At 40.2% G+C, this 60,948-nt stretch overlaps 1 long non-coding RNA gene across 2 annotated transcripts; it reads left to right on the top strand.

The window, feature by feature from the left end:
* Positions 1 to 1,588: 1,588 nt before the first annotated feature.
* LOC134172461 (uncharacterized) lies at positions 1,589 to 44,650 on the top strand. Of its 2 annotated transcripts, XR_009967936.1 has the most exons (4): positions 1,589 to 1,671; positions 27,546 to 27,624; positions 36,721 to 36,883; positions 39,631 to 39,740. It is a non-coding gene; the product is annotated as an uncharacterized LOC134172461 (long non-coding RNA). The 2 variants fall into 2 exon arrangements; XR_009967935.1 differs by lacking the exons at positions 36,721 to 36,883; positions 39,631 to 39,740 and adding an exon at positions 44,438 to 44,650.
* Positions 44,651 to 60,948: the final 16,298 nt, after the last annotated feature.

The raw sequence follows: 60,948 nt of genomic DNA, 5'->3' as shown, positions 1-60,948 counted from the left end.
CCAGTATCATCAAAAATTATGTAATGTTATGAAAATATGAATGCTGTATTATTTAGGCAGATTTAAATCCTTTTCCAAGTAGTATCTCTGTCTCTCATGGCTCCCCACAGCAGCTATGTGACTGTCTCTCACAGCTCCTGCCCTGACACTGCGGGTCCTGCTGGTGTTATTGACCATACCTTCACTTGTTGCCTTCACACTGCTCTTCCCCTATCAGTCCTAACCCAGAATCTTCCCATTCTAACCCAAAATCTTCCAGTCCATTTCATGCTCTACTTTTACCTCATTTTAATTCATGTCTCCCGTACCCATCGCTCCTGACTTGATTCCTACATATATTTCCCAGCAAGATCCAAAGGACCAAAAAAGCTCCCTAAAAGCCCCCCTTCAGACACTGGAAGCTGCTCTGAGGTCTCTCTTTCTCAGCCTATTTTCATACAGGAGGTGATTCAGGCTTTGAAACACAAATGTGCATCACTGTGATGGTTGTTACCACAACCAGCATCCTTGGTCTTTTCTTCTCTCCATGTATTTCAGTCACACACAGGTCAGAGTTTTCATGCTTGAAGAGGCAGAAAAAGCAATACCAGGTAAGAGTTTTTAAAACTGCTTTTGAATTCCTAGCTGACAAATATGTATCCTGGTTAGTGCCATAGGAACAGTGCTCCTCCTGCCTGTCAGGAAATGTCCAACTCCTCTACTGGAAAACCCACTTGTGGTTTTCCAACTGTCTTGTCCAAAATCATATGAATAAGGACATGGAACTGTTGGAACAAGTCCAGAGGAGGCCACGAGGATGATCAGGGGACTGGAGCACCTCCTGTATGAAGACAGGCTGAGAAAGGTGGGGCTGTTCAGCCTGGAGAAGAGAAGGCTGCGTGGAGACCTCATAGCAGCCTTCCAGTATCTGAAGGGGGCCTATAGGGATGCTGGGGAGGGACTCTTCATTAGGGACTGTAGTGACAGGACAAGGGGTAACGGGTTCAAACTTAAACAGGGGAAGTTTGGATTGGATATAAGGAAGAAGTTCTTTACTGTGAGGGTGGTGAGGCGCTGGAATGTGTTGCCCAGGGAAGCTGTGAATGCTCCATCCCTGGTGGCGTTCAAGGCCAGGTTGGTCAGAGCCTTGGGTGACATGGTTTAGTGTAAAGTGTCCCTGCCCATGGCAGGGGGGTTGGAACTGGATGATCTTAAGGTCCTTTCCAACCCTAACTATTCCATGATTCTATATGCCAGTAAGTTTTAACTCCATTCTGTCACATTTATCTTTTAAATGTGTTTACTTGAGGTTATAGTATCTGAGATGATGCTCAAGGCTCATTCTTTTCTAGTTTTTTATTAAATGCGACTTGTCAGTCCACAGGTCAGGATAGTGTCCATGGCTAAGCAGAAGCACAGTTGCGACATGACTGTAGACAGATATACCCACCAGTCAGTTTAACCAGAGACTAATGGTGTTGATCTGAGCTTCAATGAGGCGTTTGAGCCCATAGGCAGGTTTGTAGGGAAGCCCCAGGTTAAACTGATCAGGGCAATTAAAGCCTATTAGTGCACTCAGCCACCTGAGAGCAGGAGATAAATGGTGTTGGGAAGGTTGCTGTTCCTTAGTATTAGCGTGGTTTGGAACAGGCTTGGTGTGGTTCTGCAGCAAGGTCCTGGTATAACCAGTGGGTAAGTGATCTGCTTAGGTAGCTGATTAACTATAATGTTTTGTCCTGCTAGTATTTTATACACCTATCAATCTTACTTATTTTGACTTTTATATGTCAAGCTACTTGATGGAAGAAGCTTCTGCTTTTCTTTAAAGTCCTTTGTTTTGATGTATGTGTATGATGGCTGCTTCTATTATCCAGTTGTCTTTAAGAGCATCTTTTCTGCTACTTTTAACTTAGAGTTATTTCCTTTCATATCATTGTTCTATGGGATTGTAATGATTAAATCTAGTTATGTTTGTGCATAATACATTTAAATTGGAAGAAATATAATTTGAGAGACTGTGTACACAGGGATGTTCATTTTTATTATTATTTTCTCTTGACTTTCAATCTTCCATTTCTGATATACTTAATTGTTCTTTTATATGGCAGTCTTGGAGAAAATTTTCTCTATTGGGCTTAGCCAAAAGGAGTTACAAATCTTACACTTTTTAGGAAGATGCACTGTCATCTTATTTTAGAGATTCAGAAATGATTTTATAGCAGAAAACAGGGCAAATCTGGCTCAAAGCCCTTCAGCTTCTAAATCTCAATGGTTTTTCACTGTCTTATATTTTGCTAGTTTGTATGGATCCAATTGACAAATTTACATTTGGATGTTGCTAATTAGATTTCTGAACACATTTGGATTTATCTCAGTTGTAAATTGCTATTTAATGTGGGATGAGAATGTAGGCCTGTGGATTAGAAGTTTTAAGACATAGAAACCCACATTCAGCACTGAGTTTTGCCTGCAAATTCAGGGTTCTGTTATGTGGGAGGCATAAAAGAAGCTGTTTACATGAAAATGCAAAGCTGCATGAGACACCAAGACTTGAATTATGCAAGATGTTGCAGGTTAGGCTTGAGATATATTACTAGAATCTGAAATGAGACTCATTCATGGGAAGTGCAACATAGAATGCCCCAAAGTGAGAAAGCTCCTGGAGTTAAAATAACTGTTGGTAGGAATGCAGATGTGCAAGAGAGATTAAAATACTCCTTTCTGAATGAAATGTAGTTCTAGTTTTCACCAGTAGTAAAATCATCAATTATATTTTAAAAACAACATAAGTAACCCAGTAAGTTTGATCTGATTTTAATCCTGCCTCTTTTCACAAGGTATTTTGACAGATGCAACCCTAAGTATGTTTGATACAGTAAGACTTGGGCTCCTTTTTGACTTGATTCTAGAAAACACTGTTATTATTTTTAACCAGAGTATGCGTGATTTTTAACACAAATTTGGAATTGGGTTTTTTTGTACCTAAGCAGTGCACAGGTCTCAGCTGATGGGCAGCAACACTTCAGTTCAAGGAGTTCCAAAGACTGTAATTGCCAGTAATGTTTCTTTCTAGCATCTGTGTTTGTTGGCTAAGTGCATGCTAAACTAGATATCCTTAGTAAATAGATACACAGCATTGGTTTGAAGGGAGATGTTTATAAAATATCATGTAAATGGAAGAGGATGCCATTCTATTTAAACTCACCGCTATTACCCCCAAATTTTTTGTTACGCTCTCTATAAATTAAAACATCACTACCAATAAATACCTTTGCAAAACAAAGCATTTTCTTAGTTTGCTTAGGTATGAAGTATGTATCAGATTCTGTTTCTACCAATTTCCCTTAGGGTGGCCTACACCTAGATTTCACACAATAGAATTGTAGAATAATTAGGGGTGGAAAAGACCTTACTATCATCCAGTTCCAGCCCCCTGCCATGGGTAGGGATGCCTCATCCTAGACCATGTCACACCAACCTGGCCTTGAACATAATAATGAGTCTTACCCCAACTATCCTGTAAGAAAATCTATTTCAAGAGTGATAATAGTGTTCAAGTGGTTTTCAAAACTGAAGAAACCAGTCCCTTCCTTGCAGGGCATACAGTTCTTTTCTCCCTAGAATAGTATTAGGACAGGGATATCCCAATGTGTTAGTAGAGGGTCAAAGTCAACTGTGTCAAATGAGATAGACTTATAAGTTACAGCAATTTCATAATCCACACGTGTTTCCATTGAAATCAGTTGTATAATGAAATGTTGGTACTTTCTGTTACTGTGGCCAATCCAATCACAAAATAAGAGGCTATTTCAGATGGATAATTTATTCAGAACATTATTCTCCTTCTGTTCACAAAATGCTTGGAAAATTATCACATAATTTTATTGCCTGAGTTTGTAAATTTATTTGTAAAATATTTTCCCTGTGTGAATATTTTATGAACGATTTGTTGGGGATATTCATGATTCAAATTACAGTATTAATTCAGTGCTTAAGTAGTACAGTGCCTAAGGAGTACAGTTCCTGCATTGTAATTGTGATTTGTGCTACTTAACCAGCCATTTCCCATTTAGAATATAAAGTGTGAATAATCACATTCAAATATATAGTTTGGGACTGTTTAAGCTTTCATATTTAGATTTATTTTTGCAAGTTAAAGTAAGGTTTGGTTTTTTTGAAAGTCCAATGAATATTAGTGGACTTTTTTCCTCCAGTGCTTACTCAGCTCTAGGAACTGCATTTTGCTGACCTAGAACTTCCCTGCAGTTTCAGTTGAGTGCAGCCTTCTCCCTTCACTTCATCTAGGCTATTTTCTAAAGTTCCTGTGGGCTGGGAAGGGTTTGTCACTGTGCACTGTAGATATCCTCATTCCAGTGAAAGCTGTTAATCCAGTGCAGCCCTTTGGGATACATTGGTGAAAGATACCCCAGATGTAAGGTGGTTTTTTTTTCCCTATGTTGTTTCCAAAGTATATGGAGACTCTTCTTTAACCCAGCAATGTATTGCTTAAAATTAGGCATCTAAGTATGTATTTATATGGTTGAATATGAGTATTGTTTTTACAGCTCTAGATTGTCTTCTGGTTCTTTTAAAGTCGGTGACAGTTACGTACATGTGTAACACAAACTAAAATAAATGCATATCAAGCTGTGATATCTATACATTTAGATCTAGCATGACTCTGTCTTTTTCCCCTAGCTGTCGATTCAACATTTCCTTCATTTCAAGGTGCTGTGAAGCTTAACTAATTGTTTCTGAACCATATTGAGATAATCAAGACAAAAGTAGCTACACAAGTGCAAAGCAGTTTCTATAAATACTGAGCAGGGGCAGAAGCAGTGTTATCTACAAGTGTTCACAGATTTCTAAGCTTCTTTTGAACCTGTAGGTTGTTAGTGTCTGAAAACACATTTGTTCTTGGTGGTTATAGGTGGGGCATACAGAATATCAGTGAAGGTTTTTCACTGAAGATGTGGCTTCCTGGGGGATAAAATGCCTCATTGCTGGGCAGCATTGCTGATTTAATGTTTCTGTGAAGTTCAGAAACCCACTTCTTTCATGTGGGGAATCTGATATTAGCAATGTGTTGAAGTTCTCATGGCAGTGTCATGGCAAGAGTGATGAGAATCAATAGGGAAGGCAAAGGAAGGAATGTGGGATTACTCGGTCAACCATGACTCAATTTTCTGTGGGGGTGACTGAGCACTGGCACAGGTTGCCCAAACAGGTTGTGGAGTAACTGTCTTTGGAGATCTTAAACTGACTGGATGTAGTTCTGGGCAACCAGCTGGTCCAAGGGTCTTGGACCAGATAATCCTGAGAGGTCTCTTCCAATGTCAAACCATTCTGCAGGTGTAGGGGAGGGAGCAGTGTGCTGAGATAAAGAATCTGGTGGTTATACTTTAAATTGAAGATGTAGTGAAAAGTGTATAATTGGGAGGGAGAAAGAGTTTCGGAGTTGAAGAACACCTGAAATAGCTTAGGACACAGAATAATGCCCAGGAACTGAAAATGTACTCTATCTCTGAATAACACGATTTGGAGTTATTGATTACTTCACACTGGAAATCTTGGCAGCAAGAGCATCAGAGTATTATCAGCACTGCTGTAGAGTAACAGATGAAATAATGGTTTGTTTTTTTTTGTTTTTTTTTTAATCCTTAATCAAAATCTCTTCTTTCTCTGGCAGTCTCAATTGACACATTATCTGTCTCTCCTTGTCATTTGGAAGGATCATGTCATGTTGATGAAAGGGCTGTTTATGAATCTCACATATTTACAGGGGAGCAGGGCATGATGCCAAGAGTATTTTTCTCTCCACACGAATGCTTGATTTGACTTCTTCCAATTGGTTTATTATTGATTTGATGACTGCGGGAGCAATTTCTCTCTCTAATGTGTTCTGCAAGTAGAGAAGTTTGAGTGCTTTGCTCCTGGACATGTAGGAATATGCCAGCTTTTTACTGGCAAGATGCATCTCTTCCTTTTCCAGAGACAAGCCTAGTTTTAGTGCGAGGATTCTACGAAGTCTGAAAAGGATCAGTTCTGTGAGGAAGAGCAGCTATCTCAAACTCAATTTGGGTACAGCTGAAGTGGCACTATCCAACATACCCAGTATCTCCAATCACTTTACACACAGCTTCTCCTCAAATGTTTGCTGAAATCCCTTACTAAGTCTCACGCCCTTTATAAGAGTATTATAAGGAAGTTAAAGCAATAGACTAAGAAGAACTGACATCCAATAACTGATTATTATGGTAGTAGAGATTAATCCGTAAAGTTCACTGCATCTCTAACTCGCCTGTTCAGCACTGAATATCTCTTTACCACAGTTCATACAACAGTGGTCCCAGGCTGGAGTTCTCCAGTATGGCCTTAAATCTGTTTTGGCATTCCATGGTTCTAGACACTTTACTTCTTTTAGGGATTAATTCTACAATATACTAGCTTTCACTATTTCGTTGTAGTTGTTGTTGCTGCACACTTGTGATTTTTCTTCTTGTAAGTGCATTTTTATGCAGATCAGACTTCTCTGCCAGTGTTTTACTGCCAGTAACTGTTTTAGATGACAGATTATACAGTTGCTTAGCATGATCTTTGGAGAATTCATGGAAATTTTGCATATTTGTAGAAGAAATGTACAGAACACCAACAGTTGACAATGAAACGAATCCAAAAAGTTATTTTTAAGTTATAGACTTTACAGATTGCACCCATTCACTTGCTATATCTTAATGGTAACCCTAGGCTTATAGAAGCAGATATCCAGCGAAGGATAAAACCACCCTCATTTCATCCTCTGGAAGTTGTATAGTTCAGTGCTCTGGAGGGAAAAGCAAAGGCCGTGTATAGGTGTGCAAAGATGCTGCATGCAATGTTAACTGTCCCAATAAAGCTGCTGTATCAATGAATAGGTGAGCCAGCAAAGCATTTTCTCTCTGGAAAAGCAGGCATGACTCCTGTTAAGATACCATGGCTGTAACACAAGGAGCGATACTAATTGAATTTCTTATTGGTAACTTATTGCAGCGTATGTAATCATGGCATGTAGGAAAAATAATGGCCATCCTACTTGTACAGAAAGTTAAGCCACGGGATGAAGTGAAGCAGGGCTGGTGATGGCAGCTCTGAGGCTGATCCTGCTGGAAAAATCAGGTTAATGAAGAGCTGCCGTGTGCTCATTCTGGGTTTGTTGTCAGTGTGGCTGATGGAATTGGCCAGAGTTTTGCTGGAAAACCATGCATTGTGTCGGGTGCGAGTATCTGAATGTTAGTATCATCTACTGGAAGCTGTCCTAAACTCATTAACCCAGGCCTAGGACTTGCATGGACAATTGGATTTACTGAAAATCGTGCTTGTTATAGTTGACCGGAAAGTGGTAAATGATTTCAGACCTGAAACCACTTTTCAGCTGGAGACATTTGCATTTGAAATATAATGTTGCAAATAACGCTGCACTACATGAGCCAATATGCGATACTATTTCAGTAATTGAAAAATTGGGAAATCTGCCTAGCAAGCTATTCCTGTTTAATACAGATGAGGCTTTATTTTTCAGCTCCGGAGATTAAAGCGTGATGTATCTCCTTCCTTGGATGCCTAATCGAAACTGTATGGATAGTAAAAATATTCCTTGCTTTCTTAGAAGAAAATGATTACTAGTCTTAGGTCTTGAAAAGTGGGGCTAAAATTGTCCAGGTGCTTGTATTCTCTGAGCTGACTTGCATTGTGTTCAGACTGATTCTGGTATAAAGCTTTAATGAAAAGTGTGGAACAAGTGGTTTTATTTAAAGAAACCATTTAACTTTCTGAAGTTCTCCTGACTGTTGACTTTCAAAATGGACAGTGTTTTAAAGAATATAATGGAAGCCTGAAGTAAATTCTCTAGAACAAGAATGAGATGCCTAACCCTGAGCTTTAAACTCTGTCTTGTCAAAGAGAAGGTGTATAAAAGGTTGAACAAGTAGTTCTTGGTTGCCAATTTACATGTTGAAGTAGAAAATACGGAGTCAAAGCAGGGGTGAGGGGGGTGGTGCAGCAAAGAAAGTGAAGAAAAGTGAAGCTTCAGGGATATGGGAAGTGTTGTTGGACTAGAAGTGCAGTTAATTATGTGTGGATGATTTACCTGTGTTGCAGATTAACCATACTGTGGATTCAGAGGCACAACTTGCAGGTTCCATGAGAAGCCAGTTCAGGTCTATGGAGCTTTCTAGCTCTGTTGCAGTGTGGTGCAAACAGAGCTGTGTGGTGGCAGGCACTTTTGGGCTGAACTAGGAAGCCCAGAGAGAGCTTAGGTAGCAACGGTCTGAGCTCACTCAGTGTAAATCCTCTCGGGATTATGCCACACTCCTTAGTGTGTCCTGTCATACCGAGAATACTCAGCTTGTTCTAAGTATCTGCTACTATGAAAATAGGATTGGATACTCATTCAGTTAATCTTTTAGCTGTAAATTGCTATCTTGAAGGAAAAACATCTCCCAAGCTTGGAGAACTTGGTCATCCTTTTTTTACATAATTGCTAAGTACTGCTCAGTCACTTTATGGCAAAGGCTGGGATTAAATCTGTTTCTCCATAGTGCACTTTTACTGCACAAATCATGACTACTGTCTTCTTCAGACTCCTATTTCCAACACGATCTGCCTGTCGTTTTCTGTAATGCGCGTCCCACGTATAGTCATCTCTCCACTGTATTACCTTGCTATACCCTGAGCAACAAGGCCCTGAGTATAAAGCACCTGTGAGCAGAAGTTAGTTTCATATCCTTTATAATGTCACTTTATATTGAGTGTAGGTGGCAAGGTTTTGGTAGTGGGGCAGAGGGAGGTGGCCTCTGTGGGAAGATATAAAGGGCAGCCCTGTGCTGGACACAATGAGTTGCAGTCAGTTCCGTAACAGACCAACCCCAGGACACAGTCAAGTGGGTGGTATCTCTAAAAGCATATTTAAGAAAGAGTATAAAATGCTGAATGGAGTGAGAAGAAGGGAACAAAGAGTGAGGAACACGAGAATGACACCAAGGTCTGTGGAGGAAGAGGAGTTCCATGGCAGAGAAAGATACTCGCTGCAGTCCATGAAGAATCTGTACCAGAGAAGATGGAGCTCATGCCTTCTTAGGGATGAAGGCTTCAGAGCCTAAAATTGACACTTTCAGGCTTATTTCAGTCACTTAGGAGCTCTACAGCCTGTATTACCAGTAAACTGGAAAGATTCTATTGTTTGCTATGACTTGAGGTTTTTGACAGCAGGTTCAAGGCTGCAGGGTCTAATCATCATATCACAAAAACAAAGCTGGAAAGTAAGTTTCAACATTCCTTTTAAAGTTGTGCTTTAACCTCAAATACTTTCAAAACTAAAGTTTGTCAGTAACAAGCTGCTGTTGCTGCTGTCCATGACATTAGGCTTTTTGAGAAGCAAAGCATTTACCAAATAAAAGGCATTGGAAGGTGAGGATTGTTTTTTCACCTTATCTGGGGTTCACACAAAGAGAAGTATTTTCTGTCTATCCTAAATATTTAATTATCTCTGCTGTGCAAGTGATCTTGTGCTGAATGTAGGATGGAGAACCCTGAGGAAGAAAAATCAAGAAGAGTCAGAAATTGACCCGACCTGAACTCTCCAAGTGAGAAACAAATCAATGTGTTAGATGCCAGAGATAAGTCAGAACTTTGATGGAATCAGAAGTGAATATGTTTGTCTTCAGTGCTGTTGAGGCCAGGAAAAATGGCTCGGCAGCCAGTACTTTCATATGAAAAGAAGTCTAGATGTTTTCTTAGTCTCTGCAAAAGCAGGAGCGTGTTTGCTCTACCTCATTTACTTTGTGCTTAGAATTGAGATTTAGAGGGATAATGTCTGAAACTCACACTCGTCCTTATATTTGAATTCATTATGTTTCTTTTCAGTAGTAAGTGCCTTGAACACATGGGCAGAGCTGTGATTTGTATGTGCAGGGAAAAGACACAAAAGGCCAAAGCTCAATTAGAGTTGAATTAGGCCAGTGTTGTGTTAGATAACAAGGTATTTTTAAGTACAGTAATAACAAGAGAAGGTCTAAAGAAAACATTGGACAGATCTATGCTTTAGCTTTTGGTCAGTCCTGAAGTGGTCAGGAGGTTGGACTAGGTGATCACTGTAGGTTCTTTCCAATTAATATAGTCCATTCCACTCTATTCCAGTCTATTCTAACATCTCTGACATACTGTACAGACCCCTGTAATCCCAGGGCATGAAGGGCATCATGATTCTTCATTCAGTGTCTTTAGCTCACAGTACTATATTTTGTGTTCCTGAGTATATTACCTAATCAAGTCTAGTAGCCTCCATGTGTGTCAGCGCAACAATCTTCATCTCATTCTAGTATACTAAGGGTTTACATGTAACTTCATCATTAATTTACACCTAACACCAGCACTAAATAATCCCATTTTCTCCCATTTACTGCCCTACTACTCGGTCCCATATGTTGTTCTAGTTGTATCCATCTGCATCCACAGATGGATACAGCTTCTGTCTTTACATGATCGCATCCCTAACTCTTTCTAGCCGTCATTCCTCATGTCTTTTGTGCAGACAATCTAAACTGCAGATGGTCCCATATACCACCAGTAACACTTGGACTGACTGGTTCCTTTATCCTCTGTCTGCACCAAACACTAAGCTGTCTATTCCAGGAAATGTTTTTCCTTCCCTAACCTGGATTCTTCTTTTATGCATTCTGTAATGTGCTGCCTTTATATTATACAAGTAAGATATAAGTACCTGAGCACATACAAGACTAGCATTGAGCTGAGGGCAGGATTGTTCCATGTTGAGCAATTATGCCTCTATATAGAGCAGTAGTTCAAATAAATTTAATTTTTATCAGTTTTGCAACATTTCATAATAGACTAGGTGTACGTTTTGCAGTACTAGAAATAAGCTCACAGGAAGGGCACAGCCAGAAAAAGGGGAGTGAAATAAAACTGCTAACTATAGACCCAATTTACCTTTGACTCGTTTGAAGTTTGACCTTGGATGTATTTGGTCTTTCTGGGTCCAAGTGAGGGTGGTATAAACAAAAGAGCAATCGTGATGGAGTCTGACATACTGACCACAGTGTGGTGCTGGATGGGCCGGTTTCCAGAGGCCATTTAGATTCCCCCAAGTTTACGAAGTTTGGAGTGTCATCAAGGATGAGCCCCTGCAGATGGCAGCAGTGCTCTAAACTTCAGAGCCACAGCGCTTTGTTCCATGTTGAGACAGAGCCTGCTACTGAGGACACTGATTTCCACAGACTATCGCTTGTTTTGCTACTAGTCAGCATGTTACAGATGCCTTTTATTCTCCTTCAGCTTAAAGAAAAAGCTTCAATACTTGTCAAGTAACAGAAGGATGTTTTTGATTCTTGTCAAACACCTCCAAGTTCCCAAGTAGGACTCATGTTCTACTTCTCTGTTTAAATATTGCAACCACAGGATTTCCTTTCCCCCTCCAACCCCACCCCAAAAAGCCATTTTGCATCCTTTGGGCTTGCAGCAAGTATTTTACCTAGCTGGCAGCATGCTCATACCTCTATAACAGCCAGCTCAGCTGTAGCAACATTTTAAGTGACTATTAAAAGTCCTTCAGGTGGCACATCCCTAGTTCTAAACACAGTGTCACAATCAGAATAAACAGATGCGTCCAAATACCTGAAAAGAGATCCCTGCTAATCTACTTGGGTAGGAAATATTTCCCTTCCTTTTACTAGCTCTGTTGACCTAAGCTGATTTCTTGAGGCTGTCATCTTGCATAGGCTGCTTATTCCTTGCTCTAATGCCTTTATCTCCTTTTTCTCATTTTCTCACTAATGCTAATCCATCTTGTTATTTGTATTACCCATCTTTATATCTTCATAATCTCTTTGCAGTCACTAACATTCAGTTACTAAAATAGAAACAATTCAGAAGAATAATGATCAAACAGAACCTTATGCAGGTAAACCTGCCTTTATAATGTCTTTATATTGTGATAGTCCTTCTGCACTCAAGGAAGAGTTTAGTACCTGTTATCTGTGTGCTGCGCTTAAATATTCTGGCTGTTCCTCCTCTGTCTTAAGGAAGAAGCTGCTTGTTTTCGCCAGCATTGCTTTATTTCTGTGCTTATAATTTATTCAGGACAGTGACAGTGCATTATGTACAAAGCCTGCATACCATGCTTGATTGAATGACTGTCGGCAAATGGCTGTCGATTTTGACACAGTTTCCTGGCTGGGTTCCTCAAAAAGGCACACTATAAAATAGTTTAGTGGCAGCCTAAGAAAGCATAGTCTGTGAAGCTTGAACATGGTTTTGATTCCAAGGTGTTGATGTCTCAAGCCATTTTGAAGCACATGGATAGGAGAGCTTTGTTGGGTTGTTCCAGAGGATTTACTTGTCCAAGACAGTAAACCTTTGCCTTCTGCTAAAATCTGCTCACTATATAGCAAAATACCTTCAAACTTAGTCTGGGCATGGGATTTTTGTTGGTGTTCTATTTCCTGTCCTGTAATTTTGTATAGCGTTACTGGGTGCTAAAGATTATTGTGTTTTAACAGTAGGGAAAATGATCCCTGTAAAGCCTTTGGGATGCTTCAAGAAGAAAGTTATGTAAATAGTTACCGGTTTGGCTGTTTCATATACTGTGAACTGATGAAAGACAGCAAGGGAATGGCAGTTACCTCTCAATATAATATAAGACTTGCCTTAGGTAGGACCATTCTGTTTACTGAGCACTTCATTTAATCCCAGTGGAAAACCAACGGTGGAATTTGCTGTTTTCATAACAACCTAAAGAGGATGTCGTGTCTCTGACTGGCTGGCTACCCCCATGGCAAAATAGCAGAGAGGTAATGTGAGAAACAACTCTGCAGAAAATAACTTCAGCTACCACCACTGGAATGTGTGGTTTCATTCCCACTATAGGTCTGTTTCCCCCACAGCAAACCCTGTCTCATGTAGTGGTAGACTGCTACCATGATTCTTTTGGGTATTCCCATTTTCTGTGTTTTACTGCATAAACAGCATAAAAGGAATAGAATAAAGGGAAAGGGAGAAGCTGTTGAAAGAAATCTGCCATTATGTGACTATACTGTTGAGTAAATAGGATATTGATGATAAAAAAAAACCAAAGCTAAAATACTGGAATTCTGGGATTCAGACACATAATTGTTTCCAGTTTTTCTGTTCATGTCGATGAGAGGGAATATAACACTGCACTTTATCATAGCCACTTCGTTGGAAAGACAGCAGTCAGAATGGCCAAGAAGAAATAAAAGCAAGAGTAATAGTAGCTGTGCTTAGAAGTCTACACAGGCCTAGCAGCATGACCCAATAGAAAATATCACCAAGAGTTCTGAGCAACAGCTAATGTGTGGGCAAACCTGAATACTCTCCCACTAATCAGTCTATTAATACAAAATTAGATGAACCACAGAATTTGAGACCTCTGCAAAACAAAGAACATGCTGTGGGCAAGGAGATCTTTACTGTGAGGGTGCTGAGGCACTGGAACAGGTTGCCCAATAAAGTGGCAAATGCTCCATCACTGGCAGTGTTCAAGACCAGGTTGGATGGGGCTTGGGACAACCTGGTCTAGTGTGAGCCATCCCTGCCCATGGCACGGGAGTTGGAACTGGATGATCTTAAGGTCCTTTCCAACCCTAACTATTCTATGAATCCTAACTAATCTATGATCCTATAATTCTATTAAATCAACCAAAAGCTGCCAGAGCTGAAAACTGCTCACAGTTTATGGTAAAGGTGAAAAAAAAAACATTTTCAACTGACAAGGATGGAAATAGTAAGCAAGGAGTCAAGTTAGATGGGGTAGCTCTGCGCTATGGAGTTGGGTGGACCAATACAAAGAGCAATAGGAAATTCACAGTGCATCAACGCAACAGCAGCAGTCATTGAAGGGAAAACACAATTAGCTTCCAGTGTCTCTGAACAGTTTCACTTAATTCTGAGGAAATGAAAAACCTCAGAAGTGTACCCAGTAGCGATGCAAGATATGAAGATATTAATTTGAAGCTACCTGCCAGTGTGGGCAGGAATGATTAAACACAGAAAGATCTGAAATGGCCTTTGAGATGTCCTAACAGTGAAACTTTGCAGCCAGGTGTTTGTATATAGATGTGTGGGCTTGTATACACATACTTGTGTGCATACAACTGCGCATAAATACACATAGAGAGATTTTATCCTCACTGAGTATTTCGCAGAATAGCTCGGAGCAGCTGCAAAAGGCATCACACTAAAAGCTGAGATGAAAACACAAAGAAGCGGAATAAAAGTAATATCAGGGTGTAGGTTTTTACCTGGACTTTTCAGAAATGTGGAAAGAGTCTCCTAGGTTGCAGTGGTGATGCTCAGACACCAGGTATTCAGACAGCAACAGTATTTTGAAAATTATTTGCGGGCAAAGAAGCAACATTTTTAGTAACTTGGTAGTTTGGGGCTTCGTTTAAATGACCGAATACTTAGAATTATTATCATAGAATGGTTCGGGTTGGAAAGGACCTTAAGATCATCCAGTTCCAACCCCCTGCCATGGGCAGGGACACCTCACACTAAACCATCTCACCCAAGGCTCTGTCCAACCTGGCCTTGAACACCACCAGGGATGGAGCATGGAGCATTCACAGCTTCCCTGGGCAACCCATTCCAGTGCCTCAGCACCCTCACAGGAAAGAACTTCTTCCTTATATCCAATCTAAACTTCCCCTGTTTAAGTTTTAACCCATTACCCCTTGTCCTGTCACTACAGTCCCTAATCAAGAGTCCCTCCCCAGCATCCCTATAGCCCCCCTTCAGATACTGGATGGCTACTATGAGGTCTCCATCAGCTTCTCTTCTCCAGGCTGAACAGCCCCAACTTTCTCAGCCTGTCTTCATACAGGAGGTGCTTCAGCCCCTGAGCATCCTCGTGGCCTCCTCTGGACTTGCTCCAGCAGCTTCATGTTGGGGAGCAGCTTCTGTTGAGGACACCAGAACTGCACACAGTACTTCAAGTGGGTTATTCTTGGGGATCTGTATGGAAAACCATTTTCTCACTTGGTGAAGTAGTCCATGAACTGATTTCACAGCCAGTCTTAAAGGTGACAGTTTCTCTGTCTTAATAATGAGAAAGAAAATCCATTGAGAAACTTTGTTTTCAGTGTACATTTCCAAGCCAAGAGACACAGGTGACTCTTACAGGGGCCACATGGAATGCTACAAAAGCTGTAATGTAAAATTGTTAAACAGAATAGTGTCCACGGGAACAGTTAAACTTTGTGAAAGGGCATATGGCTTCTCCCTGAATACAGAATTATGGAGGAATTACAGGACTGTTGGCCTGAGGTGCACTTTTATCTTCTCAGACTCTATGTTTCCAGAGTTTTGATGAAGTCACTACTGAGACAGAAGAAGCTGGATCCAAAGAAAAACCTGTATCCAAATGCTGTCCAATGTGGTAATGCTCGCATTTAGAAATCTGGCATAGACCCAAACTTGTGTTTGGAAGCTGTTATCTGTCAAGTCAAAGACAGCAAGGTTTGTCTGAACCATGTAGCTGAAATGCTGCTCTGGTGCAACACTGAGCACCTATGTTGCCTACGTCTTCCTTGAACTGCATTAGCATTGCTGGGATGCTTGAATACTTAATGGAAAACACATACTGTGCCACGCTTTCTGGAGGAAAAAAAATGCTGGTATATAAGAAAAAGTGGACAGACTGAGGAACAATTCAAATAAAAAGAATGACTGTGAGCAGAAATAAAATTGGGGGAAAAAAAATAAGGTATTCAGCATGCCAAGGTGACTGTTAATGCCAGGTTAAACTGAAAGTTATTTAAAAGAAATCTGGTGGAAGGAAAACTGCTGCAGGGCTTGGAATGCCAAATGAGCTGCTACTAGGGATCCTGAGGAAGAAGCTGCTTGCTAACTGGGGGATGGATGCACTTCTGTCTTGTGCCATGTTTACAGCTGCAGGCATGTACAGGAGGTTTCCAAATAGTGAAAGACTGTGTATTGCATCAGCACCACTGAGAGGGAAGTGGACAGCAAGGTCGTATAAGCAACCAAATGTAACGTGTATTTTTTTTTTTTCTTCCTAGAATGGCATCCCTAGCAGAATCCACTATATTGGGCTATGCCTGATCATTCACAGGCTGTCTACTTCCTTCCTTCTCCACTGATCAATCATAGAATAGTTTGGCTTGGAAAAGACCTTAAAAGCTCATCCAGTTCCAGTCGCCTGCCACAAGCAGGGACACCTTCCACTAGAGCAGGCTGCTCCAAGCCCCATCCAACCGGGCCTTGAACATTGACAAAGTTAAGCAGGGAAAGAGGGCAGGTCTTACTCAAACACTTCTGGAGACTGAGAGTATATATTGTAGCTTCCTCAACTGAGTTAATATTGATTTTCTAGTGGATGAGATTTTAGTGAAGAGTTTCATATAAAGCTTTTCTTCCACAGGGCAAAACCCGAGATTTAGGTCTGGTGGAAGCATGGGTATTTTTGTGTAGAACTGAGAAATGTTGGCAGCTTGTCACTTATCTGAAGTGAGTTTGACTGTCCTGGAGGCAGATAATGATTTAATTAAAAAGTTACATTGTGTTAGGTGCTATGTTGAACCCTCAAACAAAGCTCTTTCCCTGCTGACCTATCATGTTCTTACTGACATACTCTTACAGTTTTGCTGCAGGAGGTGATGTGTTTTTATTATGATCCCCATAAGAAAGGCTCTCAGACTCCATAAAATATCTCTTAAAACACCACTTTTTTGCCTTAAAACTATAAAGAAAGAGAGGAGAATATAGATACTCTTATATCCTTTCAGCTGGTGGAAACACTTGATTTACATGGCATCGACATGTCTCCGGTCAAGGAACTGCACACTGTGCAGATCCCATCCATGAAATGGTTATCCAGCATTTTGGTCTTTTGAGCTCTTACAGGTTTTTCTTAAAACAACTTTATTCATCATTTCTGCTGTCAAACAGAAAGCTCACGTGAGAACTTGTTGCTTCACTTGTAGATAAAGGCAAGGACACGGAGGTAGTGCAGCCGCTGTTACCAAGCAGGAGCTGCCTATAGGCCCCCTATTACCATTTGTTGACTGAGTTTCTTGTGTGGCTCAGGGATATGCACAGTATGAACTGTTCTGTAGGCCAAGCTGTAAGTGCAACAGCACAACACACATCTGTGCCTTCTTGGGATAACTGAGATGCTGTAAAATGGTCTGTTTCTGATCAATAGGCTTAGGATACTGCAGAGAACAGCAAATTCCAGCCTTCCCTCCACCTCTACTACATCTCATTATTTTCTTCCATTATCAGGGATTTAGCTATCATTGGGAATGTTCACATTTCTTTCTCCTTTGTTAAATAAGGCTTTAGAACAATTGCAGTAGGCAGGCTCTTAAAGAATTAATTCCAGGTTTTACAATATATGTGGTACAAGTCGGGACAAAATGTTCAGAGTTTTAGTCAGTCCAGGAAAGCTTCCAGTACAGCTGAATTCTAAAGACTTTGCAGATTTAGCTGAATACTGAACCTTAGTAATTAATCTTGGTCAAGGTTGTGATGTGGCACTCGGGAAAACTGGCCCCTAATAGTGTTTCACGCAGGTGCTATAGATATCTATTTTTTTCTTAACCTTTCTAGGGTTTGCTTCAGTTTGTTTATATCATATTAGGCTGTGTTAAACTGTAAAGATTCCTTTCAGTTTCTGCTAGGCTCAGTTTTATCTAATGGATTTAAGAAGTGCTAAGTGAAATATGTATACAGATCACTTAAAGTTCAGTTCAGATTTGGGGGCACACTAGTAACTGTGTTAGAAACCAAGCAGCCCAGAAAAAGCAATTAGTTCATTCTTGCTCGTGCCCAAACACTGCCAGAGGTTAATCGCAATGTCTAGACCTAAGAGGAGTTTTGCTGCTCTCAGTGTGCAATACTGATTACAGTAGCTCCTCTTCTTCCCACCAAAAATTAACCTGTGTACAATGAAATTGTCTGTAAGTAATAAAATAATGTGAAATGTCCAGAAATCCCAGTCTCTTTCCTCCTTATTTATTTCCTGCTCTTTTACCTGTTGTTTTTCTTTAAATCTGACTTCTTTAGCCTTGAAAAGATAAGTAAATCTTTTATTCTTAGACAGTATCCACCGATTCCTGTTTCTTAACCTCCAAGCTTTGCATCTTTGATATTTGTTTTTATCTGCCTGACCACCTGTCTCGATGAAAACTAAGCTGTTCCTCCTTTCCACAGTCCTTTCGTGTCTTCTTCCTTACCAGATGGCAAAGGTTTCACTGTGCTTTTTCACTGACCAGATGAGCCCTTCATGTTGTTTTCCTAGTTCTGTCTTCTTGCCTTTTTACTTTCTGCAGTAAATTTCATTTCCTTTGGGCCTTCAAATCTTTCCAGGAAGCAGACAGACTTTAAGGAATTGTTGCCCAAGTTTATACAACTCTCCGTTTCCCATCAGCATCTCATTTACTGAAATACTTGATGTATTTTACTGCAGCTATCAGATGGTGAGTTGTTGGTGCCAAGGAATTGAATCTGATTTCATGTGAAAATTGACAGAATAAGGCAAAGTAGCTATGCAATTTAAAGGGGACATTTCTAAAATTGAGCTTTACTGAGGAGCTGGGTTTTGTTACATCTTTACAGGCTTTAAAAGAAAAGGTAAAAATAGAACAAACGCACAAAACCAACCATATAACATTCAATTTCTTATAGTCCAACCTCTCAACACTAAGTTTGGAGCTATGCTGCCACTGAGACCTCTTTCTCCCCTCTCATTACCAGTTTCTGAGGGATCTTATTTATTAAGCTGCTGAGATCCTGTGTATTTAATCTCCAGCCATAGCTTATTATTTCAGTTAATTCTTTTTCCACAGTAGTGCAGGAATGAGTTGTTTGCTAAATACTAGGCTCACCTTTGGAGCATTTTGCACTTCTGTGTGATATATTACGCACTGTCAATACACAGGTAATGGTTCTTAGTTGGTTTAGGTTATTTGCTCTGTTCAGAGGTAAATTGGCAGTATTCATCTTGTTTAACATCGTTTTTCTCAGTAAGAGGATTCCAAGAAATGGAAGCACTGAGGAGACTGTCTCCATCAAGAATTGTTTGATAACATTTCCTAACCATGCTAGAAACTTGCCTACAAACTTCATTTTGACACACACACACGTTCTGGAATAATTCCTGGTTGTTTGGCTTGTAATAGCTCTTGGCTCATCCTGGAACAATTAATCACGAATGCCCATGTTAATAATTTTAAGCCTCAGCAAGGCAGTGTAGTAGCTCAGCAGAGGTAAAGGTGGTAGAATAAACAGAGTGCTGACAGTTGCTGATGTTTTACATAGGGGGTCGCTTAGCCCTAGTTTAACTGCTTTGCTTTGCATGTTAGTTACTGCCTGCAGCACTGCTTACAGTAATGATTTCTTCTTTGAGGTTAACTGCTGATAGCAACAGTGGAAAATCTGAGTTGAAAAAAAATATCATTAGAGACAGAAAGTAAAACAGTTTAAAGGAATTATGGTAATACTTCCTACTTCCATGGAAATGCTTCAATTTGGCAGTCAGGTTTCTACACAGTAGCCAAGTATTTAAGTTCATGGTTCCTGTGTAACCTGAGCTTCTGGTTAAAGGGCAAGAGAACAGTCCCATCTGTATAAGATGTTTTCAATATGAATATTTGTTGCAAACTAGATCCCCCTAAAAGCCTTCCGGTCACTCTGACCTGTGAGAAAATCATCTTCATAGATGTCAGTTTGAGAAGCTTAACCTCAGGTCTGTGAGCTACACATCAAACATCTGGGAAACTACTACTAGTAGGAACACCAGTTTAGAATTGTCAGTGCTTCAGGAAAAGAGAAATTTATATTGCTTTAAGGAGCTGAATTATCCACCCAGCCAGAAAATGGCCATCCTGGGGCTACCCATCAAGGGCCACAGGAATGATCAAAGGACTGGAGCAGCTGTTGTATGAGGAAGGGGGTTGGGATTGTTCAGCCTGGAGAAGAGAAGGCTCAAGGAACACCTTATTAAAATGGATGCATATCTGGTGGGATAGTGTAAAAAAATTGGACCCAAACTCTTAGTGGTGACCAGTGTCAAGAAACAAGGAGCACAAACTTTCAGACAAGAAAAGAGAGCACTTTTTAACCATAGTTGAACATTGGAACAGGTTTTCCAGAGGGGTTGATTTCAGTCTCCATCCTTGAAGATATTCAAAAGTCAGCTGGATGCAGCATTGGTAAACCTGCTCCAGCACACCCTGCTTGAGCAGGGGGATTGGACCAGACAGTCCCCAGAGGTACCTTCCAAACTCAGCTGGAATGTCTAACCTAAGTAGGGTGTTGTTGGTATCACAAAAGGTGAGAAAAGAAAATGAATGCATTGGAGGTGGCTTGCCTGGATTGTATATGTATGGTTTTGAAGAAAAATGGCTCTTTAATCTACCAGACAAAGCTATACCAAAGACAGAAATTAGACTCAAATTATTACTAAAGAGGTTCATTAACTGCTAGAACAACTTCTTTATGAATATGCTAAATTCATCTTCTTGAAGTCTTTCAGTAAAGATTTAATAATGATCTGTTCATAGAAGATACAACCAGCTCTGCTGGAGGATATAGACTTTGTAAAGGAATCAACTGATAAAATTCAATGGTTCATAGTAGGCAAATTCTGGTAAGATAATTGCAAAAGCCTTCTAGCCTGAAAAGATACGGCACTTCTTAGGGGCGTTTAACTACAGAGCCACAGAAAATGCATGTTTGTGTGAAGAATTCTGAATGACACAGCTGTATGGATTTTGTTTTCTGCAATACATATACATAAGCCATAGTGACACTTGTCTCTGAAACAGGACTAAATGTGCTGCTTGAATTGATGTTTACACAACGTTGCTTTACCTTTCAATCAAGAGAAGACCTGCCTTCACTGAAGTCTGGCTCTAATACAGCTTACACTGGAAAGCTATGCAAGGGAGTACAGAAGGTATTTTAGCACTGGAGGGTTATCTGAAAATAAGTGATTATTTGTTTTCCTCTTTTACCTATTTCAGCAATATTTTGGGTGTATCTATTGCATTACACCAGTAAAGGGAACTTGCTAAGGAAACTAATTCTTAATGTAGTTTCATTAATTCAGTTTCGTCAAAAAATTCAGATCGTTTCTCTTTTAAAGAGCGGATGCTTTTTAATAGAACAGAAAACAACTTCTGCCTCAAAAGTGAAGAAACAGGCATAAACTTTTGATAAAGTGAAATTGAAATGATCCAAAATCTTGTTGCTATTTAACTTCGTGCAGTGAAGGTGCATACAGCAACAGAGAGGCTGTTGAACTAGAATTCAAATAGCATCTGACACAATACTGTGCCAAACAGATTTCTATTCAGTGTTGTAAATGAATTCTTAGTAGTGAAAATTTTATGTCAGTTTTCAAGCTCCATATCAGAAAACCAACAAAGCTGTTCCTGAAATTTAGTTTTGTGTATTCATTTCAATGAATATATGATGTTTTCTACTCCTGAATTACCCAACCATTGTTAGAAAAAGGCAAAAGGGTTCCTGTATCAGGGGAGGAATAAGAAATAAAATGCAAGCTACTTAGCAAAGCTAGATTCCAGTGAATAGGTTTCAGAAAAGGAAATTGGTTTCTTTGGTATTCAGATGAGCAAGTACCATCATAATCCCAAAGCAACTGAATGGGTCAGAGAAACTAAAACTGTTTTAGGGTTTTTAAGTCCAGGTTAATGACTTCAGCCTGTATCTGGTAAATGATAAGATAAACCTTTACATACTGCTTTTTTGATAGTTTACAACAAAAACCTTTTGTAACATGAGTAATTACATTAAGTGTAAAATTGCAAAAGTATTGACATGCACTTTGTTTTCTGTGTATTGATAAATAAAAACATACATGGCTTCCAGACACCATTAAATGTTCCTTGCTCCCACATGAAATAATCCTTGCCTTCTACAGGCACAGATGTAAGACAGCTTCTTTTCCCAGTTCATTTGGAATTGAAAATGCTGCTAAGTGTGTCATTGTGTTCTACCCTATGTAACTTCCCTTCCCCCTCTGCTCTTGAGAATCACTGAGCCTTAAATGCCCATTTTTACTCTTTGTGCAATGTTAAATTCATGCATTTACAGGCAGATATTAGCATGAAACGGGCATCTTTTCAGCAAAGAGACCAAGCACCAAAAGGGAAAAAGCCAACTTTTCTTTCTACTACAGCTGCAGCGTATACCCATTATGGTGTGAGACTCTTGTCAGGCTGCAGCAGGAACAGGCAAGTCAGAAGCCCAGGATGACAGCAAGGGAGGCAAACCACATTCCCACCAAAGGAAGAAGAACAGAGGTCAGATGGTTAGCTAGTAGTCCGGTGGTCTCCAGCATGTAGTGTCAAGGCAGGAAGCTACAAGGCACAGCATACCTGCAACACTGCTCAGACATGGGCCAAGTCAAGGCCAGGGCTTAAATTCAGTTCCCAGGCCAGTGGGGAGAGTTTGCATGGACAAGAGGCTCAGATGGGGCTGATCAGAGCCATTAGAGTCTTAGGTGTTGTAAGGACCCTGAGAGCTGTGCATCAGTCCTGGCTGCATCATGGGTGGAGGACTGAGAGGAGCATATTCCTAATCCAGAAAGTCAAGGAGCCATAAACCTGAGGTCTCATAATTCATGCCTTTTCAGCAAATTAATATCTTAACACTATTTTAAAGCTATCTGTGTAAAACCCCTGCCTTTCTGTTGGATGGCTTTGTTGTGCCAAATTTAACAAATGGAGTAGTCTAAGAAAAGAATGCAGTATTTGAAGGATGGAAAGATTCAAGCAATTTGTTTTCGACAAATTGCTTCAGTGGTTTTCATGTACAGCTCACTCTGGCCTAGGTTATAGCCTGCCACTGAAACAACAGCACAGAGCAAACCACTGTTCCTTGTAGGCATGCACCCCAGTTGTGAGATATGTGGTAGTGGCTTGTTTGCCTGTATCAGAACTGGATTTTTCAAATGCCACTCTGAAAAGAGCATGTGTGTGCATATACAGCATCCACTGTACAGCAGCTATTTGTTGATGAAGTGTTTGGTATGGAACATAAAAATCAGACTTGGCTGTGACCCTTTTTATCTGTTTAGTTTCATGTTTCAAAGAAAACAGGTAGTTGGGAAAGAAATGAGAATACTGTACAATGTACTGCATTGATTTTTCTTGTTAAGGTTTTAATAACCAAGGTTTCTTCCTTCCTAAAATATTTCAGCTCTTTGAAAACTTCACTTGAAGCATGCTGTGTGTCCCTTGGTTATCACAGTGGAATTTGCGGCCATTTGTAGCCAGAACTGTCTTTGCTCACTGTTTGGAATAGCGGTGTGAACACCAGCTGCTTTAGGGATAGCTGCTCTTAGTAGTGTTAAATAGGATATGCTGTGGCACAGGAATTAGCTTAGAAAATTTGATTCCTTTTAAAATTGATTAATTCCCTGTTGGCTACACTTCAGGGAAAGAGGATTTACCCACTTTTGTCTTCAACTAATGCTGTTTACACTACTGAGTTCGCATCCTATCATGTTCTGCCAGTCTTACTAATCCTTCTATATGAACTGTATGCTGAGCAGGCAATGGGGGTGCTAGGTATCTGTTGGGTGCTAGGTTTTATAGATTCTACCTCCTGCTACAACTTTAGTCCTTGCAACTATAATTGCTGTGTTACCAAGTATCTGAATACAAATGTTGTACTGCACCATTTTGGCAATTCTCCCTTGGGCAACTACAGTCTTACATCATTTGAAACCAACCAGAAAATCTGGACTGAAATATTGCACTTCTAACTAATTTATTTTTGTGGTTCATTTTGCCAAGTAAAATTGAGGTAGTTTTTCTCTTGTTCTGCTTTGTAAAGCATTGGATCTTATTGTATCTTTTACTCTAGTTAAAGATCTAACACTAACTTTGAGCTAATAAGGAAATGCTATAATGGACCTTAAAACACTTTGTGTAGGGATTACGATGGCATCACTGTTATCAATAACCTTTTGCAATGAAACTGGATACTCAGGACTATGTGCTTTAGAGTAAACTGTATGGAGTGTAACTGTCTTAATGCCTGAAACTGTCTCCTCTAGCATTTTACTTGCAAAGGAGGTAACAAAGTTGTAAGATGCTGTTGGACTAAGCATTAAAACTGTCAAGAGACTGACTGGCAGGGAAGGCACACTTTAACTTCTTGGATGCAACAAGAAATATCCTGTGCTTCTAAGTCAGTGACCTTATATTTCAGGTATTGACTTTTAGAAGGGGAATTGGCTTTTGACAGCTTGCTTTCATCTAAGCAGGATGATTTGGGCTGTAGCAAAGCAAGGCTTCTTTCAAAGTGACTATTCAGAATGCTGTCTAAGAAGCCTGAAATGCCTTTGTGTAGCAATGAAAGCATTGTCCAGAGCAGCAATGCCTCGGCTCTGCCTTTGAGGAGAGTTATAGAGAAGGGATAGCACCTGAAATGCTATTTTTTCAGATTTAGTAGGCAGGTGAGCGTTCCTGGCAAGAATTTTCCTAAAGAACTAAGCACAATGCAAGGAAGGATGCAGGACAGATTGCTCAGGCAGTAGGTTCCTGTTTGGTTTTAAATATTTATGGAGCAATAGCTCAAAGAAACCTCAGTTAAGAGCAGAATTGCACAATCGTAGATATTCATGCATGCTCTGAATTAAAAACATCAAATGCTTGGGTTCATAGCCTGGATATTGTGTATTTGAAGTGTTTAATTATCCCACATGACATGTTGAGAATGTGTCTGTTCACTCCAAGGGAGCTTTTTACCTTTGGCATCCTTGAATGGATAAGATTTTGGGTGTAAAAGCATTGTGAAGTAGCACAATGCTCTCTTTCCAAACCTACAAACTGGCTCCAATAGTGACTGGAAACTGTGAATCTCTTGTTCTTTATTTTGAGGAATGGGTTATATTTCTCTATTTTAATATAATCACTTTGACTCTTTATTATTATGTTTTAAAACATAATAATAATCTTACAGTTTCAAAGTGAAATCTTTCAAATGTTAGGAAACTTGAGAGCTCCTGTTCTACATGAAAGCTTGATTTAGCATGAGTGGTTATACATTAAGACATAGATGTCGTTATGCATGTTGTCAAACAGGTTTTAGTGACAAACACAGATTTTAGTCTAATTTGTCTTATTTAGGTGATGGAAAATAAGGGAACGAAAAAGCAGAGGAACAGAAAGGAATATGCAGATGGAAAAGAAATGGAAAAATAGAGGTGATCGTAAAGGGTATTTGTTTTTCTACGGAATAATACTGAATAGAAATATGTTAAAAGTTAGTGGGAAGTTTCATTAGTATAGGAAAGTTTAATTCTTGTTTCTCCTAGATTCTCAGTGAGATAGAAGAACACAGACATTTTCTGCTGCAAATTGCAACTTGCAACTTCCCTAATTCGTATCAGGTAGAACAAACATTGCCCTCTGGATTGCATCCCTACTCTGAGGAAGAGAGCATTTCAGCAGAGATCATTATCAAAACCAAGTTAATTCTTGGTTAGCTAACAATGTACCTCTCCTCAGCTTTGATAACAAGCCCCTAAGAGCTGAGGAGTATCCCCGTGTGTGCAAAGTGTCCAGTCTACAAGGAGAATGAAGAGAAACCCTCTGCCCACCATTAACTGTATTTTAAATGAGATTACAAATACACTGAGCAGCTGCTCCAGCTTTACTTGTGCATGTTATAGTATATGATGTTTGTTTGCAAAATCATAACTCCTGTTGATGACAACAGTAATAGTACTTGTTAAAGCACAAACCCCACCTTCTGTATCACTGTGGCAAGGGGACTACATAGAACATGCTTTTTATTAAAGTCATAACAGATCTTCACATAGATTAAGCCAAGCAAGCGTCCTTGGCACAAGGAATAGTACAAAAGCATCGTGTGTTAGAAGCTCAGGGGAAGCAGACCATCTATAAGTATTCCAATCAAAGATGGGACACTAAAAGTAAAACCTAAATATTTTTTTATAAAAGTGGGTTAGAGAGTCTCAATACACAACAACCCACAATTACAGCACATACCTAATGGTTTATTTCATTCAAGTTTTGTGTTGTGCAAGCCTGTTGCACATTAGTTGAAGGCTGGCTTGAAAACTTGGGGTTGTACCCAATATACTTTTATTACTAGTCAGAGATAGGGAAATATATATATTTTAAAACAATCTTTGAATGGCCCATATAATCTAAAATACCAGAAGGGACCAACTGTGACCCTGTTAGCAGCACCGAGCGTGTTTAACTGCACATGCACTCCTTTAAAGCTGCATTTCCTGTAGTGGCTATGTAAGTTTGGGGAGTATTAGCAGTTGCAGCTCAGGTGCTGGAGTGCTTATGGCAGCATTGTGTTCAGAGTGTTTTGAAGTGCTCAACTATTTTCCAAGCATCTTTTGTGGGTTTTGTAGTTCCCACTTCGATTTATGATATCAGAACTAGACTGTTACCAATGCTCCAGCTAACTTAAGGTTACTTAAGATCTTACTCTTCTGTTTATCCTTGTGTGCTTACTTTCATACCCTGTAGTCAATATTATTATGTCATGGACCCTACTTGCACTACCCAAGAAATGGTCTGTTCTATTGGAAATAAGCTACTGACTAGATTAATCAGTCTGAACAAAGGAAAGTGATTTAAGCAGGCCTGTCGATTATAAAACAATAAAACATGACACACTAGAATATTCTTTTTCCCAAGGAAAAGACATGACAAAAAAAATCGGTTTTCTAACTGGTTTTGTCTCTCTTCATTTTATGTTTTCTTGGAGTATTACAGAAGTGGTCAGATAACACTGAAAAATCCACCTGCTGTTGCAACAAGTAAGGGTCTTGCCAGCAGATTTTGAGAGGTAAATTCAATGCCTCCTTCAGTGGATGAGAGTCTGCCACCTAGTGACCACCTTCAGCAGCTCCATCGCACTTGAGCATACAGAAGCCTTGGAAAATCAGTCAAGAACAGATTTGCAGGGATTTGGTGTGGTTTCCGCTTGAGGAAATTTTGATGCATTGATATGTGATGCCTCCTCCTGCTACACTTTGGTTAATACACGAGCCGATTTTTTTTAATTACTGTTTGAAAAACTTGGAGGTACATGAAAAGATCTGGGTGTGCTACAGCTCTACTTAGGTAAGACACATCTCTACTTTAAAAAACAACACCACGAAACTCATTTAACTTCAGAAGCATATTCTCCATTGCAAGTCCGATTGAGAATAATGCTATTGTTTATGCTGCTGTTCTTCAAGGTTTGTAGCATTTGATCTTAGCAGTCACAATTGTATGGTAACTCATAGATGATTAGCCTTGTACAGTAAGCATCAATGGCACACTGCTCACAGAGGCTGTGTGCAGCCTCTGAACAACATGGTAATAAAGATTTTTACTGATTCTTACTGGATTTTTGTAGACTACAGAAAAATCTGTTACCAGGGAAATTATTCTTGGTAGAAATCCCAGGCAAAATATTGAGTAGTATTGTAACAGAGAAATAATTGGCTGTCTTTTTTGTTATAGAATAGGGAAACTTGCAACAATGGAAATAAGCAAGGCAGGACTTGAGATCAGCATCAACATGACGAGTCCAAGGCACCAGGTATAATATTGTCACACCTAATGAATAAATCGGTGGGTGTTCATAAAGTCTTTTATCTTAAAGTCAGATCTGAGTGATCTGAGTACCATCTTCTTTATGGTACCAGCAACAGCAAATAATGGTAATAGTGAAATGGTCTTAAAGTAAGCAACCTTGAGTCTCTAAACTTTCCAGAACAGAACATAATCCTATAGCAAAAGTATGGGAACTTGAACTGACATCATGTACTTGCTTATAGTGATCGCTATATCAGACGGTGTGTTCAGGATAAGTTCTTCTACCTGGAGTTTTGCAGGATGAAGTTACAGTATGCAAACTTACACAGTCGCCTGCATGCCCCTCTGCTGGCACTGTCATCCTTAGCTCTGTGATGATAAAGGAGCCTTCATGTCACAACCAAGTAGGAAGACTAGCCTCCTTGTAAAGAGCTGTCTCTCTCTTTTCACCTTCCACAAAGGGAAGATGCATAGCAAAAACATCACACCATGTTGATTACTGGCGTGCACTCTGAAGCTGTGGTGTCACTTCATACCTCCTTTCACTGTTTCTAGATGGTTGAGATTAAAGTGTTCTGAATGAGCACTTTCTTTGGTTCCAGTGAAGCTATTCCAGTACGTTAATTTCCCATTTGCTGGACACTTCAAAGAGTTCAGCATGACTTCAGAGTACTGAAGACATACTTCAAGCTGCTGCAGAATTAACTTAGGAGTTATAAAAGCAGTAGATGCATGACTATGCTTTTAATCCATGAAAAAGGAGATGTGGAACTGGTACTTTAACAAGCTGACAGCAGCAAATTAAAATGTAATGTGGCTATGATGAGATGACAGTTACTGTTTGTAAGTAATTGGGATCACCTTTCTCCAGCCCTGTTCAGTACTATTTGTGCAATCTTACATCGCTGAGAGCATAATCCTACAATTGGGTGAAAACAGACAGCAAAGTACTTCCCTCATGGATTGATCCTAAAATGGGCTTCAGATTTCTTTCTTTTCTCACATGTGACAGAAATTAAAGTTCCAGCAGATCCTGTGTTCATTGCCTGTTGCAGACAGGCAAGGAACAGAGCAGTTGGATAGGCTACCTCAGGAACCTGTGTGATGTAAGTAGAAAGGTTGGAGTCCATTCCTGTTTATGATCTACCCAAACTCCCACGAGAGTCCAGAGGACTCCTCATATATCATGAAGAACCCTGAAGGAGGCACAGTTCCTTCCAGTAGCAGCCAGAAGGCATTGGCAACAGAAGTGCGATGAAAAGGATAAAACTGCTTCAAGCCACCTCCAGTGCTGCATTTGTGAAGTTGCCAGGGATCTTCAGAAGTAGACTCATAGATTGCAGGCAGAAGAGCTTCATCCTTTAACTGTGCTATAAACATGTCAGCATGTGTGGGACTTAATAGGTGTGTTTCAGGTATGGAACAGAGGAGATTGCATATAGCAAAGAGGTTCAGATGAAGTGAGTAACACTGCTAACTCCAAACACTAAAATGTCCTAAGTAGATCTTCATTCATTAGTTCTTAGATACAGAACCAATTTTCAAGATTCTAAAATAATGATTTACCTTTGGAAACTGGGGGTCTGTGTAAGGTATAAAAGATAAGATGTATGGAGTTGTTACAGGGGGCTGATGCAAGCCAACAGCTAAGCAGCACATAGCTCTTGTTCTCCCCACAGAGCAGGGCAGGAGAGAGAATAAGAAGAGGAATAGGAAGAAAACTCATGAAGGAAAAATGAAGTAAAACAAACCAACTGATGCCAAGGCAATCACTTAGCACCTTCCACAAGTAGACAGATGCCCAGTCAGTTTCTGAGCAGTGGCTACCTATACAGAATCCCCTTCCCTTGGTTTTTATTGCTGAGAGTAATGTGACATGGTATGGAATATTTCTTTGATCACTTGGGGTCAACTGTCCTGGCTGTGTCCCCTCCTAGCTTCTTGCCTATGCAAGCCTACTCACTGCAGGGGGCAGAGTGGGAGAAAGAGAAAGCCTTGACACAGTGCAAACACTGTTCAGCAGTAGCTAAAGCGTTGGTGTGTTATCAACACTGGGTTAGCCCCAAATCCAAAGCACAGCACCATATGGGCTGCTATGAAGAAAGTTAACTTCATCACAGCCAGATCCAGTAGGGGTGGCCATATTGAGAGGGCAAGTGGATATGAAAGGGGGGAATGCAGGCAATGTGAACAGAAAATGTGGCCTGAAAGCATAAGGGGAGACTAAAAATATTTTCTAGAATAAAAAATAATTAAGAGGATCTGACAAGAAGAATGTTGGAAAGACTGAAAGGATATTGTAAGAAAGGTTTATACTGTGTAAAAATACTTGGAAAACCAGCAAGTAAAGAAAGAAGGAAAGGTAAGGAATCACTATTCACGGGGGGGGACGGGACAGACAAGTTACAGAAACACCAGTCTTATATGGTGTTCTTTACGTTAACGCATTTCTTACTATGTTTTTTTGGTACATATAGTGAAGAGTTCCTGACAAGTAGTGAATCCAGTACTACAAGGAGTATTGGAATTACAATGCAAAATCCTTTTCGTACTCGGGAGGATGCAGAGAAAAGAGAAAATACAGCTGAAGTGACTACACTGCTGTCTCCACCATAGACAATGATATAGTTTCCTAAGCTGCCCCTCAGCATTGGTCTTAGATGGTTTCATGAGCATCTCTGCTTTAGAGGAATAAGGAAGCATAGTACACGATGCAGCTCCTACATGATCACAGAGTCTATGGTGCACTGGTTGGTACTAGCTAGGAGTCTGGCATCCATAGGTGTTCTAATCAATCTGCACCTGGATGAGAGAGGAAGCCAGGCTTTGGGAACTTAGTGGAGGTCAGTATCAGCTTAGGAATGTGAAAGTCATGAAAGAAAGTTTATTTTCAGTATTAGCTGTGATCACTTAAATATTAAACTAGGCACCAGGGGCAACAAGTGTAGACTGCCAGTAGATCTGAAGGACAGCAGGAGGCTCTGGCAGGTCAGGTACTGATGAATAGTTGATGCTTCTCTCTTCTAAACATAGTTTAACTGCACTTGGAAAAGTATGTCTGACTGCAGTTTGATTCCCAGTAAGTTCTTGTCAAGCACTGCTATTCCAATTTGCTTTGGAAAGCCTCTTCCTATGTGTGATCCCTGCCCCATCCACTAAGCCTTCAGGCTTTCTATCCCTGACAAACAGCCTAGATACAGCTGCCACCAAAACATAGCTTGACTAATAACTTGTTTATACAGAGTTGTCTGATGCACCTGTAAAGCTGGTCTAAAAGTCTTGAGTAAACCCCTTCTTTGTAGCACATCTTGTTTCTGTCGGAGTTTCACTTGGAAAATAGAAAGAAATTCTGTGTTCAACAAAAGCTGGTATGTAAAATCTTCTGATTTTTGCAGAACAAGTGGTGACAGCAGGAACATAACGCAGCTCTCAGTGTTCAAAGGATCTGCACCACAATTAATTACTTACTGAGCTGTTCACTTTGCATGAAAATCTTGTCTCAGTAATTGAACACATCACTGGGGCTGCTGCTGAATGTATCTGGTAATGCCTGCTCTGTAAAACAGAGTCTGTCACTCTTTTGGATGCGATTTAGTGCAGGGTTTTTTCTGCCATTTTCTGCTTTTCTCAGCATGGGAGCCCCATGTTTTGCACCCTGTGGTTTTAATTCAAAAGCTTTATTTTCTTAAGCAGCTTCATTGCCTTTCTGAATAATTCTCTTCCAGGGTCCAGAGAGAGATTTCGCATGGTTACCAATCTGGGGCCTAATCTGCTCTTTACTTTCAGAGTGGAAAACATACTACATAAATAATAAAAGGGTACTTACATTTGCGTAGCGCTTTTCATCCCAAAGGATCCTTTTTCATGTAACTGGATGCCAGACTGTGGCTTGATCCAGGGAAAGACGTGTTATCAAAGACATCTGTCTTGCGAAAAACCCATCTGGATCATTAGGATAAATCATAATGCTCTACCTTGAAGTCCTCTTTTTGACAAACTCTCACAATGCCTGGAAGAGTACTTTAACTAACATAAAGAATATATAGTTATAGACACATATATATGCACACACATGTATATATACATATATATAGAATATATAATATAGAGAGTTCTAGTATGTTGGCATGCTCTGGAACTGCTACCACAGGAAAACACTCAGGGATGGGGGAATAATGTAGGCTTGACCAATTGCTTTGGTGAGAGCACTTCAGGACACATCTGGAAGCAGAATTCTACTGTTTAGGGAACTTTAAGGCTAAGCAAGGAGGTAGCTGGATAGTTCAGATGTCTCTGATCTTGGGCAGCAGCTCTCTGTGGGTATTTTGGATTGTAGCTTTGAATTTAGGAGTCTTACTTCTGTTCAAGTCTTGCCCGAGGCATTGAAGTCCTTAGCTGGAGCTAGCCCCAGAACCCCAGCTGGTACACATCAGGAGGGATCAGTTATACTCAGAAGTGTCATAACACATGATCCTAGTTGCTGCAGGCAATTTGTTGAATAATTGCTGTTGAAATGAGCTGCTCTAGAACAAGCAGATGAAGAAGATGCCTAACAACATAAAACAGTATTGTGGGCAACATTTGGATCTGGGATTCGTTTCTAAGAGTACTCAAAAAAACTTAAATCTGCCAAAACATGGTGGCTAGATTATTTCCTTGATTTTTTTCAAGTTTATATCATCACAGTTTCTAAGAACTCATACAGGTTCCAATGTTAACAAATAATTTTTACCCATAATATCTCTCTTGCTCATGCCCCTTACCTTGTCATTTTATTCTTACCTTTATATTCATAGAATCATAGAATGGTTTGAGTTGGAAAGGACCTTGAGATCAAGTTCCAACCACTGCTTCTTCGGGCAACCTGTGCCAGTGCCTCACCACCCTCACAGTAAAGAACTTCTTCCTTATATCCAACCTAAACTTCCCCTGTTTCAGTTTAAACCCATCACCCTTTGTCCTATTGCTACAGTCCCTAATAAAAAGTACCTCTCTGGCATCCTTGTATCACTGTAGCAAAGTATCAGAATAGATCAAATGGAACAGAGCAGTAGCATCAAGAGAGATTCTCTGGGCCTTTTGCACTTCCTAGCCCTGCTAAAAAAAGCCAATGTAAGGCAGACATAGGTACTTCTGATGCACTTGCTCTGAGAGTTCACTTATCCTGGGCTGATCACCAAGCACTTCCACCAGCAGGAAAGTTTATAGAGAAATTAAAGTGATTTGAATTCAGTTTTATTCCTCTTTCTAGAATAATCAAGTGACTTCATATTTTACAGAGTTAATCCAAACTTGTTAGTCCTTTAAGAAGCCCTTCTTGGATGGCAGCCCAGGATAGTACTGTTTCCCAGGGCCAAGAAATAAAGCTTGAATAATTCACGGTGTGAAAAATAGAAAAAAATGAGAATGTTCACATACTGCACTATAAATACAAAAAAATATCATCAGGCTTTCAGCCAAATGCCATGGTAGGCTGAAATTGCTTATGCCACACATGCGTAATAATTCCTGTTAACGCTAAATGGAACTGTTGTTACTGATCATATTTAGTTTGGAAGAGATCAGCAGCGAGTAGCTGGCCTCTAAAGAACTACCTAGAGCTTGGTCTTAGGATTCCTTTCTTTGTCAGGGGTTCAAATGGCAGTTAAAGCTTATCAGGTGGGATTTTTCATGTGTGTGATTTTCTTTCCTCACTGGAAAATGCGCTTCATTTAAAAAGTTAATTTCCTTTTATCAAGTTCTTCTCTTAGAACTCATGTGGTTTATATCTACGGTTAAATATTTGTTAGCTCAGGGTAATTTAATAGCCTGTTACTAGAAATCAGTGGCTGGGTTAATTACATGGAAGATGAGGGCCACAGGTTCAAATTTTGGTAGTAATTGATGCAACTTTTATTCCGTGCAGCTGCTGTAACTGCCCCATTCTCTGTAACCTTGTTTTTCTGCCAGCTTTCTCTGAGAAAATTTGTTTTTTTAGCTCATTCTGCTGGTGGTGATTCCTCCCATCAATAGGAAATTCTTCTGAACCCTTATCCTTTATTATTGCAGCACTGGATCCTAACCGTGGATTGCAATGAGTAGGTGTTCTGTGCCCAGTAGAAGTGGAATAGAGCAGGCGTTCCATCTGAAACATTTGTGTGAAACTGGAATAACAGAAATGGAACAAATGTGCTTGAACAAAGTACAATGGCATGTGTTTAGGGACCAGTGACTGGATTTACTGTTAACTGTGGCTTGGAGGATGACAGATGAGGAAGAAAGCTTTAGTTCAGCCTTTTCATGCTTTCTACATGCTCTGTGAGAATTCGTACAGTCCAGGTCTCCATATCCCAAACTCCTTGCACCCTAAGCTGTAGTAAACAGAACAATGATCTCACCTGGCTGAATCTTACCCCAAATCCTTGCCCCCAGGTGGAGCTTCTTGTGAACCTGACTTCTGCCACCCCAACACCATGGCATTCCTTGCACTCCCAGGCTCTTTTCTCACTATCAGGTCCTGCACCTCACTGTCTCAACAGCATAACCCCAGTGGAGTTGCCTCTTTGCCTGCAGTCTGGCCCCATGGCAGCTTTTACATCATCATCAAGTGTGTCTTCCTTCCTATGAAGATGGTTCTAGTCTTGTTATAGTGCTGATAAGCCACATTATCCATTTACACCTTGTCATGTCATCCCACAAGGTGAGAAGAAATGGGAATGGGAACAAATCACACACCTAACCAGTCAGACAGTTGCTGCTGCTGTACACACAGCTGGAATGCCATTTTTAATCCCACTTGTCTTTTGTTCTTTTATGTCCATGGCTCAGTCTGAAGGCTGTGCTATTCATGTGACTGCTGGAAGCTTCAGTAAGAAATGGTAGGGGAAGGAAAGAGAAAGAGGAAGGAATTGCAATGGCTTTTCTCTTCTTTCTTCCATATTGACAGCCTCAGTTTGTTGGAAAATGGCTACAAGGCTGCTGGGGAGGAGGAAGATTGGATTTTTCTTATGTATTTGGTGTAGTATTTCCAGCAGAGGTAGCAAAGAAGTGCAACAAAGGACTAGTTGGACAGTCAGGGGAAGATAACATGCTCTACAAGAGGTTGTTAATGGTATGTATACATTGTGCAATGCAGCACTGTGCAGAGCCCTGAGTAGCTATGGTAAAACTAGTTCTAAATTGAAAGTAATACAATGGTGTCAGCATTTTCTTGCAGCTAACTTAGCTGTGCTGAGTGGCAGCATTAATTAGCACAAAAACACTGCTGTGCTAATGGAAATATGCAGGCCTAAGCAAGTATGGGTGAGCTGATCTAGGTGAATGCAGTGCTATGCTTCAGGCTAGCCTTATTGCATAGATCAGATCCTGAAAAGAGCTTGGGTTGCTTAGCCTACCTGATACTGTAAGGAGAATTGTTTACTGTTCATAAATAGGTGGGGATGCATTAGAAAAGGAGAGCGATTAAGTGAGCTGAAGGCCAGGTTTGGCCTTTAGTGCACTTAACACAATAACAAATTGGGAAGGAGTTGTTTTGTTTGGTGATACTGGTGTTTCTTTTAGTACAAATATAAGAATTCTAAGGGGGGGGGACACACACACCTAATAGTGAAATGACAGAACACCTCAGTAATGTCAGTGACTGTGTTCACTTGAAAGGTGCCTAATGAAGCCTAAACCACCTATGTCAGTTGCTCTAATAGGGGTCTGGATCTTGCTTTATCAAAGGTTTTGTTTCAGTTCTCCTCTCTTTCCCACCTTTAAGGGTTTTTTTTTTTTTTTAGTTCATCTAGTTCAAAACATATCTTTCCTAAAAGGAATAGAAGGCAGATTTTTGATATGATGGCAGCTGTATGCAAAAAGCATCCAATCTGAAACAGCGGTTCTGAAATATGAATGCACTGGTTCTCTATTTGTCTCTTTTGAAAGTAATGCTAATTAAAATTAAAACATGAACATTTAATGGCTAATTATCAAAGAGATTAATGGGAAAAAATATTGTGTGTGAAACCCAGACAGAAGATTGCTGCAGGGAGGAAAATGAAAAGGGTAAAAAGTCAGGGAGAAGGGAAAGGTGGGAAGGAGAAAGCATAGTTACTGTTACTGGTCCTAAAGGCTAACTCTGATTTTCACTATGATCCTGAATTCTGTAGTAAGGCACTTAAAACATTAGAAATAAAGTGGACTTTCACTGTTAAACATTAGAACAACTGAAATTACAGAGTTCTGCATGAAGCAGCTACCTTTAGGTAGCCTGTTGAAGTCTGTCGGCCTATTTTTGTACCAGACCATCAGGAAATAAACCTTTGAAATTCAGGCTTTTCTACTGGCTGAGTTTGACACTGAGGGTGGGCATCCTCAGCTCTGCTTGAAAAGCTGAATTTTGTTGCTCCTTTCCATATAGGCTTCCAGTGATGGCAAATAGCAAAGGTCTGGCATTTCACTTGATCTGAAGTCTTTAATTACAGTCAGACATGAGGCTGCAAGGTGCCTTCAACCACCCAAGGTCATAAATGCCCACAAGAAGTACAGCCTACAGAAGTGCTGTGCACTGTGGGTACTTGAGCAGATCTCATTTGTTGGTACTGACTATCAAAAATAAAACAGTTCACTTGGTTACAACCCATACCAAAAAGCTTTTATGCATTGTAGCATTTAATGTGTGGCTGTAAATTAAGTTGAAGATGGGAGAATGATAATCCATGAGAGATTAAATTTTCCACAGGCTACCATGACCCCGTTTCAATGCAGATCTAATTCAGTTTTCAGCATTTTGTGTAATGATAAGACGGTGTAAAAGCAGATTTGGTTGTTATCTGCACATTATTTGAGAGAGGCCAGAGACCAGAAAAGAGATATCCCAGTGTGAGAGTTTTTTTTTCTTTTTAATAACATAATTCTTACATTCCTGGGTATTGAATCCCTGTTTTGAAAAGAAAAGCAGCCACATAACTAAACAGCTGTCTTTTCGTAACAAAATGTAGCTGTAAAGGAGCTAAGTTATGCACTTGATCTCTCTTACGCAAAAGTAGCAGCTGGAATTATGCTTTCTTCAAAACAGGGACAGTGATATTTCAGAAACAGTGTTATTTTCACCTTTTTGTCTCTTTCCCCCTTTGTCAAGAAAACAGGCAAAGCAAGATTAGACCTAAAGAAATGTGCAAGGATGGTTTTGATGGCAGCATGCTTGAAAAAGAAACAGAACCAGAGAGAAAGATTGAGACTTCATGTCTCATTTGCATACTTCTCTGCCACAGGCAAGTTTGGGTTTTTTCTCACAAACAGTGGTAGGTCTTTACCAATACTTTGGTGACAGTAACTACGAAAATCAAAGTGAAAGTGATGTTGTGGCACTAAAGACAGTTCTTTTCTGAAGGGTTATGGGTTGCATTGGTAGGATCCTGGTCAATAAGCAGGCAAGAGTGACTTGAAAGTTGCACATTTCACCTATGAGAGAAACAGATGGCATATGAGCGCTGCGTTTCCCTGTTGAATATGGACCATGGGTGGTCTTGTTAAAACTCCGTCCCTGTGAGTCTGTGTCCTGGGTTCAGCAGTAACAGTCATTTTTTTTCTCCTTCTTAGTAGCTGGTGCAGCGTTGTGTTTTTGACTTTTGGCTTGGGAACAGTGCTGATAACACCGATGTTTTTAGTTACTGCTCAAATGTTTAGTCTGAACAAGGACTTTGTGAGTTTTATGCTCTGCCAGGGAGGAGGGGAAGCCGGGAGGAAGCAGAGACAGGACACCTGACCCAAACTAGCCAAAGAGGTATTCCATAACACAGCACGTCATGCCCAGGAGGTAGAAGTGGGGGCAGTTACCCGGAAGGGCTAGTTCACTGCTTGGTTGGGCTGGGTATCGATTGGCGGGTGGTATTGTATTCTCTTCCCCTGTTATTTCCCTTACCATTATTATTATTGATGGTAGCAGCAGTGATTTGTGCTATACCTTAGTTACTAAACTGTTCTTATCGCAACTCGTGGGAGCTACATTCTTTTGATTCTCCTCCCCATCCCTCCAGGAGTGCAGGGGAGGAAAGAGGGTGGAGTGAGTGAATGAGCTGCACAGCTGGACTTAAACCACAACAGCCTGGCATCCCTCCTTTGTAGGTGGGAAAATTATTAGGTTTGTTTAAATTCAGTCATTGGAAAATTAACATGCAGAACCTAGAAGGTTTTTTTTGTATTACAGTCCCAGGAGAGTATAAAATAAATATGATAAATTATTTCCAAGTGAATGAAAGAAAATATAAAGTCTGATCTCAAACTTTCTGGATTACAGAATGGACAGCGATAGACAGACAGAATGGTTCTCCATTCAAATGCCTTCTGCTTTCATTCAAACCCCAGGAAAGTTAGGAACACCTCCTGCTTCAACTAATGCTGGAGTAATTCAACTAAATAGTTTACTGCACTGAAAACGTAAGTGGAGCAGAACTTCAAGAATTACATTGAATTAATTGTATGAATTTTGTTCTTCCAGCAGCTGAGTTCAGAGCTCAGCCTACTTGGTTTGTGTATATGAGCAGTGTTCCTGTCTGAAGTACTGTATTTACACATGAATAAGAAATCCAGATGATATAGCAGAATCCATGATCTGTGTTTTCCTCTGGCTATGCATGCTCTATTTTTCAAAGTGTGAAGGTGAAAGAGACCTGTTCATTACCAACTACTGTCAGGACAAGTAAAAGCCTATACCCAGATTATGTTGTCTAGACAGTGAGGGCAGGAAAGAAGCTAACACTTCCCTGGCAGACTGTGTTCATGGATTATCATCATCTAAAAACAGGCACTGTAGTTCACTACCTCAAATATCTAAATCCATATCTCCTGACACTGAATGCAGTTCTCCTTCCCCAGTGAAAGGTATCTTAAAGTACTGTGTCCTCAGTATTTCATGTTAATAATTCCCTGCAGTTTGAGTGAATCTGTCTTTGATAGGAAAATGCTTAAAAACTGATCGTGAAAGTTCCTATGAATAATGTTTGAGATTACTTGTAACTTTCTTATGTTATTTTCTGTATATGAATATTTTCTTGGCAAGTCTGAATTTCAAATTCATTTCATATTGATTAGTGATAGACATTGTATGATAAAGCTTTTATTCTTTCTCCATAAAAAGGGCAAATAGAAGGTGGTAAGGACTTCAATGTCACTGATTTAATTCAGAGAGCCCATCATTATGAGACAATTTAGTTGTTTTGTACCAGAAGCTCATTCAGTCCATTAATTCCTCCATAAGAGTAGGCTGTGGGTTTCTTGAAGTGCCTGAGTGCCATTTATAGTTATAGAGAAGTAAAAATCAATCAACTAGTTCCTTGGAAAAGACTGTTTGGCTCCCAGTGAGGCTAAACAATGACATGGCACTTACACGAGACTACTACATGCCTGATCCATGAGTCCCTGGGCAATGCAGTTTGGAATAGCACCAATATATTGAAGCATGGAATCAACACTTGTAAACAACACTTTTCTGCTCAGGAGCATCCTGAAGCTTTAGGTACAAATGCTGTGTGAAATGAGAAAGTGCTTCTCAAGGCAGAAATAATTTTATATCAAGAACAGGTTCATTACTTGTACTATCAACTAGAAATTTGTGTTCAGAGTAACCAGCATCTCCAGATTACTTTAGCTAATATGAATACAGCAAGATTGTGAAATGAGGATTGAATTAAAACACACTTGTACTAGTTTGCTGATTATTATAGGGGTGAGAAAGCCCTAGTCCCCAGGAGATTTGTCATTAAATCACCACAGCTTTACAGTATGCAACCGCCTCCAGCCTTCATTGTTCCAAAGCAACCGTGTCATCATTTTCCGACTTAAACCCTTGAAAAGGTGTTGAGGTTAACACAAGATAAGAAAAGCAAGAATGAGCAAAAGCTGACATACAAGGGCTTGAGGGCTTCACAGTGTCCATGTTTTCTCACTTTCCTGTCTTCTCCCTGTGTTTTTTCTGCTCCTATGCCATCTTTATTCTCCTTTTCTGTGATTCCTCTCTTGTTTGAAATCTTGGCTCTGTGCGTGGCTCGAGGACTGTGTTTGTCTGGGACTCAGTACTGTGCCATAAAGCTCTGATATGTTCACTGCGTTTCTTCAGGCTGGCTATTATCTGTACCTATATGCATGCAGAAAACAGCAAAGAGGTTTTAAATGTGAGTCAGAACAGAGTTCATTGTAGTCTCTACTTGTGCAATGTGTGTATATGCTTCTGTTTGTAGTTTTTCACTGCCTCTACTTCAAATTAACTACTTCAAAGTAGATATAAGTTGCTACAGAATCAGCTTGGTCATAAGTGACTCCAGAACCTTCAGTGGAGTGCAAGATGTAATCTTTTGTCTTCCACCAAAATCAGCACAAATAACTTGATTTTACCAACAGAGAGGAAAATGTTGTTCCCCTGCCCGACATGATAAATCTCTTCTAGGCACTGGTTTTCCTGAGTGTTTCTACTGACCTTCTCTCCCAGATGGAATCAGGCATTCCATCAACTTTAATTCTTCATGATCTTTCTGTAAATGTTTGATGCTGTCAATTACAGGGTTTTCCTCCTGCACTGCTTAAAGCATGTGATGGCCTGTTAGGCCACTCTTTCTGCCACATTTTCACTCCTCCCAGTCTCGATAATGTCAGCTTGTCACAACAAATAAACCTTTTGTAACACCTCACTAAAGAGGTGCTCTCTGCTTTTCTTCCTCCCCTCTTTTTTTTGATCATTTGAGGAAGGTTAAATCAGGTAACAGCTACAATAGGAGAACTGCTTAACAAACCATTAACAGTTTTCTAGTGTGGTTGCAGGCTGTCAGTTAGCCTTTTAACTGATCTCAATAGGCACAACCACCCACTGAGCAGCTGAGAAAGACATTTTGCTATACTTATCATTTGGTTCTGTGATTTTTGCCCAATAAGTAGTGCCATTAGGTCTGCAAAGCAACTAAGATCTTTTCTGAGGCATTTATATTCTTTTTTCTTGAAGGACCATTTAGCTGAGACTGAGGTTGAGGTCTCATTAAATAAAGTCCTGGCTCTTCAAATCATTCCATCATACCTGGCTTATGCCAATTGATATGGTTTAGTGTGAACGGTGTCCCTGCCCCTGGCAGGGGGGTTGGAACTAGATGATCTTAAGGTCCTTTCCAACCCTAACTATTCTATGATTCTATGAATTGCACAGCATATCCAGTAAAAATCAGGCATAGGCTTTCCTTGCATTTGCACCTCATTTTACAATATCCTAGATCTAATGTGTGGATTTCCTGATCATTTTTTTTGTCAAACTGTCTTATTAAACTACTTCCAGTAATGTAGTCCAGGGAAAGGAGCTTTCACCTCACTGAACAGTTAGATACCAACCTCTCCCTCTAAACTGCTTAACCTGCTCCTGTGTCTCAGTAACCTCTAAGGATGAGTGAAGTGGCATGGAAGTGAGATCCGAGGCTGGATCCCCATATGATTCTCACTATACTTATGCCTGTTCCAAGTTGTCCTCTGAGCAGAGGACTCCTTTGCCTGCTGCAGCATGGAACCTGCTTTCATGAGCCTAGTAAGGAAGACGCAAAGGCAGTTGTCAAGATAGAAGGATATTGCTTATGAATGTGATATCACGGCTGTGGCTCTACTCTCTTCTCACTCCAGTTGCTCACCTACATGGTGAGGTAGCAATTTATAAGCAGCTGAGCTAATGTGCTATAAAAGATAGAATTATTTCAAAATGACAAAATAGGATTCATGTAGTACAGTGAGCTATCAAGTGGACTATATCATTCCAGCATGTACATGAGCATCTTTGATATTTAATGACACTACTCAGGCTAAAATTCAAACATAGATTCTGTAATTGGGTAGATGAAAATTCAAGTTGTCACAGTCAAAGCTAGAACCATCTCACTGATAATAAACACACACAAAATGGACTTGTGGAATCGCCCACTTTCCAAAATAAGCTTCCAAATGGTTGTTTAAGTGTGTTAGCCCTTGAAAATTTCTCCTCAGGACCAATGGGCTCTTCAGATGCATTCTCCTACAGCCCATCGATTCTCAGGATTGTATTTAAAGACCTTCCTAAACCTCTGTTTTGGGTTTGTTCCAGAGGCAATTCTCAGATGTTTGCAGCTTCTCAAATACTCAAACTAATCTGAGCTCATACTCTGTTCTTCGGTGTTTAAACCACGACATTCGGTGATGATTATTTCCATGCCATTTTGCAAGTCTGACCTACATTTTGGCTTCAGGCTCCTTTTTGTAGGCGCAGAACTTATATTTTTAATGGGAACAAATAATGTGGGTTTCTTTACTGTTTTTTTTTTTCACTCAAATACCTGCAACTTTTACTTAGAAAAAATACTTCTGAATTACCTATGAAATCAGTGTTTTAGACAGAGTTATTCAGAAAGTTTTATCAGTTGAACCTGGCAGGAGAGAAGTCATTGACTGTTTTGGGAATCCATGATTTTCCAGCACTGTGATTAGAGTGTAAGAGGCAGGATCTCCTAGGAGAGTCCCACAGTCAACAACTGGGACTTAATAAATGCCTGGAACACAAGACTGATACTAGGAAATCCAAAAGACTTTTCATGCCAAGAGTTGGCTCTGATTAGCTTTGAAGTATTCATTTAGATAGCATTTTCAGTTCCCACTGGGCTGGTTTTAAGATTACCTTATATTTGCTCACCCTTTACATGAGCAAACTTAGCCTCTCAATGATACTCTTTTTTAGTGTGACCTGAGGTTGAAAAATCAGTTGTAATGGGAAATATGATTGGTAGAACAAATGTAAATATAAAAATACTAAATTATGTTTTCCTGCACCAGTCCCAAAGATTCCCATTCTGTATTTCATGTTATTTATGAAATTTGCTTCTCGACATGATGGAAAAGCACATTCATTTCCATTGTTAGGGATGTGTAAAATTTGCTGCTGTCACTTACATTACCAGACAATTTTACTGTAGAAAATGGAAGGTAATTGGTACTTCAGGAAGGCCACAAATCTTTCCTGGCAGCAGTGTACCACTCACAGTACATTGATTGCAAAAATTAGTAAATTCAAGAGGAATATTATATTCCTTGAGTCCTGGCATAAATCTCTCCACATTCTGCATGAATTACTGCCATCAGGTTAGAAGATAGATTTCTGTCAGCCTGCTTCATTGTGTGTAATGCTCCTGATTTAGATGCTGCTCATTCGAACACGTCTTCTAAAACTGACATATCTTGCCTATTAAGTCCCACCAGAAAAGACTTTAAATGGCAGGATTCAATAATATTGGGCTAATTTGCTGCTTTTATTTACTGATCTTCTTAGGGTTGTAAATCCTCAACTGCCTGTTGTTTCCTACTTCATTACCTTTGTGAATGAAAACTAATGAGAGCGCAGTGTTTGTACAAGGATGAGAATCTGTCTTTCTGTACATTTGGGATGCTTTTCATTGTTAGTGTTCAGGAAATGAGGTTTGAAATTTCTCTAACACACCTAAGAAATTTTCTCGATGTTAACTTAATGAGAGTACATCTGGGTCTGAAATGATTGCCTATGGCAACCTCTTGTATTTGTAAGCATTTACCAATTTCTGAACTTCAAGAGTCATGGCAAATTTTCGTCATTTTTCTGGCATACCTGAGGTTCAAGAAAATAATACAAGATGCATTTGCAGACCAATTATAATTTCTTTACCATGGACCACTGCCTGTGCAAGGCCTAGGACGAGGAGATTTCAGTAAAAAATGAATTGTTATTGTTATTCAAGTCCAGAAGAGAGCCATGAGGATGAGCAGGTGCTGGAGCACCTCCTGTATGAAGACAGGCTGAGGAAATAGGGGCTGTTTAGCCTGGAGAAGAGAAGCTGCGTGGAGACCTCAGAGACTTGAAGGGAGCCTACAGGGATGCTGGAGAGGGACTTTTCATCAGGAACTGTAGTAATAGGACAAGGGGTGATGGGTTTAAACTTAAAAAGGGGAAGATCAGGTTAGAAATAAGGAAGAAGTTCTTTACTGTGAGGGTGGTGAGGCACTGGAACAGGTTGAGCAAAGAGGTGGCAAATGCTCCATCCCTGGCAGTGTTCAAGACCAGGTTGGACAGAGCTTTGGGCAACATGGTCTAGTGTGAGGCACCCCTGACCATGGGAGGTGACATTGGGACTAGATGACCTTAAGATCCTTTCCAACCCAAACCATTCTCTGATATCTGCATGTGGGTCTTTGGCTCTGCCTAAGTCACTTGGACCCCTGCAACTTCTTTGGGACCAGGTTTAACCTGAAGGTGATACCTGCAGATTAAACACATGGGCTCATGTGTGCATTTTTGGTCCACAGCTCATCACAAACAAACAGGTACAATGTTTTGTAGGGTCAAGCTGAGTTGAATTAACAGTGCTAACAGAACAACCGTATAAGAAAGGAAGGTTTTCTGGTGCTCCAAGCAAGCTCAGCTTATTTTGTGAAAGAAGACTGATCTGGTTTAGTACTAGCTAAAAGGGGAACAAATCTGTGAGCCAATGGTGTGAATGTTGTGGTGGGAGCGGTCATCAATGACGATTTCCAAGTTCTTTTTGTTTAAAGAAATTAATGTGCCAGGGATGATGATAGCGGAGTGCAGTAATGGTTGATCTCCTGATTTGTTTTCAGTGGTAAAACAGTACTCTAATAGCCTTGCTGTCTTTTTATATAGAAAGAAAACTGTTTTAATGGTTAAAGTTAAGGATTTATGGCTTTGCTGTGAATTTTTTGTCAGAAAGTTGAGGAACTGCATTTTCAAGAGAAGTAACTGTTTTCAACAGCAAAACCAGTCATTGTTACAATAAACCATCACAGATGGCAAAATTCACAATTTACCCTCTTCACAGAGTCAGAAAATGCTGCTTATTTGGGGCTATACTTTCTTTCACTGAATCGGAACTGATAACCAGAGAACTGAGAGCAAGCTGAAGATGGAAGATGCCTGTCATATGCTGTTGCAAAATGAGGAATGACCAAGACCTCGGATGTTGGGCTGAAAGTGATTCTCATCAAGAACTGTTTCCTGCTAGCACAGGGAATATAATCAACACTCATCCCCATAAGAAGGTCCACTTGGGAAGATGCAATTATGAATGTGAAAGATACAGGTGAGAACTTTAGTTTCCATTGATTCAAATCCCATTAAAAGTAAAGGTGCAGGGAGATTCATGGCATAATTCTTTGCTGCTATTTTTTTTAGTAGAAAACAGAGCAGGAGCCATGGAATTGTAACTTAATGAAAAGGGGCTCTTGCATGAGTGATTTGAATGGATTGTGTAGACACTCAAGCAATGCAAGCACATGGATACAACAGACAATGAACAAAGTGGATGATATCAAACTTCAGGTTTTTGGTGATCATTGATTAAGAAACGTCTCTGCACAAAATATGCAGAATAAGAATAACTATAATCACCATCCTACCTAGAACTTGTTAACCCCTGGAGAATAAGTTGGAATAAAAGTTGTTATTGCAAAAAATGAAAAAGGACAGTCTGAAAATAGTTTTGATAATGGCTGTCTTGGAAGTGCCTGATTTTTCCATTAGTTTTCCCTTAATTCTCAGAAAATATGCCTTTGTCTTATTGAACTGCACAGAGTACTGCATGCCTTCTAAAGATATATGAGGAATGTCTATGGAAAAATAGAAAAAGAAGTCAAAAGCATACATGAATACACAAATTAGTAAATCTGGTGAGACATTTTAGGGAGGCAACTGAGGCACAGATCACATAAGGAATTGCAAAACCCTAAGCTAAAACAAGCCAAAAAAAGCTGAAGACAGAAATCAGCAGATTTCTTGTGACAAATACCACAAACAGAAGAGCTGCCTCATACTTGAAAAGTGAGGCAGCAAATGCAGCAGCAGCTCATAGTAAGTTGTCATAATTAATTCCCACAACAGGAGCAAAGAATGACAACAATATTGCTGCAGATAAGGAAATTCAGAGGAGTAATGGTCAGTTTTGGACAAAGCTGGAGATCAGCGCTCATGTCAGCGTGATCCCAGAAAATATTAGCACTAGAGGAGAAACACTGGTAGTATCAGATAAGTGGACAAAATGAAGATCTTGATTACATTCAGGTTTACTACAGTTAGTCCCCCTGAGGAAGCATATGAAATCAGTGCATGGGTAAATAATAGATGTTTGAAGCTGCAGCTCCTAAGATTACATAGAATAAAATGTATAATTCATTAAAACATGTAACTTCTCAGAAAACAGAAAACTCAAACAACAGAAGTAAATACCAGAAATGTATTGCAGGATTTAGGGAAGCTTCTTAAAGAGAACAAATAGAACTGGAAACACCTATTTACAAGCCCTTTGGAAAAATGTAGTCTCACAAAAACAAAGGTAAAGGCAATAAAAGAGCAAAGGCACTTGCCTCAGAATCACAGAGCAAGCAAGAGAACCAAGAGGAATGACATTACGTATCAGTCACTGAAAACAAAAGAATTAGTACTTTCTCTCTATCTATTCACTCCAAATATCAAACTAAAGATAGATAGATAGATGTGAATGCTTTTGACTAGTTAAACAAGGACATTCTTAAATGTCTTTTATGGTGGATGCATTAACTATGGAAAAATATTTGGTATCAGTACATTTTGGCCAGTAACCTTAAGAAACAGAACACACTTTCATATCAGGGAATGCTATTTCTGAAGACTGGCTTCTGGGCTTTCTCTGGACACCTGACTTCTTTCACTTGAAAATAAACCACATCTTTGATAGAATAAATGGTAAGTCTTCACAGATGATGTTTTGATCTGTGGAAATGGTGTAGAAGAGCATGACTGCAGGCTTCATGTAGTTTTGAAAAGCTGGCAAAACAAATAAAAATGTAAATTAACTGTATTAGAAATAAAACTCCTAGAAGCAAGGTTCTCAAGCAGATCAGATACAAATAAGGCTTCTACCAACATTCTTGTCCTTGTAGATAAAATACAATCCCTATGATTTTCTTTTAATGGTTCCTAGACATGGTCATGAGCAATGGTAGGGAAACTAGCTAGGGTTGTTCAAAGATTGTAGATGTTCAAAGAGAGACCTCTGAGTAGTGGAAGCATGTTCACAGGATGCAAATTTGAATAGAGCCAAATGAAATTAAGGTATTCAAGAAACACTAGATTTGATGTCCTTAGGAAGTTTAATACTAAGCTAGTTTCAACACAGATGGCAGGATGGCAAGAACTGGGGATTCATATTTTATTCTATATTATTGTTATATTATTATAAATATAATTTATATTATGTAAGTTGAGTATCTTATATATAATCCATGAGTATGAGAAGTTTTGTGCCTCTTCACGGAGGTCCCTGGAAGCTGTCCATAAACCACTTCTTGCCATTGAAAGAGAAAGGCCTGACAAAAACAGATTGGTTCTAAATGCACGTATACGTTCTCTAAATACAATATAAATGTGGGATGTACTTTGTAGCTGAAATACAGAAGATGAGAGAGCAAAGTTCCAGGCTAGGTTGTAGGAGTTTTGATTTTGCTGTCAAAGAACACTGTTCTGTCTGGGACAAGATGTGAAATAAGATTGTCAATGCTAATGCTGAGAATGGAGAGCTTGCTTGATTTGACTGATGCTTTTAGCAACGTGAGATTCAGAAAACATTCTGGACCTTCTTTACTTGCTTAGCAGGGAATTTTCAGGACTAGGATGGGATCATTAAAACATTCCACAGAAACATTGGAAAAGTTACACAAAGATCATCTGAGGGCTAAAAAGTGAATGGAAGAAGAGCAACACTTAGGAAGCTCTGAAGAATTGTCACCTGCAATACCAGAAGTAGAATCCAGAAAAATGTCCATACTGTGACAGCACAAGAAAACTATGGTCCTTGAAGCAGAACAGCTTCTAAAAGATAGTTTAATTTCTGTGAGGCAGCCTTTGCAGAACATGTTACAGATAAACAGGTGCTTATGCATACCCAGTTTCTCTAGAGATGATACACCTCAAACAATGTTTTACAGTTGGGTGCTAATTTAGCTGGCATTGAAGTTAAGCATTCTGCAATTAGATATATGTATAAAATACTACTGCTGATCTGTATTATCTCCAGTCCAATGATTTGATGGAAGACAGCGTCAAGATACTAAGTATATGCAAAGGATGCAAGATGGCTGAACTGCAGGACATGCCTCTGCTAAAATGAATTGCTTTGCTGTATCTGTATCCACCATTTAAAAATCTGCAGGTTTATATGGGATACAATATTAAAAGTACCACCTGAACTTTGTTGCTTATGAGGCTTTTTTTTTATAGATTGAGAATTCAATGTTAATTATGTTAATATCATGAGCAACCGTAAGTAACATTTGGACAGATGACCAAGAGAGACACTCATGAAAGAGCCAAGGTTAATGAGTAGCAAGCATGTTGTGCAGAAGCTCACAATGAGCATTTAAACCAAGCAATCCCAAACACTACACAGATCCTAGTAGCAGTAACAAATGCAGCATGAAACAAAAGTGTTGGGTTTTTCTTCACTTTGTATGTTTGTATAACAAAAGTGTCCTTACATGTTGATAAATAGCAAGGCTGTTAATCATAGAAAGTATAGACTGAGAAGCATCTTGATTAATACAATCTGTGTATGCAGGGACAAGTAAGTTCTTGTCTGACAGGATTGTTGTGTGCCAGGTTCAATCTTGACTCATTTACATGAGCTAATCTTTGAGGGGAAGTTCTGTCCTAGTAATTCCACCACTCCAAAGGACTTGCTGACCTCCAGCCTAAACTCCATGTGTTTAATCCCTGTTTCATCATAGTGCACAGCCCCAGTATCACAGTATCACAGTATGCTAGAGATTGGAAGGGACCTCAAAAGATCATCTAGTCCAATCCCCCTGCCAGAGCAGGAACACCTAGTGCTCAGGTTCCTGAAATCTGCAGGGGTACTTCCAGCTTCTTGCTGTAACTTGCTTAGATTCCCTTAGCACAGAATACAAATCCTGCGAGAAATAGCATTCTCTCTGCTACTTTAGACAGACTGTGTTTTAGTTTCCTCAGGGCAGCAGAGGAATGCTTGATTGCAATTGCATTGGCAGATGCCTTTCCTCTCTGCTTTGAGGCTTTCCTTGTTTTGTGACTGTGGCTCAGTGAAGCAAGAGGAATGCCTCCTCCAACAGGCACAGTTTTCCAGTGGCTCAGATGAAGCCAATGAGCAAACATGCACTTCAGGGTAAATAGTGTCTTCACAAGTATATGTCAGCTTTTGCTCTCTTTCATGTGCAGAAACCAAAGATGAAGTGACAGGTTGGCTAGACATTCAAAATGTGCTGATTTTCCCTGCATCCTGAAACAGCAGAGCAGAGGAAGACTGCAATGAGTTGTAACAGGAACACTATAGAGCTAATGCACAGCATGTTTATTCATAAACCCTTCTTTAATGTAGTACATCATAAAATATATTGAAATTTGCAAGTAGTTTTCTTCCCTAAGGGTCAAAAAGTATTTTGCATTCATTAACTACTTACAGAAACTAAAAGGAGATCTTCTCTGGAAGTGGGAAATGAGACCTGTTTAGGGCTGGTAGCAAGGAAAACTGATGTACCCAGATGAAGCTGAAGAGTTCTTCAGGACTTACAAACTTCTCCAGTGCATTCATGTACAGTAGAAAGATACCTTAGCAGAAGGCAAATTTTAGTGCTAAAAAACCCCCATTGATCAAGGGTAAAAAGAAATTATTAGGGGATTCCAAAAGCATTACCAAATTGTGCTGAGGAGATCTTGGTGCGTAGATGTCGGGTTAGATCCCTACCCCCTGTTACAATCAAAGTTAGGAGAGGTACACTTCAGTAACCTGAGCAAACTAATAAGCAGCAAAAAGGAAAAAGCCCCAGGGCTGTTTATCCTTCAATTGCTATGGCTTTCCTGCTAAGAGTAAAATTAGAAAGATGAAAATGCAATTAACGTCCTACCCACACCAGAAAGTTGAACTATTTACTTTGTATTTTTCCGTTAACTTTATTATTCAGTCAATATAGTTTGTATCAACTTAAATTAACCCTGCAGATACTACTTATTCCTCTTCTGAAGACTAGCAAATCTTGCATTATCCTGAATTCCAGTTTCTTGCCCTTTTCTATTCTATTTGTTACCTTTTGTACTCAGTAGTAGAGGACACAACATTCTGAGATGGGACTGAGAAAGGCTTAGGAAATACAGTGGCAGTAACAGAGGAACTTATGCTGACAGACAGGAGCAATCGGGTAGTAATGCCCCTCAAGTTCAGCCTTTCTGTGAAAGCATTTCAGTAGCTGCTATCAAGTGTGGTGAAACAGTTTTTGGTTTGGGGAGAACTGGGTTATGTTTGAACTTTATGTTTACATCGATTGATCCTCTGCACGCTCTAATGAGAAGATCTGGCTCCCCTTGATATTCTGAAGCATGTTACTGAGTTTTCACTGGCTGTTTGTCCCTTATAAGTAGATAATAAGATGGCCATGGCAGAAGTTCATGCCTGAGGGTGAGGGGAGAACTGGATAGGAAGCTGGAGTGCCGTAATTTCTGTCCTGAAAAATTTCACTACTATAAGTAGGCTGAAACTGTGCTCTCTGATGTTTAAGCAACAACAAATGTGGATTAGACCATGTGTGGTATAACATCGTTGGTACGTACATTCTGCTTAATGTCTTTGTAGATGCGGTAGTATTCACAACCAATGTACTGTTCAACCACCTCACCCTTTTTAATGCTGGGCACCATGAAATCAAACGTTTAAAGATAAAATTTGTCTGTAGATCTATATATATACCTAAAGTCAGTTATTTTCATATTAGCAACAAATATTTTGCTCAAGGAAGCCTTGACTAAAGGCCTAACGCCTTTCTTTTCCCCTGGAAAAAAGGTCTCAACATTTTAAAACCCTTTCTTTCAGACTTTACTTGAAATATCCTGATGCAGAAAACAGTGCCAGTGTTTTTCACTGCCTGGACTCACAAAATAAGGAGCATGTTATGATTACTGACTCTGACCTTGCAGAGCCTGTTTAGTATAAGCTATCAAGGCTGAACCTTGAAAAGCTGATGACACTTTGTCAATGTAGAGAGCTACACAGATTTATCACAGTGTGACAGGTTGGCATTGCACTACAGTATTGGCCTCATGATGCTTCATAACCAAATCATACTGTGCTAACCTTGTTCATCCACATACTCTGCAACCAGACTTCAGGATGTGACTTTTAGATACACACATTTTTGTTTCCATTTTTTCCCTTCTCTATTAGCCTGTGTGTGCTCTTTCTAAGTTTGCTTCTCTGCACATACCGAAGGAGTTGCACAAATACCTCTCAGCTGAAAGCACTAGGCTCACCTAACACCCAAGCTATTGCAACAGCTTTTTGACAGGGCAAGTGCATGTTGCTATCCTATACACTTGGATAGCAGACATAAATTTAAATGTACTGATGGCTAAAGTTGATTAGAAGCTATGATTTGTCATAGCTTGTTCTTCCTCTTTTAATCTTTTGATGCAACCTTCAGATCATATACTTCTGCTACTTAGCTATATGAGTGAGGATTCTCTAACCTATCATGGAATGTGGTTTCTGATTGATTGATTAATTTATACTCCTGATGGTAGACTTGATTATTAACAATGTCTTTTTAGATTGAAATCTCTCAGATTGTATCTTGGCAATGTGAATATATTCACATATATATTTTGTATTCAGACAAAATATATAGTATCTATTGGAAAATACTTTCTTTGGAGTATAAAATTGGAACATGATGACCTAGCCAATTAATATTGTGTTTTATCTGAAGGCCCAAAATACATGTGGATACAAATAACAGCAGGGGGATTTTGAATTATTAATAAGGAAATATTTATTAGACAAGCAATGATTGGAAGCAAGTAGTAAGGGATTTGCTGTTAATTGATTCTAGAGAACCTCTTAGTATACATTAAATGTTCTTAAGAATTTTATTCATTCAAAATCCAGTGCTATGACCTGAGAAGACCTATATGAGATTAGAGTAGCACTGTGATTTGAGACCCTTTGCTCTGGTTCTGAAACTGCTCCTAAGGGCAAATGGATTTGGTACACCTATTTGCCCCAGTATTGAATATGAGATGCAGAAATATGAAATGCAAAAAAAAAAAATATTTGAGAAAACTTCAGTTAAATAATCACACAACTGGGAATGACAATGATTCTGAAAATCATTAACCCCAGGTTCTCCCAAGTACTAAACCCATAAACTCAGTAAACCACCAGGTGCTGTAGCATAGTTTAGGTGAAAAAAAAATCACAGAAAACATCAGTAGCATTATAAAAACAAACCCCTTTTCCATATTGTTTTCTTATGGCTATTCCATTACATTAATCTTGCATATGCTGTCTAGTAACCAGAATAGCACAGGAATTAAAATGGGAAAATCGTTAAAAATATTACTCATATTGTTCAACGCATCATCTTGTACTTCCTTACGTAATCTCAGTGGTTGGCTGATGTCTTTTCCCTATGACATTACTTCACATTCAGAAACTTTTACTGTCTGGAAGTATCCTTTGGATATTCAGTCATAGTTTTTCTCTAACTAAGAAGTTTTTGCAAACACTTTTAATATGGAGAAGAGCAACTCAAACTAGTAGCTTGATTCTACCTCATTTGCTAATTGGACTAAGCTTTAAGGAGACTAAACAAACAAGTTGTTTGTTTTCAGTTGTCATGTACCACGTGTGTCTTTTGCATCTGTAATTCAGTACTCAATAATTTGTGGAAAGTGCATAAATTAACTGAGAATGAATCAATGGTTTATCATATTTCCCCTTTAGCTTGTACAACTGAGTCATTGTGGTGCTGCAAATCTTATTTGCCTTCCAAAGTTCTGTTTGAAGTACAGAAGCAGCACATGGATGAAATAGCTTAATTAGTCAAAGATATTCAACATAAAGCTTACAATGGATCTAACTGTGCTCTGCTGGAAGAAAAAGGAGAAATTGGAAGCTGTTAGCTTCACTGCTGTTAGTTGGCATACTTCATTTTGTCTTCGCAGCTCTATCGCACTCCTCCAAGGTGCTGAGGTTCCGTTTCATTGTTAAGATGAATGAACCAACATTTTTCAGCATTTGGTATAAAGAACATAATTCAGGCATAAATGTTTGCACAGATCTCAAAATGCCTGATGTGCCAACTCAGAATCTGGCATAAAAAATACGCAGTTTTAATTTGCAGCAGATGAAGTTAACCCTGTGTGCCATGTCGGCAGAGCTGCTGCAGATAGCCTGGTATAAGCAAATGTGTGATCCCGTTGTGGACAGTTGAAAACACCGCTGTGATATCTTACTGTTTATTTCCCCAAAGAGAAGGTAACATGTCATGTGCTGCACAACCTATTTTGGTGATGTGTTTTAAACCAAAACTGAAAGTGGTGTTTACTACTTCCTAATGCTTTACTTACAAGAAAAGTTCTGGTCAACACTCAACTTTACTGCAGCCACATCCTCCAGTTCTGGTTATAGATCTAGCGTGTGATAATCTTAGAACTAAATAGGTGAATTGTGAAGTCAAAAACGCTTGCCTACTGTGATCTGGAGATTGCAGGGTAACACTGAATCAGTACTCAAGAACTCTGGTCTCCTTTACGGTCTCCCTTATCTGTCTTTATGGTGCTGCCAATATCATGTAAGCCTGAGCTGTACTGTAGTATAGGATTAAAAGCACATGAATTTAAGTTTGAGTTATTGGCCTTAGTAAGTCCTAAATCATGAAGTACTGCAGGATTTGCACCTGTGGTTTGTGTGAAAGTGTTCCCCCCTTACCATGTGAAAGCATTTTTTGAGAATCTCTGGGGACAAAATATCCGGGGCCATTTGGAGTTCCCAAATGCCCTCTCCTGGGTGATGTATTCCTTCTGAGTGTCATTTGGCATCAATAGGCTTCCCCTTTCTTATTGGAAATAAGAATAACCTGTAAGAATAAATATATGTAATTAGCAAGGAGAAGTGTTTTAGCACACATGTACATAATGTGCCTCAGTGATCAGAAGAGATTATGTCAAGAAGGACATAATAGGAATAGGATCTATCTTTTGGTAAGAGGACTAATTTTGTCTCTCTAATTGGAGACAGTGGTGACCCATACAGAGAAGAATGGTATCTGATTGCATCCATAAATGTCAGATATAACATGGTAAATTGTGAATTTTCTGACACGTATTCCTCACTCAGGAGGGTGATTGATATTGCAAGAGTATTTAGGTGAGAAATTCTTATGCCCATCTGACAGTTAGGCATTCCTTACAAGCTTTAAAGAAGCTGATTTAGTGTGAACTAGAAGGTGGCATTCTGCTGTGGCTCAAAAAAACTGTGCAATATTTAGAACTGTCATTCATTTTTCCATACCAATGCTTCTTTCATTTGTCTTGATAAATTTCTCCAGAGTTTACACAGCACTCTCATTAATGTCTGGAATTGTCTTTTGTACATTGACTATTTCCAAAGCCTTTGGTTGCTATCTTGCATACCAATGATTTATGTTATAAACAAATAAAGGCTTAAAGAATAAATAGTGAATATTGTTATGAAACTCAGGTGCTTGCTAGAACTCTCTTTCTTCATATGTAATACTTTTTCTGTTTGCTTCCAATTTATACTTGGAAACAGACATCAAATGTGCACGTTGTTAGTGCTATTCTTAAGAAACCTAAGGATTTGGGATTCTGCATTGAGTGGAAAAACACAGAGTGCCTGTGGACATCCTACAGCTACAGCAGCTTTCTATCCCTTCCTGTTGGGACTAAGTAACAGATATGATGTGCTAAACTCATTGAGCTGATCTATAAAAAACATCACAGCTTTTGCAATTCAATACAATGGAAAAGAAAACGACTTTTAGTGCTATATACTAGTGATGGTTGCTGATTAATAGTGGCTTACGAGCTCTTGGTGCCAGCAATTAATAATGAATAACAATTAGCAATTAATTTCCGGTGGCAATTGATTCATCTGTGACTTATTGCTCTTCAGTGGTCCCTAATTGCTTGAAACTGATTCACGAATCAGTTGTGGGAGCATTCTAGGAGTGTGTTTCAGTGATAGATGGTTGTAACCACCCGTTGACTGCTTGCCAGTGAGTGTCAATATCCCCCTGACAGGGATTACCAGTGATTGTTGTTGACTTTTAGAGGTAGGCTGTGCAAAATACCTGTTAATAAGCTTAAGTAAACAGCTGGTAGAAGAGCACATTGTGAAATGGCAGAAAAGCAGATGTGGCCCAGCTGTCTACTTTGTGGAGGTTTCTGTCAAGCAGTGTCAGGCTTCCTGCTGATGGCATTAGGAATAGGAGTCAGGATGACATGAGGAGGCATCAACTGCTGAGGGAGTGGAAGGGAAGCATCTTTGTCAAAAACAAAGCCAAAAACTAAACAAAACCCCTTCACCCCAAAACATCCTATTTTCTGTTGGCAGTAAGAGCAGATGAGTCTTCACTTTTGGAGGACCAGTTTCTGCCACTTTCCTTTGCTTATTTTAATGTGGTCATTTCAGGATGCCAGACTGCAAATTTTCCTCTGCTGCTAAGAAGTCTTGAGCTGGATCTGCATGATATAATTTCATAGAATAATTTGGCTTGGAAAGAACCTGTAAAGGTCATCTAGTTTCAACCCCCCGTCCTGGGTTTAGAAGTAGTAGTCAATTTTTCTCCTTCTTAGTAGCTGATGCAGCGTTGTGTTTTGACTTTCAGCCTGGGAATAGAGGTGATAACACTGTTTTTAGTTGTTGCTAAGTAGTATTTACGCTGACCAAGGACTTTGTGAGTCTCATGCTCTGCCAGGGAGGAGGGGGTCCAGGAGGAAGCAGAGACAGGACACCTGACCCAAGCTAGCCAAAGAGGTATTCCATATAACAGCATGTCATGCCAGGGGGGTAACTGGGAGTTAGCCGGAAGGGCACGGCCTTGCTTTTGGGGTCAGGGTCGTTTAGGCAGGTGGTATCATATTCTCTTCCCTTATTATTTTCTCTTATCATTATTATCATTGGCGGTAGCAGCAGTGATTTGTGTTATACCTCAGTTACTGGACTGTTCTTATCTCAACCCATGAGAGTTACATTCTTTCGATTCTCCTCCCCATCCCTCTAGGAGCAGGGAGGTGTGTGGAGGGGGAAGGAAGGAAAGAAAAAGGGAGGAAGCAGGGGGAGTGAGTGAACGAGCTGCATGGCTGGGTTTAAACCACGACACCCCCTGCCATGGGCAGGAGCACCTTCCTTGCACTTGGGCTTGTTGAACCTCATGAACTTCACACAGGCCCACTTCTTGACTTGTCTGAGTCCTTCCCTCCAGAGTGTCATGCACATCACACAGCTTGGTTTCATCTACAAAGCTGCTGAGGGTGTACTTAATCCCACTCTGTCATTGATGAACATATGGAACACTACTGGACACCTGAGAGACACCACCCATCACTGATCTCCATCCAGATGCTGAGCCATCAACCACTACTGTCTGGATGTAAACATTCAGACAATTCTTTATCCGCCAAACAGTCCACCCATGAAATCCATACCTCTCCAATACAGAGGGAATGTTGTGGAAGATGTCAAAGGCCTTACAAAAGTCCAGACAGAGGACATCTGTAGTCCTTCGATGCATGCTTTGCTCAGGGATAGGTGCTGCCTGCTGTCTAGCAGTTAAAACTTCATGCCTGAATATTATTGGATCCCCTAATATAAACCAAAATCTACAATCGAGAGGTAGGAAGGGGGTGAGCTTAGGAGAGATGAAGCTTCACACTAGTGAAACTTCAAATGCAAACTCAGCATGACAGCAATATGAGGGCTTGCAGGTGTGAGGCCATGAGAATAGCAGTATGAGAACACCAGAGGAAACACAGCCACAGCAACTGAGGTGAAAGACTCTAGAGCTGCAAGTGAAAGGTAAGCTACTCAACTGCAAATAGATGACCGTTACCATTATAAAATCTAAGACATCTAAGGCAATGTGAAAGTAAGGTTTAGGTTTTTGGTCTCTCTCGTCATTGTGACTGCTTATTATCTCTATCTGAGCAGCCAAAGTATGCTTGACTGACCAGCATTTGAGGACAAGGAACCATTTAAATTCCTCTTTTTGTCCTTATTTGCCTGAGTGGATATCCCATAGTTCTGTGAGATTTTTGAGCACTCTTTTTTCATCCCAGATGTTGTGAACTTGCCTGTCAGCAGGGAAAATGCTTGGAAAGACATTGAAAGTATATCAGAATTTCAAGGGTATTTTTTATGCTCCTTTACTCCAGAGCAGGTAGATAACAGCTAAAGTTAAAAATAAACAACAAAGACCCACTCTCTAATCCTTGTGCATATCTGACAAGCCATCTAGAGATTAAAGTACTTTCAGACTTGAATATTGAGATGGCTTGGGCTGAAATCCAGGAAGAGTTGAAAATAAGATCAGTAGAGAAGATGTACCTTACGTCACTTCTTAAATGGAACACAATATATCAAAGTGCTGAACTCAAAATAGAATTTACATAGGATTTAGGTATCTAAGTCCAAAAGCCTGAATCTACAGACACTACCTAATAGCTTAAGTGCCTGAAAGCTTGATGATTTCTCATTTTTCACCAGTAAAGTTACTTTTTCAAAAAGTTTGATTTAACAAAATGGTGGCTCAGAGATCCTATTTTCAATTTGCAATTGAAAACACGTTGTCCTGTGAACTTCCTTTTGAGGGGAGGGAAGTCCTCACAGGGTTCTAAGTACATTACTTTGATACTTCTTAGAAGAACACGTGATGCAGCATACATGTGCATCAGCAGCATCAGAAGCTGAACATTGCATTTGTAAGGATTCAGTCACAAAAACAAGACAAAGATTTGGCTATTCACAGCCCACAATTTGTTGCCCACAGACTTGGAAGAACAGAATGGGGCTACCTTCTATTTTGTTTCTCAGTGAATCCATTAGTGTTCAGAACACTAAAATGTAGACAAAACATTTTTGTCATTCTATTAGGGAGAAATAATCACTTGTGACAGGCTGTAGTTTGCAATTTATGAACTTGGGACTTTTAAGATGCAGTTTAATGCATCTCACACTTCGCAACCAGCACATACAGAAGGATGTAACTGCATCCCAAAGTTGTGTTTGTGTGTAAACATTCACGGTCCTTGGTTCAAAGAAACAACAGACCCTCTTTGCAGGGTCCAAAGTAATCAAAACTGCCACATAATCATATCCACCAAAATGATTGTGCTACTTGTAAAGGAAGATTGTCCTTTCAGGCATTCTAAATCAGCAAGTACATTTGTTTTGAGGTATTATCATTTAAATACCTTCCCTGGAAAACATCTCCAGACTTACAGGAGGAAATGAGATGTAGACAGTAATTGTGTTAAACTGTCTGTCTACAGTTGATGGATCAATGTCACTTCAGTTAACATTTTTCTTCCTTTGTGCTCTACCTCCAAATAATTGACTTATTTTTACAGCTTGACTTGTGTGTATTTTACATATTTCAGCATCTGACGTTTATCATTTTCTTGATTCGAAAGGCTTTTACCTCTTCTGTTTTCCTAAAATTCTTGGGTTTAAGGATTGTTTTACTCATATCTGCTGCCCTTATTAGAGACATCTCCTGTGATTGAATCCTTTTCTGATCAAATTAATATCTGTTCGATTTCTTCAGCATGATTTTTAAGTATCTTAAAATATGCCAGCTGGATCCTCTAAGCAATGCTGCTACCTATTTATTTAGAATAGTAAACCCCTAGGAAAATATTTTTGGAGCATTTTGATTTAATCTAAACCAAGCAAGATAATTTACAAAACAATCTCTGGAGATGCATAAGCAAAACTTGATAACCATAACCACAGCAGCCTCCAAAACTCCAGTACAAATATTTGCACTTCTGTCACAGCCACTTATCTGATCTGTGCCAAATGCTGACAGATTTTAAAGACAATCACATTAAGTATTAATCAAGCTTGAAAGGTAGAGCTGAGTAACAGCATACTAAAGAGACATCCATCTCCAAAGACAACAGCACACTCCAAATACTCAGCCTCCTGTTGCCCTGAGAAGTGTTTAAATCTCTTTCCATCCCATGCTGTTTTCTTGAATCTTTTTCACATCTCTTTCTGATGTATTTTCCCAAAGCTTCAAATAACCCACCCTTGTGAAATGATTAAATACACAGAATAGTGCTGTTCTCTCAATGGTTTCACTTCACTTAATAGGAACAGGAGCAGAATAAATCAGCCGGATGTGTTTCATTTAAACATTTCTCTGCCCCTGTGTGCAACACTGATCACATTTCCACCTACATATTCTCTTTCTCCCATAACAGCATACACATTTTTGCTTGAGCTTCTCTTTTCCCTTTTTAACTTGTTTTTTTTCATAGCATCTATTAGACCGGGGACAACTGTATATAAGCTTTACTGCCACACAAACTCTTCTTCAAGTCCCTGTTTAATATTTTTTCCATGATGCCTTCTGTCCTGGGTTCAGCAGTAGCAGTCATTTTTCCCCTTCTTGGTAGCTGGTGCAGTGCAATGTTTTGACTTTCAGCTCGGGGACAGAGCTGATAACAAGCGATGTTTTGGTTTGGCCAAGGACTTTGTGAGCCTCATGCTCTGCCAGGGAGGAGGGGAAGCCAGGAGGAAGCAGAGACAGGACACCTGACCCAAACTGACCAAAGAGGTATTCCATACCACAGCACGTCATGCCCAGGATGTAACTGGGAGTGAGCCGGAAGGGCTGAGAGACTGCAGGGTTGGAGGAGGTATCGGTCGGAGCTTGGTCGGGCTGAGGGGGGGCAAGTTATCGGCCGGCTGGTGCTGAGGTGTTGTATTCTCTTCCCTTGTTATTTCCTTTATCATTATTATCATTGGTGGTAGCAGTAGTGATTTGTGTTATACCTTAGTTACTAAACTGTTCTTATCTCAACCCATGGGAGTTGCATTCTTTTCGATTCTCCTCTCCGTCCCTCCGAGAGCAGGGGGAGGGCAAGAAAGGGGGGGAAGTGAGTGAACGAATTACCTGACTGGGTTTAAACCACGACAGTTCTTTTTGGCGCCCAACGTGGGGCACGAAGGGTTGAGATAACAACAGATTTGACTGGATTAATAGTCACTCATCACAATGCTGATTTATTGGCTCTCAGAGTTGTTCTTGTTGATCTCACAGCTTCAGAATGTTGTAACTTACGTAGAGCCGGTATTTGCTGTGATAGTGTTTATCAAGTGTGGGGCCTGGGCTAAGGTTCTTGTCTCACTGTGCTTTATGGCAATGGCTTGTAATACGGGCGGGCTCCAGCAGCAGGGCGGGACGGACGTGGCCTTGGACTTGTACCTGGCCGTCCGGCTGCTCTTCACCGTCCTGGCCCTCACCCTACTCTCCATCTTCGTGAGGCTGCGGGGAGCCGAGGGGGAGCGGCCCCGGGAGCCGGCGGCTGCTGAAGCGGCCCGGGAGAGCGGCCCCGGGGACCAAGCGGCGGCGGGAGCGGGGCCGGAGGCCGCGAGGGGACGGCTGCCGGTGGAGGAGGTCGGGGCGGTCGAGGAGCAGAAGGAAGCGGCTGCCGAGCAGCGGGAGAAGGCGGCGGAGGAGCCGAGCCCCGCGGAAGAGCCCAGCCCCGCGGAGGAGCCGAGCCCCGCGGCCGAGCCGAGCCCAGCGGCCGAGCCCAGCCCTGAGACGGCCGAGAGCGTTTCCCGGAAGCCGCCCGCCGAGCCCCAGGAGGATGCAGGAGACCACGCAGCATTTCCCAGCAAGGCAGAGGAGGAGGAGCTGGACTCAGGAAAAGAGAAGCTGGCGGTGGGAGAGCCGGCAGGCACAGCAGCTACACCAGCCCCAGTGACAAGTACAGCAGCATCGTTTGAGAGTTCTGGAGGTTTTGAAGGGCCTTTGGGTGTCCTTGGGACCTGCCTGCTGATTGTGATGGGGATCAGCATGTTGGCACACACACACACTGTGTTCTACCCACAACCATTTTGTCTGATCTCAAAAGTTAAGCAGAGTCAGGTTTGGGTCTTGTCTGGGGTTAGACGACAATATAGGGGGACCAAGAGGTTTTCCCCAAGGCTGGACAGTCATGAGTGGCAGGGTGTGTGGGACAGTATGGGCAAGTATCTAGTCCACTGGGCCCCTCCAGTGCTTTGGAAGCATCGGAGATGGAAGGCAGCTGTATGGAATCCCCAGCAGCAAGCTGCAGAAAGTGCTTAAGGGGACAGTGAATTATTTTGAGTCTGGTCAGCCCATGGCACTTCAGGCCATCAGAGCAGAGATGCAACACAGACATGGACTCATGATCGAGGGGTGGACTTAGCAATGGACACTGTTGCCCAGGTTATTCACGAGTGTGAACACTGCACACAGTCTCTCCTGCTCTGGAAGACTG

The sequence above is a fragment of the Pezoporus occidentalis genome, unplaced genomic scaffold, assembly GCF_034315485.1.
Source record: "Pezoporus occidentalis ecotype Australia unplaced genomic scaffold, CSIRO_AGI_Poc_V1 ctg46, whole genome shotgun sequence".
Classification (NCBI taxonomy): Eukaryota; Metazoa; Chordata; class Aves; order Psittaciformes; family Psittacidae; genus Pezoporus; species Pezoporus occidentalis.
The sequence above is the reverse complement of the archived record's forward strand: the minus strand, read 5'-3'. Positions and strand labels throughout refer to the sequence as shown.